The following is a 72,089-nucleotide window of genomic DNA, read 5'->3' on the forward strand; positions in this document are numbered from 1 at the left end:
TGTCAAGAGCCTGAGGCATTCTGGGGGCAGAATTCCCTCTTCCCCTCAGTCATTTCTCTCAAGGTTTTCAACTGATTGGATGAGGCCTGCTGACATCATAGAGGGTAATCAACTTTACTCGGTGCCTATTGACTTAAAAATACCTTTAGAGTGGCATCTAAGGCTGGTGTTTTACCAAAACCTAGGTGCCACAGCTTAGCCAGGATGACACATAAAACTAACTACCACACTAGCCATGACATTCATAGTACCTAAGATGTGTCATATGCATTGAGCATTCCACATGTTGCTGTTCCCACTGGCCTGCCTGAGAACGGCCTCTTTTCCATCAGTAGATTCTCTCGGGCACTGCCCTCTGCCCCTTTGGAGCACTCCTTCACTGGGAGTCCGCTGGAGGCACGTCCTCAGGGACAGGCTGGGTCTGCAAAGGGAGTTTCACCCCAGCAAAGAGCCCTTCCTGGATTTTCCCTTAGGAACACTTCCTAGAGTCCCTTGCCTTCCTTCTTCAATAATCTCAGCTAGCATGTTCCTCTGATGGAAATTATTCAAGTAAATAAGCAAAAGAGCAGATATAAACAAAATTACGATGTGGGAGAACATTCGTAAAGGAGGACCATGGTGACCAGGATGAGGTGAAATGGAAGCATTGTTCACAGGTACGTGGAAGAGAAACAAAGAAGAAAGCAAATGATCACAACAATAGCTGAAGTTGTGAAGAATGACATGAATGACATCAAGTTCAAAGGAATGAGGAGGGAGGAGCTGGGGTCGATAAGCAGCAGAGTGATTTAGAAAGATACTGCCAGAAACCAGAAGCATACATCGAGACGTTAATTCTGAATCACGTCTATGGCAGCAAATATATATAATTCCCAGAACTCTCATTTTTCCCATTCATGGCAGAGAGGATCTTCCTGGCCTGCCCCCCGTCATGCAAAGAGGAGGAACAAATTCCACAATGTCACATGTCAAAGGCTAAGGAATAGATTTAACTGATTAAAGAGAAATATCACAATACCAATGTCAGAAAGACTGAGTCTCTCTCCCACCCCAGGGAGAGAAATTCCAGGGGCAGAGCAATCTTCTGGACACGGTCTTCTGGGTCCTGTTCTAATGGGGGGAATCCTCCCCAGTGTGGGTCTTGCTATACGCCTCGTGCTGTGAGACCAGTGTATGAAAGTGGCCATGTCAACAGTGAAATAAGCAGACTGTAGCGTCAGGAAGTCTGACTTGGGGATGCCAGCTATTTAGAGGAACAGTCTGGAGTTGACGCATTGCCCTGGTCTAGGGACGTTGGGCAGCTGGGGATCTTCAGCATCTTTAGGACATTAGCATTACCCCTGAAGTTAATCACAAACATCTACATGCCACCCAGTGCTATGGCCTCACTCCTCCACCACCCGGAGAGGCTCATCTCTGGTTGGGTGTGGCCCTTAGGGAAGCCCTGGTCAGCCTAGCTCCCGAACCAATTTTTTGAACATCTCCTCTTGAATGTAGTATAAGGGGATCGAGCATGTGTGTCCTAGAGCTGTGACCTAAAGTCTGCTACCATAGCTGGAGTCTCTTACCCCCAGAGGCTAGAAGAGGAAAGACTAAAGCTAAGGCTACATACAGCGGCCTGGACAGGCGTATGATGATGAGGAATAAGAAACCACTTCTGGCCCTGGCTGTGTGGCTCAGTGGATTAAGTGCCGACCTGTGAACCAAAGGGTCACTGGTTCAATTCCCAGTCAGGGCACATATCTGGGTCGTGGGCCAGATCCCCAGTAGGGGGCGCACAAGAGGCAATCGCACATTTGTTTCTCTCCCCCTTTCTCCTTCCCTTACCCTCTAAAAATAAATAAATAAAATCTTTTGAAAGAAAGAGAGAGAGAGAGAGAGAGAAAGGAACCCACCCTTTCTGTAAGCTAGGAAAGAGCTGTGTGTCTGTTGAGGTCCTGGTTGTTCTGAGAAACCCTGGTACGGAGAAAATGAGGAAGGATAACCTAACTTCTCTCCCAGGTGCAAACACTGTAGGGAATGTTGACTTTTTCCGTAGAAAAACAAAGGAGCCCAACAAGGAAAGATCATGAGTGAAAAGGGTAAGAGAATGATTAGTCACGTGGGCCTGTATGGCAGCTCTCCCACTCCCTTGATCTGCATAAAAAGAGTGTGCTGGGCACCTGACCCCAACTTCTCTAGGACACCAGATCTGTCTCCTCCAGCATGCAGTCGCTGCAGCTCCTGCTCAGGGCCAGCCATGTCGCCCTGCTCTTGGTTCTCTGTCTGCAGCTGGGGACCAACACAGCTCAGGAAGACACGTGAGTCACGCCTTTCTCCTTCTCACAACAAAAATCTTTGGGGGGCGGGCTCCTCTCCTATCCTGGAAATTTACATATCCCTTCCTGAAAACTTTTTCAGCTTCCCAGAAATCTAATCCCAGGAGCCCTCACAAATCCATGCCAAGTCCCCCCTCCCTCCACTTGGAGCGCCCTTAATTCCCCTCGCATCTCCACTGGGTGCTTCTGAGTTGCCTGAGGACAGAAGGCTCCCCGGGCACATGGAGGCTGTAATTAACAATTAGTCTTTCTCCAAGGCTCTGACCTACATGCCTTCTGTAGTCTATACCTTTGTTACTTTTCTGCTTGGTGAACCTCACCTCCTCACATCCTTCTTCCTCGAAGGGAAGGTTTTAGCAGGTCTGTGCGTTCCAACAATAGCTTTGGGCGCCTTTGGCAGGACTCACTGAGTGATCAGAGGCCCTGGCCACTGATCCTTGGCCCCACAGTCCAAGGTTGAGCTTACCTAGCAGTTTAAACATTCTCCCTGTTCTCAAGTCCAAAGACAATTGTGAGGACCACTTGTTCATGACCGCCCCCCACCCCCTAGGGGCCTGGGAGCACAGGGTCATAAGCCAGCTTATTGAGGGCACACGTTCAAAGGAAGCAGGAAAATTGGGGCATGCGAAAATGAAGCCGGAAATGAGACAACTGAAGGGAGAAGCAGGGTTGCTCATCAAACCTGGGGTTGTTTCCCTACCAAAAAAAAACGTTTCGGATGCTGAGTCTCTGGACTGTGATCCTGGTGGCGCCCACTGTGGCTTGACCAGATGCTTCGTCCCGGAGGAAATCTCCCAGGGCTTGACACGCTGACATAATGGGGGTGGGGGTGGCCAAGAAACCCTGAGAGAGACGGGTTCAGATACAATGTCACCCCACTTAGCCCTGAGGGGTGGCAGGTTGTTGATAAGCCGTGCTAATCAGGGTGACCAGCCATCCCAGTTTGCCCATGAATTTCTTGGTGGCAGCACTGAAAGTCCCCCATCCCAGCAAACCCCTCCCTGACAGGCACCCTGGGAAGGTTGGTCACCCTATCAGTCCTAAATTCATTTGCGGAGTGGAAGGGATTTATGCCCCTCCCCTGTGCACTGAGCACCAGAGCAGCTGGCACGGGGGCAGAGTCTCTCCAGAAGCTGATGCTTCCCCTGGAAAGTGGGGCGCGAAGCTTGAGGGCCAGGCAACGGGATCCCCCCACGTCTCACCCAACAGCAAAGGAAGGAGACGGCCACTCTGCGGGCCCTGAACGCAGCCCTCGCTGACTGACGGGGGTGCCTGGCTGTTCTCTTTGTCCCTGTGTCCTTTATCCCATCAGACTGTGGCGTGGCCTGAGTGGATGACTGCGTCTCTGGTTCCCAGAGATGGCCCTGGGTCCAGGTCCCCTACAGAGCTGAATAAATACAAATCCTAGGCCCCACCAGGGACCGAGGAAGGGGAATCTTCACGACAACCTCCCCTCCAGGGCACTGAGATATTTGTGATTCTGCTGATACGAAATTCTCCACTAATGGGGACATGAGCCCTCCCAGTCAGTGGTCAGTCGGCAGAACCTATAGAATTTTATTAGATGACTTGTGGCATTGTACTTTTATTGATTTTTTAATGTATTTTTTTGTCAGTGGAAGGAAGGATGGCACTCGGTTGTAAATAAAGTATCCAAGGTGTTTTATTAAGCAAAACTAAATCAGCACTAACCAACCAAACTACCTAAATACCAAACCTGCCCAGAAACCAGGGATTCTGAGCTCATCGGCGAAGCATCGCTGTCCCTCCGCACCGTCCGGGGTCCCCGACCCTGCTCCTGGTGCCCTCTTTCCGACGGACCGACCTCTGCTCTCCACCTGCCTTTGTCTTCCCAGAAACATACGACAGCCGATCCTAATGGACCTCCAGGTGCCTCAAGTGACAAGGGCAAACGAGGAAATCACTGCGAAGCTTACCATTCAAACAGAATTGAGAGAATGTATGGTGGTAAGTAGGAGTAGAGTGAAGGAAAAGCCGACTCCTTAATTAAGTAAAATGCATTGGATTGCATAGGAAAACTACCAGAGTAAAAAGCCGTGGTAAAATTATTAAAAATAAACTTGGGACACAGTGATATACATGTTTCTTTACCCACGCACTAGCTGAAAAGGCAATACATTTACAACAGAATGGTTAAATCTTATTTTATAAAGATTATCTATGTGATGGCTGTGGTTGCTTAGCTTGACGAAGTACCTTAAACGGGGCACTGGGCCTCTGACAACAAATCACATGCATCATCCTGGGCGTCCCATAGGTCCTGAATTTTTTTGTTTTGATTTCACAAGTGTTAAAAAAATGTTGAATCATGAGCATTTATTGTAAATGTAATAAAAAGATAAGCAAGGCATGATTAAGCTTCTCTAAGGAAACACCAGGAGCTCTGAAGTATCTTGAACAAAATTGCAATGGCGACCACCCTTGAATTCGCCGTGGGAGGCTAACGGGCTACGGGGCGCAGAGTCACCAGCCAGGGACCCGGGCAGGTTTCGGGAGACAGGCAGCCTGGCGAGAGCCCGCCTGCGCTGCGGTCAGTCGGGGCAGCGCTGAGGGCGGGCACTATTTCAAGGCCTATAACTCTGTGATGCAGCACGAACAAGTTTGCGTTTCTTGTGATAAAATCACACACTGTCCATGCCACTGTGGATCTTTAATGGCATTCAGAGCAGAAGGAACGCTCCATTTCAATGGGAGTGTAGGAAAATCAAGATCCAGATTCTTCCCACCTGAGTCCCCAGACTCCCTGAATTCTATTCCCAGACCCCTTGGGTCTGTGGACTCCAGGATGAACCCCTCTGTGCCAGACAGGAACGAGAACCCGAACCTGACGCCGCTGAACCTCACCTAGGCAGTGAGTGCTCTGGGGTCTTGAGCCGTAAAGCACGTGCGAGTTAGAAAAGAGCAAAGCAAGGGCACCTTCAAGATTTCATGCGCTCCTCTCACAGCCAGGTTGCGTGGCCAGGGAGTTGTTCTCCTCTCACTACTGAGAAAAGCGAACATGGGAGGCATCACAGTCATTACCGAAGGTCCCCGAGCTTGAGGGGGGCACAGCCGGGGCTTGGTCTCAGCGCCGCAACAAGGCCTGGCTTCAGCTTCCGCCACAAGCAGCTCGCTGCGCTCACGGGCAACCCCTGAAGCCCTGGCCGCGGAGCCAGGCAGGCCCGCCCCGCAACACGGCCTGCGCCCAGGTCGAGGGCTCCCCGCCCCGGGGATTCACTCACCTCTGCCCTCCCGAGCCAGACACCCACGTGCCAACGCAGGAGTGTGAGCACGGGAGGACAGAAAACCTCCTGACCTGGACTGCAGCTCCTGAAATGATACCACAAAAGCGGCCCCTCCTGCCTCTCCCCACCTCCGTCCCTGCTCTCTGCCCACTTAGGGCCTCCTCATCCTCTTCTTTGACCCTCCCTTGTCTTTCTCTCCCTTTTACCTATAAATTTCCCCAGGTTAAAACTTACCTGGCCAGCAGCAAGCCAATTGAGGGGCCTTTTAACTATAAATACACCGGCTGCCTATGTAACGATTATCCAAGAACATTCTACTGGGACTTTCAGATCAACAGTAAGTAGAATTATTCAAGAGAAGAACTACCCACCAGGGAGGGGAAACCATAGAGAAACATGGCTCCAGATCTGGTGCAGAACCGGGGCGGCAGATGAAGAGGGAGAGGGGAGGAGAAAGCGGGCAGAGTGGATGGAGACCGTGCTAGGAAGGGAGATACATTTGCAAAGGATTTGAGGGAACTGAGTCCCCGTGGGGAGGTACCTGAAACCCGTAGAAAAGTTAGGGCACTGGGGGTTCGGGTGTTACCGGAAGCTGACCTTTGCCCTCGCCTCTTTCAGGTACTTTAACAATGGCAGCGGTGGTTGACATCATTCCTCAGTTAGGTATCTGCCCCAACGACGAGGCAGTGATTCCCATCAAAGCAAACCGGTTCAGTCTCCTGAGGAATCTGTTTGTATTCTGAGCTGACCAGAAGCCTCGCCTCGCTGCCCCGCACCTCACCCCACCCCAGGGTGGTTTCCTCTAAGGGAACCTAGCTGGGGTATACGTTGTGGTCTGGAAAATAAACTTCTCATAGGCTCCTCTGTGTTCTGTTGTGTCTTCCCTCCTAAATCTCTCCCAGAGGAGCCTCAGAGTATCCAGAATTTCTAGAACTTTCTCTCTGTGCCAAGGAGAGCTTATGGGTTCTCGCTGTCCATGAAGAGGGAGAGAAGAAGGGACAGGGAAAAATAGGGCCCGTCTCACAGAGGAAATGCTGGCCCTAAAACCCAGAAACTGAGGGGCAGAACTGGACCAGCATCCAAGCCTCCCTGCTCCTCGGTCTTCTACATCCCACCGGCCCACCCAGGAGCCCCTGCGGATCCCAGGAGATGGGAGTCAGCTGTATATAGCAGAGTCGGGGGCAGAGTCTGTGGTCCCTGAGATAAATAATAACTATTCTATCCTATTGTCTTGCTTCTTTTCACGCAGTGAAAAATGATGGACTACGTGATGCTCGGGGACATTGGGCTGCACAGCACAGTGGGCCAGAGGGTGCCTCCGCGGTCAGGGTCACGGGCGCAAAGTGGGCAGAGGGCATCCCGGCAGACAGAGAGTGGGCACCAAGAGCCCAGAGCATGCCCGGGCCAGGTCAGCACTTTGCTGCTGGGCGAGATGAACAGCAAGCCAGGTGGCCTGGAGCGGGGGCTGATGGGGGACAGGAACAAAGCCAGTTTGTAAGAGCAAGAAGATAGCACCCTGTCTTCTAGACCCCTGAGCCTGGACGGGTATCAGATCCAGGGCAGGGAGCAGCCATTGGGAGAGGTCATTGATATACGAAATAGCAGCATTAATTGTATTCTAGCATATACCAGAAATGCACTGAATATTTTTACTTATGTGCTTTATCACAGGCCCTATTAAAAACAACCACATACATATACATACACACTGACACACACACACATGCACTCATATAAACATATACCCAATGGAATATTATTTAGCCACTAGGAAGGAAATCCTGCCATTTGTAACGTGGGTGAAGCGTCAGGGCCTTCTGCTGAGTGAACTAGGACAGCGAAAGGCTCCCGCTGAAGATATCACTCCAGGTGAGATCTACACGAGCTGAACCCGTATAAACAGAGTCGAGCAGCGGTCGCTGGGGGCGGGCTGCCGGGGAACCGGGGGGATATTTGTCCGAGGGCACAAACTTCCGGGTACGAGATGCGTAAGTTCCAGGGATCTAAGGTACAGCGTGGTGACTACAGTTAACGCTGCTGCACTATATACTTGAAAGTGGCTAAGAGAGCAGATCTTACATGTTTTCACCAAAAAAAGACATGGCACTTCTGTGAAGTGATGGAGGTGTCAGCTAGCTCTATGGTAATAATCATTCTGTAACATGTAAGTGTATCGAATCAACGCATCATACACCTTAACCTTACAAAGTGTTTGATGTCAATTAGATCTCAGTAAAGCTGGAAAAATATTAAAACTAAATAAAATTTTAAAAACCCCACACGTTAAGTACTTATTCATTCAATAAACACCTACCAGGTGCCCACTGTGCCTGCCTTAGGTTCTAAGTTTCGCAGAAGGGAGTCAGGAGTTTTCATCCTCATCCTCCAAAGCTTATTTTCTTCATGGGGGAGACAACAAACGAGCAAACACTATTTTGATCTTCTTTACGGGAAAACTGAGATGAGAGGAGATAAGCAGTTTGCACGTGGCCCGAGAGCAGCAGAGCGCGGGTTTGAACCACGCAGGCAGCCTGACACATGGGAGGGCCCGTGCTCCCGCACGGCACAGACTCCACACTGCACTGCACGCCACGCTACACACACCGCGCTCCACGCACCGCACCGCACGCTACAGTGCCCGCACACGGCACCGCACACTATACCACACACACTGCACCACACACTGCAGCACATACACACTACACTCCACACACACCACGCTCCACACACTGTATCACACACACTATACTACATATACACTACACCACACACACACTGCATCACACATGCACCACACTACACACTACAGCACATACACACTATACTACACACACACTACAGTACACATACACTGCACCACACACACACTACACTACATATTACACTACATACAAACTATACTAAACACGTGTTACACACACTGCAGACACTATACCACACACACTACACTATACACAAAATGCACACACTACCCTACACACACACTACACTACATAGACACTATGTACACGCCACATTATACACACACCACACTACACAAACACACTCCCCTCCCACCTTTTTGAGGCCCTCAAAGTCCCCAGCCAACAGCGGCCCAAGTTGCCCGCGTCGGCCCCCGCGCTGCCCCCCGCGCTGCCTCTGAGCGCCCCGCCCCCGCCCTTGCCCTCCAGGGCAGCCAGAGACCTTCGCTGCCTAGAGCAGCTCCGGCCAATAGAAATGGAGAAAGATATTTTAAGCTACAGGAGTAATTTTGAATTTTCTGATGGCCCCATTTTAAAGAGCTAAAAGAAACAGGTGAAATTAAATTGCTAATACAGTTTATTTAGCCTAATATACCCTAAACGTTACTTCAAGACGTCCAACTTATTTCACTCAGCGTGACACTATCTAGGTCCATCCACATTGTCACAGCGGCTAGATTTCTACCCATGATGACAAATGGTTAACAGGCTTATAATGGCAATCACTTCGGGACGTACATCAATGTTGAATCACTATGTTGTACACCTGAGGCTAATATCATATTTTATGTCAGCCATAATTTTAAAAATACATATAGAAAAAAGGTAAAAAAAAAATATTGTAAATAAAAACTTTTGTTAAAATTAAAAATGCATACAGAGAGGCTTTAACCGGGGGCAGTCTCCCACGCGGGAGGCCTTGCCCAGGTTCACTCCCACACCCGGCCCAGGTGGCCTCGCCACCGCATCACTGCCCCACGGCTGTGTCCCTGGGCAGCTGCTACCACCAGGGAAGCAAACAGAGGAACCGTCCAAGCTTGGCGGAGGGCACGGGGAGCCTCCAAGTGCCTGGGCACAGCTCCCGGGTCAGACTGGCACCCACGACTTCTTCATGACCTGCCCCGACATCTTCATACCTCACCCTGCCCGCCATTTAAATTGCCGCTGAATGCTGACTTTTCAAACAGGAAAGCAAACAAGGCAGCAGTGAGGGAAACCCCAGCGCACGATGATTTTGGCTGAGTGGACCCGCCCGCCCTGCCCCTGACCCCCGGGTGCTCCTGTGTCTGTCCGAGGCCGGCCCTGCCGCCCTGCTCCTGGTTCTCCCCTGGGACTGGTTAGGCCGCCTCTTTCTCCTCCCTGCAGGAAATGTTCCAGGGAGGATACTTCGCCTAACCCAGAAATCCACATTCCGGGTTTCCCGCCCCAAAATGACCCTCCCCGCGAGTCCTCACGATAGTGTCCCTTGGTCTCACTCCCTATTCAGAAGCTGCTGTGGAAGTTACTGAATCCATGACCTGCTGCTACTCTGGGTTTAAACTCCGTGTCTACCCTGAGTTTCTCACTCTCATCCTTTCCTCCTACAAAGAGAAGCATAGGCAGGGATGCGGACTTGCTCAATACCTGCAGGACAGGTTTTGGGTAAGACACATCCAAAGCTGCGCAGGGCGGGCCATGGCCCTGGTCACCACCCGGTATAAACGGCTGTGATGACCCACCGATTCAGAGGGTCCCTGTGGCGTTGAAAAAGCTCTGCCGAAATTGTGCCACCTTCCCCGCCCCTGCCACCAGCCCACGCAGAGATGAGGCCGAGCCGGGAGGTACCCCTTGCCAGGCCATGGCGGGTGTAGAAGCTGCGAGAAGGCGGCAGTTACAGACTCCCTCACGGGTGGGACTTCCCAGCAGATGGGCATGGGCTCTCCCAGGCACCGGCTTGTCGCCTTTCCCTGCTCTCCTTGCTGAGCCCGCAGAACCCCCGTGCCCGCCGGCTTCACTCTCTTCGATCTCAGTCCTCCAAGCCTTCAAGGCCTCCTCGGGATTTTTAAAAATCAGGTGCCCACAGAAGAGAGCATTGCAGGGTTACCAAAACCCCTAAGAGAAATACAAATGGGACCCCTTATTTATTCAGATGTATGTGATGCTGAAAAGAAAACCTTCCCTTCTCAGCGCATTTCCTCTCCCATCTGAGAGACCCACAGTCACTACTTACATCTTCTCCCTGTTAAAAGGGGGATGATTCTGCTGGCTGAGGAAAACAGGCACGATGTACTAGTCGGCCAAGTGCTTTCAGATCCCAAGGGTGTGTCTTTGCACAGTATCCATGGGACTTCACATTCATAGAGCTCTGTATCATTCACAAAGCACAGAAATGCAGCACATAAACCAGACGGATGGGCATCAGCACTCCATCTCACAGAAGGAGAGACACTCAGAGGGTCGGCGCCACGTTACAAAGCTGGAAGCAAGACAGTGGGGACGCCGGCCCTGTTCGTAGTTATTTGGGTTTTTTCCCACCACACCAGAGTAAACAAACTGAAGTTTCCGATTTTGATAGCTCTCTTGATTCACAGAGAAGTGAATTTAATTCATTCCCTACAGACTCTGACTTGGGTCCCCTTAGTCCAGAACTAAATGATGTCCAACAACGGAGACCCCTTGGCCCTTCCATTGCTTAAAATAAAGAACTCAAGGATCCATTTCATGAATCAGATGGTGATTTCAGTGCTAGCCAGACCCACATAACCGAGTTACTCCCGCTCCATGAGACTGTTAACCAAAAAATAGAAGACAGAGCAACAGGCAATAAACATTTATTCAAGACCCAAAAGAATGGCTATTTGGGAAGCACTGATCTAGGCAGCAGTCGAAACAGTGCTCCAATTAGGAGGTGAACTCAAGAGATATTGATGAGAAAGAGAAGGGGAATAATTATGTGAACAGAAGGAAGGGATTTCTCTGGGTGTTAATAAGCTAAGGATGAAATTCCTATAGATTCAGTTCATCTGACGTAGGGATGCTCATTCTGAGGACAGCCTTTATTTTTCGTCCTGTAGTAACAGCTGCTTTCTGTTTTGTGAGCAGCTGCTCTGAGCGCACCGCAGCGCTGTCAGTGCGAAGACCACGGGCCCAGAGCTGGCGTCCTGACAGTTTGAGGAGTAGGACGCGCAAGGCACTTCCCCCTGGCCGTTCCAGCTCCATGTGGAAGTGGCTTTGTTTATTTTATTTTTTACATTGCTCCCCTTTGACTGAGATCTTTCCTTGAAAATACTGCTGACCAATCATTGGAAAGCAATACTGATCAGTTATTAAAGGCATTGTTTGTCCCTCGTCAAGCAGCACGCCATTTTATTGTTGGTCCCCTGTCTCTGGGAAGGCTCCTTCCGGGTACGGCATGCCCCATGTAGGAGGAAGAGTGATTTTCTTGGGAGCCCTAGACCGCTTCTGAGCAACAAAAGCGCCCAAACAGAGGAAGGCTTTGCCGTCATATTCATGTAGGGGCCAACACCTTCTGTAGTTTCTTGAGGCTTCTCACGCGAAATTCCATAGGCCTTAGCGACCAACTCAAAACACTGAGCAATGATTATCCAAGAGGTGCCCAGCCATGCAAAAGAAAGTTTTATAACAGCAAAAACTCAGATAATACCACACAAAATGGCCTGTGAAGTAGGTTTAAAGATGACGCCCAATGCCGAGTTATCTTTCCAAGTAGAAATTAAAGAGAAATAAAGTAAGGTACAAAGGGAGGATGAAGTTGGGGACTGCACAGGCCCGGCCCGGAACCTCGGGTTAGCTGTCCGCCAACGTGCTGCTTCCCTCCTAATAATGTTTTCCTTCGGATCCTCCACCGGCTGAGCAGCCCCATCAGGTATGAAAACTTTCTTTAAATGGGGAACATGAATCCAAGAGCCAGCACCTTTAAATAAGGCTGCATATGGTTTAGTTAAAGGGACCCAAGATGGTCCTTTCCATCTTGGTTGTAAAGACTCCTCCTGAAGATGTTCTCCAGTATACATGACCACCAGCTTGTAAACTGTGGTGTTTAAATTCTCTGTCTCCTTTAATTAATTGGATATCAAAAATGATAAGGTTGGTGGGAACCCTGTAAGCAAGTCGAAGCCTTGGTAATATAACCAATGTTTCCAAATTTAGTCAACTTACATAAATAACTGCCCTGCCATGAAAATAGGAATATTAGGAGTTTCCAAATTCTGGAGAAATCAGGTGGGGCAGAAAAGATAAATGTTTCAATTCTGCTCACAAAGGTATAATTTACTAAATTGCTGTAGGCCATAGATAGCTTAGGAGAAAAAAGTCTTTCTTATGCCTGGAAAACAAGTATCAAAAAAAGAGTAATATTTCAAATAAAAGTCATAAAAATTATAATCATCCTCATCCGTACATTCAGTTTCATTTTATTAATTCTTATTGATCTTGCTCCTTTTGTTGGCAGTTTTATGAACTCAGTTTTTCCTTAGATTTCTGAAAGTCCTCACCCAGTTCAACGGTGTGATCTGAAAGTTTATCCAAAACCTGTATTTTAGAGCAAGTGTCAGGGTCCTCCCGTGAATCTCTCTGAAGGTGAAACATATGTGGAAAAGTATCAGATAGGACAATGACTCTGTAAATGACAAAGACTTAACACGGCACGGTTAATGATGCGATTACAATGCCACTGGCACAGAAGTTTGCTTTACTCCGTGACACCCAACATTTTAAGATAACAGCTAGGATAATAAATGAAAACATTATATCAGGGCATTTTAAACCTTTAGAAATTTTATATAATTTTTAGAACATTTAATAGCAATAATATATGCATATATATAACAATTTTTTATTTGAAAATGGTTCTCATGTAATTTTAGTATCTCAAATAGGCCTTATTAGTTGAATTTCTCCCTTTTATTAAGAAAATAAACATCTTTTGAAATGTTTCAGGAAACTTTCTGGAAAATATCAGCTATTTTCAGGTTAAAAAAATACTATTTTATTTTTTGAATTTGGGGAAGTTTGTCAAACATATCGAATGTTCTAAAACACTGGTCAAATAGGTTTATATATCACTGTGAAAAATCTTTAGTTATCCATTTAATCATGGGGACAATTAAAGATTTTGCAAGCAAATATAGAAAGCTAAATAGCTGTTAGCAAAATTTAGCTCTTTAAATATTAAGAAAACTCAGTTCACCTATGCAATTAAAGACCTGATGATAAAAAGCACAGGAAATCACAAAATCTTTGTTTTCCCATTATAAGCTCTTAAGAGCATACCAACCATACAAGATAACTTTGCCTTCTGGCAGATGAAAGAACAGTTTTATTTTTACATAAGTACACTGTTGATATTAAAACTAAAAATAAATTTATTAAATCTTATCCAGCTTGACGATACACAAAATTTTCTTAAGATTCTTCTCCACAATATTACAACTTTCTTTGTCCCTTATTTTTCCTAGTAGTTTCAATTATATGTGTTTGTGTATACATATTTGAATTTTTAACCCTTAAAGGCCTACATTTCTAAGGAAAACTAAGTTATTGTAAACTGATATATCAGTATTTTTTTAGATAAGTAAATTTATAAATACATTTTATAATTTCAAGAAGCATGTGCCGGTGTTAGTAGTACAATGTTTCAACATGCCAAAAGACATGTTTACTAACAAACCCAAACTATCTTTTAGTTCCTCTGCAATAAAAAGCCAAAAGCAAGTAAACTTAGACTTATTTAACAAGTGTTTCAGTATTTTATCTTACTTGGGAGTGATCGAAATATATAGTAAACTTGTATCATTTAATTTGGCTAGCAAAACTTGAAAGTTACAAGTTACCAAGGGAAACTTTAAACTTACAAGTTACCAAAAGATTTTGAGGAAGCTATTTAAGTGTTGGGGGAAAGGCCCAAAAGTCTAAATTCAGGATCAATTCCAAAGAACTGTCCTGTAGCCTCACTCAAACTCTTAAGAGCTTTAATAGGAGAAACTTACTTAACCGGCAAAGCAGCTGCGAGCCCCCTCCCAGCGGGGGCTGGCTGCGGGGGAAATCTACCCCCTCCCAGGACAGGGTCTCTTTTTTACAGGGGGTTAATAGCAAAACTGTATGGTGGGTAGTTACCTAGACCCCCAGAAGGAACAATGCATTTCTAAGTTAACAGATAACATCAGGCAGTCATGCACATTCTATATATTCATTAACCACCTTCTTAGGGGCATGATGTTTATCTTTGGGCTGCCCATTCCAATTTCGGGAGTAGTCAGCCAAGCCTGAGGCTGTAGAGAGTTAAACAGTCACAGAGGTTAAACAGAGCCCAGCATTTCCCAGATGCCTTTGCTGCTGGAGCCATATTGCATCTCTGATTTCCCCTACAAGTGCATATACCATAACACATATAATTACTGTTAAAAACTTTCACCAAAAAACATTGTTCTACTACTGACATCTGTTTAATTCATTAATTCTTAACAATTACGTTTAGATTGCTTATGAAAATTTCATCATACTGTGGACAAAAAAGGGGCCACAAACTAAACCTGATAATTTCAGGGGAGGCCTGCATAGCGGGTCTTACAAACTCAGAGACCTAAAGTAACCACATCGGATAGTCTGCAACAAAAACTTTCTGGCTAAAAGTGAGTCATGGCAGGTAGTCATGTCCTTGGCTGGTATCTTTGTTGACAAAAGTCAATGTTTACCTTAACTGAGTCTATTATCTTTTTGCATCTATGATAATATATCTCTGGAATGTTAGTGTAATTTCCTTTTTTCAGACCCCTCAAGGAACAACCTCCCATCAGAGCATAAGACTACAGAACCACTCGTTATTATTGTTATCCTGTTAATTGTTGACTATTAACTGTCCCATATCCACCTATGTAAAAAGAAGTATTTGTCTATTTGTTTTTACTTTTTATCCAATCCCAGAGATTTCCTCCCACCCTACCTAACCACTTTGCTTTCTTCTGCCTCCCTAATCTATCATCAATGAATTTCGTGTAACCCCCTTATGTCTTTCCCTTTGATTCTGATGTATAAAATAAGTAGCAAACTGCTATTTTCTGAGCAATTTCTCAATCCACTGAGATTTTGCTTCCTGGTAATTGCCACCAGCTTGATTCAAATAAACTCATAAAAATTCATACAGGTTTGGACATTTCTTATGTTGACAATGCCAACTTATTTTTCTTGTTGACAAAATTGTAAACCTAGGTATAATAAAAGTAGTATACATGATAACTCCAAAGACATACCTATTTCAATTAACTTTAATGCCAAACCTTTTTCCAGAAACTGAAAAACATTTTGGTTAGTTTTTGTTTTATCTCTTTATTTAGATAAGCCCTTAATTCCTTTAAGCCAATTAAGCAGAGCTCTTTATGCCCTGACTAGTGTGGCTCAGTTGGTTGGGCCTCATCCCACAAAACAAGAAGTCACCAGTTCAATTCCTGGTCAGGGCACATACCTAAGTTATAGGTTCAGTCCCCGGTCAGGGCACATGCAAGAGGTAACCAATTGATGTTTCTTTCTCACATCGCTGTTTCTCTCCCTCTCTTTCTCCCTCCCTAACCCTCTCTCTAAAAATAGAAATAAAAAACATTTTAAATATATAAAAAATAAAAATAGAGCTCTTTACAAACCAATTTTAGTAACATATTCCAGAATCAGACATACATACACTTACATGAACAGACACAACCAGAGACCTGGTAGTTTTTTTTTTAAAATTTCAGCCATGAAACAGGTACACTAAGGAAAAAAAAAATTATAAGAGAATAAGTTGTTTATCTGTTTAGGAAGCTAAGGTTTTTTCTAGTTTTAGGGAAGAATTTTAAGGTTTGCATTTGTCTTTTAACACACAATTTCTAAGGAGGCTGTGGGGAGGTGGGAACAGGGCGGCTGTGCTCAGGTAGGAAAACCTTTTCAGCCACCTGTGCTTTTAATGTTCTCTCCTTTCACATTTTTTTTTCTTGCTTTCTTTCATATCAGGCAGTGTGGGCTGTTTACATTTCTGATTATCCAAAGCAGGGCCTCAAGTGTTGCTAAGGAGGCTTAAAAAATTGTAACAGACTTTTAATTCTGCCCAATGTCTGGTCATAGAGTTATTCAGCTCCATGAAATATCCCATCAGGTTGCAGGTCACAAAGTTTGGTTAGTTAGAAAGAAAGCGTGCCTCTTCCCGAACTCAAGGAGATCAAAGCTCAGCAAAGGCTACAGGGGCGCGCGCTCTCCACAGCAGCCTCGCAGGAGCGCGCAGTGCCAGCTGCAGCCTGGGCAGCCCTGGGCCTTGGCAGCAGATGTGCCGATGGCGCGGTGAGACTCACAGAAGTTTTGCATCTCTGGGTCCTGGCCCTCCTGGGCTTGCGGCCCCAGAGGCTGGACTTTTTCCCACCGCGAGACGAAGCTGGTGGTTATGATGTCTGCATTCTTATTAGCTTTGTAAATAGTTGTTTGCAATACAGTTCTGCTTTCGGCCCAGTCCAAATGTTGTTTGGCCCAGTTTTAACAGTTAAAAGGTTTGAGGAATAAGGTGTGTAAGGCCTTTCCTTTGGGACGGCAGCTCCAAACTCCATTTTGAAATGGCTCTGTTTGTGTTATTTTTTACAAGACAGAATCTAGCACGATATCTGATGACACCTTCAAACCCAGCTTTTAAACCGCAGTCATTTGCCATGCCAAAGAAAACATCTTTTTAACAATGCAGACTAAAGTTGAACGTGGCTATAGGAAGAATTTCAGAAAAGCTGATTGAAGACTGGGATGGTATCCCGAGTGTTAGGGATGATGGTTTGGGGAATCCCTGGTGCCCCCTTCCTGTGGTGCCCTAAAAAAATGCTCATTTTTGCTTAAGGACTAATCCAGATCGGCATCAGCCAAACCTACACGCTGGTTAACACTGCCACGCCTTCTTCTCCTCAGGTTGGAGCCAAATCAGAGGAAAGTGTCGCTTTTCATTTAGGTAATTTTATTTACCCTGCCTGTGTGTATAATACAAAAAGGTTCTAAGGGGAAATAGAAATCTCAGGTGAGTGAACACACTTCCTGTCTGAGCATGAATGTCAGCTATGGGGGATGTTAAGAAATGTAAATAAAAGGGGGAAAGCAAGAAGAAAGCAAAGGAGTAAGGCATTGCAATAATCAAATACAACACAGAGAAAGCGTGGACAAAGTTTCAACGTGAGGGAAGGGAGTCTGGCTAGGAACACCCATCCTTACACATGAGACTGAGAAATGGGAGCTGAGTTCCACCTCCTCTTCCTTTCTGCAAAGAATTAACTTAAATTTCTTTTGAAATCAAGGCACTTTTTCATTTTCTTTTCAAGAAAATGCAGAGACTCTTAAAGGATCTCACTTTCTGAGCTTCTACAAGAAAATTAGACAAAAGAGCACAATGCAAAGAAGACTTTGAAGCTTTCAATCCAGGAAAGAGAAGCTACAGATCATCTGAATCCATTCAGCACAGGGCTGGGACTTCACGCTGAGTCATTACTATGACCTGGAGTGGAAAGGGCTGCCAGGCTGAGCGGAAAAAGGGTGAACTACCCTCCCCCATTTTATAACCAGTCTACAGGACAATCTGTAACGTGGGCACATCAGGGGAAGTCCTGGTGAGGCCAAAGATTCAGCTGTGCTAGAATAGCCGGTGTTCCTCCCATGTGCCCACTCTGCAAAGCTACCAACAAGTACTATGCCATTTTGTGGACACTGTGAGAGCCTTCCAGAAAGGAACATGACTGTCTCAGGTGTGAGTATCAAACCTACATCATTATGTGTGATTTGATCCCTACAGAGGATTTTATTGTTGTTGTTTTTTTTAATGTATTTGATATTCAAAATGATGGCATGTTTTCTTGTACCTTAAAAAATGGATTTTGAATAGTATACTGGGCACTGAGAAAGCTGGTAGCTGAACTCTGTAAATGCCTTTTCCTATCTCATCCTTCTCAGGGGCTGAAAACATTAAGTCAATGACCATTGAATCTTGGCCGTGGGCTGCAGAAAATGCAGCATCAAAGCCACCAGTGAACCACTCGTGAGAGAGTATTTGCAGGAAACAAATTCTTTATCAAGCAGCTCCCAACCATCTGAGTAACAGATAACTAGGGAAGTCCACGTCACGTGTCACAACTGCTTGTCACTACTTTCTGATAATGTTGTAAGGTTTTACTTTCTTGCAAAATAACCCGATTGCCAAAATGCTGTCTATTAGAGGTATCACCACTCAAATTCTCATATATGGCTTTTTAAAATGAGATTGTCAATACTTACTTATAATGAGGAAGAGGGCTTGGCAACCAGTATCAAATGCTCCATTTATATAAGATCGATTCAGAGCTTATCATCAAAAGACCATGTCTTTCCTCGACACTGAGAAATTTTCTTCTATTTTTTAAAAATAATTTCTTCCTCTCCATTTTCTCTACTCTCGTACCCTGAAGTCCCTCTCAGTCAGATCATAGACCTCCTGGATAAAACGTCTGTGTCTCTTATCTTTTCTGTTATCTTTTTCTTCATTGATAGTTGCTCTGCGTTCAGAGAAACTATTTTGACTTCATCATATTTTTACTAAGATCATATATAAACTGAAAGTAACTTTTAATGATATTTTTAATTTCTAAAAGCTTCTTATTGTTTCTTATTTGTTTTTAATAGCATCTTTTTCTAATTTTATGGATGCAATATCTTCTCTGCCTTCTCTAAGGGTGTAAGTCTGAATTTTTGTGATTTCTTCAGGGGTCATTTACTCTAAATGTTCATCTTGGTCTTTCTCTTTTCGATTGCTCTTATTTCTGATAATCCTTGTTTACTAACTCATGAAGGAAATGAACGACTGTTTTTCATAGCAGTATTTTCCAGCAGGGCATTCTCCTGCTTGGAAAGGTGGTTTGGGAACTCGGTTTTGTAACGGGGCCATCCTGGATCAGGATCGGCTTTTGTCACTGGCTTTTCTTTTGGGGATGCGAGTGAGGAACCTGACGCTATCCAGTAAATCTAAAATGACATAATAAGAAAGAATTTAATCTGTGTGCACACACCTACACAGATGCTCTGCTTTTTTTTTTTCCCGGGGAAACGTGTTCAATTTCTCCCGAAAATAATTACCAGTATGGGCGCTGCCGATGGGTCTGGGCGCAGGGGCGGGGAAGGGGCTGGAGTCCTGACCACTGTCTGGCAGAAAGGATTTCAACGGGGCCCATGGTTTTGCCACGCGCCTCTCTCCCGCCGGCCAGCGAGGACCCTGCGTCCAGGTCCCTCAAGGCTTTCAGCAAGCTGACCAGCCACCACGTTCCCGAGGCCCAGCATGTGCACATTGTGAACATCCTCTTCCCCACTTCCTGCAAAATGTGCTTTCTGTGGTGGTTCGCGTCCAAGAATTGCGATGACGTCACTCGTCAGCCCTTGGCGACCCCAATTTTCTCTTCGTTTCATGGGATTTTTTTCTCAATTGAGTCTCAGAATAAAGGAAAAACAAATGCATTCATTTGGCCTAATGTTTAAAATAAAAAACTTATACATATTTTTTTATTATTATACAAAGACTTATTTCAGAAGTTCAATCTTGTATTGCCTAAATCTTAATTTGGAGTCTTAAAAATTGCCCCAAATTGGTTTTCTACAGGAAATGTCTAAAGAAATGTTTGGAGTGGAAGGTGTACTCCATTGATAACAGGTTTATCTTGTTTTTGTTTTATCCAGTGTTTCTCTCACCTGCCAACTTAACCATCTGACCCCTTGGGAAAGCTAATCAACCCCTCAAATTGATTAAACAGTGGCAGCTCTGAATTTCCTTTTCTTACTTGTTTCATTGAAAATTTCCGGAAATCTTAACTTGGTGAAAGCTGATTGTTGGGCTGAAAATGAGAGGTTTTCATCAATAAGTGGTCAGTTAAGTGGTGTTTTTCTAAAAATAAAGAGAAGCATCCATACGGGACCTCTCAGTATGTACTCACCACAGCTATGTGCATGCCCCTCCCCATTCTCTAGTGCATTTTTTCAAAAAAGCATAAGACCAAACACAGAAAAAAATGAAAGCAAAGAATATTCCAAGGTGGCTGCGAAGTAGGTGGAAGCTATATTCACCTCCTCCAGGCACCAACCAGATTTACAGCTAAATTTCAGAGCCATCAACCAGAATAAGCAACGGAAGCCTGGCTGAACTGAAGTGCTATAACCAAAGATGTACAGAAGAAGCCACATGGAGACCACTAAGAGGTGAGGAGATGCAGAAAGGGCTGGCCTCCCCCACCCACATGCAGCAGTTGAGAATCTGGAGGAATATCTCATCTGCAAAACTCCCCCCTTGAGGAGCCTAGGGGGCCCAACTCCACATCAGGATCCCCCAATCCATAGCACCAGGGCCAGGGGGAGGAACCTGCCTACCATCTGGCTGTGAAAATCAGTGGGGATCCTCTGTCTGTAAGAGGAGGGAGTCTGCTAGAAACCCAGGTGCTCAAAAATTTATGTGGAACTTCAAAAGGCCCCACATAGCAACAGTCATCCTAAGAAAGAAGAACAAAGTTGAAGGAATCATGCTACCTACTATGAAACTATACTATAAGACCATAGTAATCAAAACAGCATGGTACTGGAATAAAAACAGATGTATAGACCAATGGAACAGAATAGAGAACCCAGAAATAAACCCACACTTTTATAGTCAATTAACATTTGACAGAGGAAGTAAACACATACAATAAGCTAATTTATTCAATAATAGTGTTGGAAAAATTGGACAGATATGTGCAGAAAAATGAAACTAAACCACCTTCTTATATCACACACAAGAATAAATTCAAAATGGATTAAAGACTTAAATGTTAGACTTGAAACCATAAAAATTGTAGAAGAAAATATAGGCAGCAAAATCTCAGACACAGCATGTAGCAATATTTTTTCAAATATATTCCCCAGGCAAGTGAAACAAAGGGAAAAAAATAAACAAATGGGAGTGCATAAAAAGTTTTTGCACAGCAAAGGATAATATCAACAAAATAAACAGCCCACAGAACGGGAGGACATATTTGCTGATACATCTGATGAGAGGTTAATATCCAAAATTTATAAAGAACTTATAAAATGCAACACACAAAAAAACCAAACAACACAGTTAAAAAATGTTCAGAGGCCCTGAATAGATACTTTTCCAAAGAGGACATACAGATGACCAAGAGACATATGAAAAGATGCTCAACATCACTAATCATCAGAAATGCAAACTAAAAGCACAATGAGCTACCACTTCATACCTGTCAGAATGGCCATCGTCAATAAATCAAACAGCGAGTGCTGGCAAGGATGTGGAGAAACAGTAATCCTCATGCACTGCTGGTGGGAATGCAAATTGGTACAACCACTATAGACAACAGTATGGAGTTTCCACAAAAAATTAAAAATAAAGCTACCTTATGACCTAGCAATTCCAGTTCTGGGTATATATCTGAAGAAAATCAAGTCACTAATTCAAAGAGATCTATGCACCCGTATGTTAACCGTGGCATTATCTACAATGGCCAAGATTAGGAAGCAGCCCCAGTGCCTGCCCATCAGTAGATGAGGGGATAAAAAAGCTGTGGCACATCTACATAACAGAATACTCCTCGGCTGCAAAAATGAAGGCAATCTTACGTTTTGCAACAGCATGGATGGACCTAGAGGGTACTATGGTAAGTGAAAATAGAGAAAAAGCAATACCATATGATTTCACTTATATGTGGGAACTAATGAACAAAATAAACAAAATCGAAACAGACTCAGCTACAGAGAACAGACTGAGAGCTGTCAAAGGGATGAAAGAAATGAAGGGATTAAGAAAAAAACTCATAGACACAGGCATCATTTTGGTGATTACCAGAGTGAAGGCAGTAAGGGCAGGTAGAAGAAGGTAAAGGGGAGATAAATGGTATGGAAGGAGACTTGATTATAGGTAGCGATCATACAATACAATATACAGAGAATGTATTGTAGAATTGTACACTTGAAATCTATTTAATTAACAAATGTAAACCCCCCAAAATTCAACAAATACACACACACATTCACACACACACACACACACACACACACACACACACACAATAAAAGCCAAATTCGGGTCACCCCAGCCAACCCCAGCTTGTCTGCCACATCGCTAAGGAAGCACGGTGGTGGCTTTCCCAGAGGGCATGCACCTGTTTCCGCACTGGGGACATTACCCTAGCTGTCCAGGAATGACTGGGATTCCGTGCACCAAAGAGAGCAGAGCACAGAGGTGGAGCCGCGAGCACCAGGGAAGTGAGCCAGAGCAGGGGCATCCGAGGCGGGGGACGGAGAGCCTCGTGAAAGGAGGTGTCGCAGCCGCGACTCGGCAGACGGGTGGTCTGGCCTGGAGGCCAGCCCGGCCGCCTTCCGCGCGCTAGCAGCCAGGCTCAGAGCAGGAGAGAACATCTGGAGTGGGACGAGCATAACATGAAATGAGAGAGTTTGCCCAGAATTATGGTTCACCCATCAGGTGGATTGGGGGGTCCCTATGCTGATGTTAAACCAGTTACATTTAAAAATTCTTTTAATTTAATGTATTAGCCTAACATTGATTAATAAACTACTTTTAAAATGTAAGTTGCTTTTTCACATACTCCATGTGCAAATTTAAAAATACATTCCTGTTTTTTGTGGGAGCTCATCTGAGATTTCAAAATATCCTCACAGAACATATATCTATCTGCACATAAGTCCATTCTAAACCTGGACTACTATTTGGAGTAAAGTCATCTCTGGGCAAGGCCCAGAGCCAGTGAGAGACAAGAGACCAAGAGGTGGCGTGAGCAGTTGAGATGGACCCTCAGAAGTCACCGCTAATATCAGAAACAAGGACAACTTCTAATGAGACTGGCTTGGAAAGAAAACCACAGAGCGCTCCGACTGCCCAAGGTCGGCCTCCCTCTCTGGGCACACTCCTGTGTTGCCATTGCTCAGGCCCCCCAATAGCCGACAGCTCCCAAAACTGTGTCTGTCCCACATCTCAGTCCTGAACCTCAAGCCCTCTCTGTCTCCACAGTCCCTTCTCCTTCTCTCCTCTTTGGTCCCAGAATTTTGCCAAACTAACAACTCTGTCTCTAACCATCCTCTGCCTTGCAAATGAAAGCTCTTTCAATTTTCAGGACTATTATGGACTGGCATTTCTAGCTGAGATTAAAAATAACCCCACCAGACGGCCTGTGAGATGTGGTTTCCTGAGAGCCCAAGGCCTTGGGGATGCAAATCAGGACATGCGCCAACTGCCACTGAAGTACCAGAGAAAACTGTCATTGGCATCCATACTCCGGATCCCGGGCGGCTGCAAATAAATCAGGGGCTCATTCAAACCAGTTCCTGGGCACAGCCTGAGAGCTCCAGTGGAGGTGGGTTTGGAAAACGGAGAGAAGACGACACAGCTCTGGCAACGGGGACTCATGAGTCCACATCACTGTCAGACCAGGACGGGCAGTGCGTTCCCCGGTGTCTAACCCTAAGCTGCCTGTGAGTTCCCATTAGCTGAACGAGGGTTATTTTCAGCTGCCCGCCCTCCCACCCCATCCAAAGCCTACACTTTCCTATACTTTCATTTTCGACATCCTCCGTAATAATGTCATCATTACCAGCAGCATGTTTTCAGGCCTGGAGCAAACAAGTGATTAGTGAAAACATTTTAATATACAGTGATAGTAATAACTCACTGTGGGCACGAAGTAGAAACCAAGTCCAGTTTGATCCTGCTCATGGAACAGATTTTCCTGAAGTCACTTCTATCCACACACCTGAGTGTGGTAATTCTCCTCCCAGCAGCCCTTATCTGGCTCCCTAAATGCTATTGTGTTGTATAGTATCATAAAATATCAGTTAAAACCCTGTTTGCTTTAAGGTTCCAAGCTGCCAGATTCTGGCCTGGATTTCCCTAATGGCCTCTGTGTAACCTCTGTTCTACGGCTTCGACCTCTTGTCTACACTAAAGCTTCCCCTCAGGAACACCACAAAGTTTGTCTGTATTCATCTAGAGTAGGCTACGGTAGGCTAGGCTGGGCTGCAATGTGCACACAATCCTAATGTCCTTGTTTTTAGGGAGCCCACTGAAGTATTTAGGGGTGAAGGGACATCGTGTCTATAGCTTCCTCTCACACAGTTCATGGGAGAAAAAGATATGTACAAGGTCTGTCCGGATAAAGTCCAACCATTGTTCATATAAGAAGAACGGTTTGTGCAACATTGATGGAACCTGGCAGTCAAGGAGAGGGGACTGGAATGCACATGCGGGAACAATGACAACTTCATTGTACCAGTCGGTGGGGGCTGTAGATGTCACTAAGTGATCATGTATGCTGTGTGGCCATCACATTCAAAATGCCTGAGTGGGTAGAGCAACAAATCTGCATCAAATTTTGTATTAAGCTTGAAAATTCCTCCATGGAAACTATTTGGATGACTCAGGAAGCCGCAGCTACAGGCAACTGGTGATGGGCAGCTTCATCATGACAATGTACCCACTCATACATCATGTCTCATGCAGAGTTTTCTGGAGAAACATCAAATCACCCAGGTGACTCAGTCCCTCTACAGCCCAGATTTGGTGCCCTGTGACTTCTGGCATTTCCCAAAACTAAAATCACCTTCAAAAGGGGAGAGATTTCAGGCCTTTGATGAGATTCAGGAAAATACGACAGGGCAGCTGATGGTGACTGGGAGAACTGTGTGAGGTCCCAAGGTACCTAATCTGAAGGGGACTGAGGTGTCATTGTCCTATGTACAATGTTTCTTGTATCTTGGATCTGCAATAAATGCCTCTCCATTTTTCATATTGTATGGCTGGATACCTTCTGGACAGACCTTGTATATAGTATTTAGAGAGAACAAAGAATCAAGCAAAGTAGTAAATTAGCAACATTGAGATAATCTGGATGAAGTGCCTGCAGGAATCCTTTGTGCTCTCTTGCAACTGCTCTACAAGGCTGAATTTAAGTCAAAATAGAAGTTAAAAGATAGACAAATTACCTTAGAAGAGGAGTGGGCTTTAAAGGAAATAATATCTATTAAAAAATGCTCTATAAATTATAAAGTGCTGTGTAAATATTTTTATACTAAAAATTATACTATTTAAGGTATCTGATGAAATTCATTGTCCCTAAAAAAAAGTCTGAATTTTTTTTCAAAGATTTTATTTATTTATTTTTAGAGATAGGGGAAGAGAAGGAGAAAGAGAAGGAGAGAAACATCAACATGAGAAACATCAATCGGTTGCCTCTCATACATGTCCTAACCTGGGACCAAACCTGCAACCCAAGTATGTGCCCTGACCGGGAATCCAACCAGCGACCTTTGGCGTTACAAGACAATGCCCAACCAAAGGAGCCACATCAGTGAGGACAAAGTCTGAAAGCTGAATGGCTTTAGAAACACAGGCTCATTTCTTGATCACCCAAAGCCCCCGAAGGCCCAAGAACTCCAAGAGTAGCTGTTCTCCACAGGATGCCGCAGGGACCCAGGCTGCTTAGAGCCCATGCTCCCCCAGCTCAAGCGAGGCCCCAGGGTCGCCTTAGCAGGTGGCCAGTCACACTTGCTCTTCTGTGCATTGGTGAGGTTTTCACAAATCTCCTACTCACAGCACAGAGGCCAGAGTTAGTGACTGGCCCCATCTACCTATGGAATTGGCGGGGGCGGCGGGGGGACATGCAGGGACTTCCGTGCCACAGTACTGCAACACTCCTGTCCCAGCCCCAGCACCTCCTCGAGTTCCCGGTTTCTGCAGGACTAGAAACTCTTTCACAAGACACGTGGGGAAGGAAGAAAAAGGGAAGATGGGTACATGTCTTACTTTATTCCCTCATTTCCTTGTACTCAGCCTCCCAACACTCCAACTGACTCCCTACCTCACCCCCATCAAACAGAGCAGGTGGCGCCATCATCTTTAGGAATCGTCCGGATAGTACCACCCTCTCCAGAAACGCAGTGGTTTATATTTGTCAAAATGAAAAACAACCCTCTCGATCATGAGGGTGTCATAGACTTGGGATCTTGATTGGAGAACACATGAACACAGCATTGAGAACACAGAAAGGCACACAATAAGGAATATGCATTTAAGCATTTTTAAGTTCCACAAACTGATCGATACCCACTCTACTCCTAGGTTCTTTACATTTAGTATTCACGGCACCCCTTATTTCCACCCCCTACCCCTATGTCCCAGCCGCCTTAGGACAGACACATCTGAAAGTCACAGCCAGCACACAAGCCATTTGTAAAGTGAGAGCAATGGCAATTCTAGGGAGGTAAACAAAATGCTCCCCCCCCCAAAAAAAAAACAAGTGCACAGCACAAGGCATTAATAGTGTCAAACACATGGACCGCGGGGGAGAAAGAGCCTCCTGGGGAAGGGTGTGGAAAGCGACCTAAGGCAGGGCAGCAATGAGGAAAGCAGGGCCTGCTTGAGTTTACTGTGTTTGCTCCCAGAAAGGCCACGGGGCAGCTCTGCAGGGCGAATGGGCATTCCAGGGTCTGCACGCCCGCTGGTAGCTCAGCCCACCCTCATGGCAACATTGCTTACGCCTCTCACAGAGTAAGAACACTGCTAGTTCCCGCCAATTATGATCTGGCCCCAAAACAGCCTCCCTGTTTTCTCCACCACAACCCAAGGCCTCGCGTTCCCTTCACAGAGCTCGCCTCCCCCGTAGGCTCCCGGGCCGTCTCTTGAAGCAACTGTGCGTGATGGAGCACGCAAGCACACTTAGAGGCATGTCTCCATGTCTTCCCCACTCCTTCCCTCTTTCTCTGCTTCCCTCTTTTCCTATCCTCCCTCCCTCCCTTCCTTCCCACTTTCCCTCCTCCTACTATTCCTCCTTCCATCCCTTTCCCTTTCTTCAACAAAGTACTTACTGAGAGCAAAACGTGGCCAGGCACAACCTCCTTCATTTCAAAAATAACGCTAAATTACATGCAATTCCGAGTAGAAAGCACCTGTCCCCAGGCAGACAGCTACAAGTAGAGGGAGAGAGACAGAATCTGGCTTCCGCTGGATCCTTCTGCCCACACACCTCAGAAAAACGAAAAGTACCCAGATACCCAGATTCTGTTTTTTGCCAGACAATCTGGGGTAAGAGTTTGGGCCCGGAGACAGCTTGCACCCACAGACGAGCATTAACAATGCCCCACATGCAATCCCTGCAATGTGCCTGGAGTCGTTTGTAAAGTTTGTTCCTCCTGGGCCCCTAGGCTGAGGCGGCTCTGCCTCATGGCACTCACCTCTCCCCGCCGCTCCGCTGGCACCCTGGAGCGCCGGTCATTTCTCTGGACCCGATGCTGTTGAGGGCTGGGCCCGCTTCTCACGCTCTGTATTTCCCAGGGCCCTGTATCGAAGAGGAAGATGCAAAACCTGCACCTGTTTCCTTGCATTATGTTCGTTACCTGCCACGTTTTGCCTTGACCCATCCACTCCATTCCAACAGACATTCCAACGTCTCATCTACTGCACAAAACACACATCCAGTTTGGTGCTCCGTAATCTCCCTCCGAAAATGGTTCCCCACCCCAAACCACTGCTCCTGCCTTCGTAAAACTGTTAACAGGATAGGTCTGTCATTATGGAATTCTTAACATGAGCATGATAGTTATATCTCACATGTAATTTTTTAAAAGTAGGCGTTAATTTTGCGTTTCACGTGCCCAGTGCCACTCACCGTATTCAGTCTCCTGCGGGGCTTGCGCTCCTGTGCCCTGGTCCCGGGGGGGAAGGAAGGGGCAGACTCATCCAGCCACCGGGAGAAACTTGGGTTTAGACACCTCGCTGGAGTCCTCATGAAGCCCACACAAGTTTCCTGTTGCCGTTTGAGGTTCAGGCAGGCCAGTCACATGGTGGGAAGCACGTTAAAGTCTGGTCCAGGGCTGCCAGCCGCTCGCCGCCACCCCACCTCCTGGCGGCCACACACCCCAGCTCTTCCTGCAGCATGGATTTGAAATGGTGGCCGCCTGCTCGTCCCCATGGGAGCGTCCACGGCTGTCGGCCCAGGTCCTTCCACCTTCCCCCTACTCTTTTCTCTCCTACCCCTACCTTCCCCCCACCCCCCGCCAAGTTTCTAGATGAGAGGAAAACCATCCAGTGCTCGTCAGAGAGCCATGGGACTCCAAGGCCCCGCCAACCCCTCGGCTCCCTCGTGCGGTGGGCTCAACACTCAGCCACCCCTCCCCGTCTAGGAAGAGGGTCTTTCCTGCTCATGGAGTCAATCAATAGCATTTTGAAATCCACTCTCCCCAAAATCACTTGTGCCAGCGTCATTCAATGAGCTGGGCTCGACGAGGGGCCATGTGGATGGCTTCCTCTCCCCATCGTTGCCTTCGGGTTCACTGGCGAAGACTTCCTTTCTCCAGCCACGGGCAGCCCTCCAGGTAGAGCTTGCGGCCTCCCAAACATGCAGGGAATTGCTACAGCGCAATTTTCAGTTTTAAAAAGAAAAGCACAGTCCCATTGTGATCAAAACCTCTCTCCAGCTAGGCCTGAGCCACTCAGCACCTCTCCGGCTCCAGCGAAGGTGGAGAGGGGGGTGCCGCTGGGGTGAGCCGCTGGGGTGAGCTCTCTTTTCCTCACAGCCCCCTCCCCACTTTCTCAGCCGCTTCCAGGGCCCGGGAGGAGGCAGGGGGAGGGAGGAAGTGGAAAGCCCAGGGTATGACTTGACCACGGCTGGGGCACGTGGCTCCTCGGGACCCTCTGCTTGGCACGAGCCCACGTGCTGATGCGGGAGGCAGAAGAACGCCCTCCTCAGAGATGTCCTGAGAACATCTCTGGGAAACGTGTGGACACATCACCTTCCGTGGTAAACAGGATTAGGCACACATGACAGAGTTGAGGCCCTTCAGGTGGGAAGACGATCCTGGATTATGCAGGTGGAGCCAATGGAATCACAGGTGTCTTTGTAAGAGGGAGGCGGCAGGGGCGGAGATGTGATGATGGAAGGGGAGAGAGTCTGCAGGGAACGTCACTGGCCATCAATGTCAAGTGTAAGGAGACCACCCACGGTGCATTGCTTAGGCCCCCAGTATGAGCTCAGTAGGCATGAGGCCTTAGGCAGCTCCCTGCGCTCTGTAAGGCCTTAGTTCACCCATCTCCGAACGGTGAGCTCTCTGGTCACGTGAAGTACCAGTATCCTAGTGTTCTGATCGTTTGGATTCTTCAGAAAAAAATGCTCTATAGTCAACTCAAGTTAGTCTATTTAAGAAATACAGTTTTTCCAAAATAAATGTTAACCGATCCATTAATAGAAGAAACAACTAAAAGAAAATATGTCTTTTCATGAAAACTGGCTGAAATGATTCTGACCTTGAGCATAAAGATTCAGAGCTCCCCCAAAAGTGGGCAGGTAAAGCACTTAGCCAACTGCCTAAGACAGAGGTTTTCAAAGGTTTTCCTCGGCCTCATATGTAGAAGAAAAGAGCACGCCCGCCCACTAGTGGAAGAATTGAGTAATTGCTCGATTTGTTCAAGCAGGACTTAAGCTCCGTCTTGTGGTGAAAACTGTCAGCTAAGCTTTCTCAGCGGGGTGTCCAACCCGCGGCCCTGGATGGCTGTGAATGCGGCTCAACACTAAATCGTAAATTTACCTAAAACCTTTCCTTTGCTCACCAGTTTTCATTAGTGTTAGTGTATTTAATGTATGGTCCAAGACAACCCTTCTTCTTCCAATGTGGCCCAGAGACACCCAAAGTTGGACGTCCCTGAGAGCCATCAATTAAATTGTCCACACAAGATATGCATTAAAGAAATCATTGAAAACTCCAGGTCTACAGAAACCAGGGACATAAGTGTCTATGGATTAATAAACATTTAATGTGACAGAAAAAACAGACTAAGCCAAAGAAAATAATCAAGCTTCATTATTCTGAACATTTTTGTGTTTGCAACCTATATTTGTACACTATATAATACATAGTGTGTATGATACTGGTGATTGTATCTTGAATTAAAAGTTGAAAAAAGATAAAAATAAAAAAATTTACTTTTAACATTTTCTTTCACAATTTTTATATTTTTGTCTTGGAACCAGAAATCTGCAACTTTCTCCTTTGGCCCCAACATATCAGTGTTAAATCTTGCATCAAATTTGCTTGAACACAGAACTCAGCCTTGACAGGTAGCATTGCCTAGAAGTAATATTTTATTTTACTTAGTGTAATAATGGAAAGGAGCTATTCAAAAATGTAGGCCTTTTCAATCATGATTTTCACAGATTTTTCCAAAATCTTTGCACAGCAGTGTGGCATTGCAGTGGCATTGCAGTGTCAGCGCGGTGTGTCCTGCCCTGTGCCACCCTGTGGACCCACTTTCACGCTGCAGGTAAGATCTGATGACAGTGCCGAACGGCAGGAGGTTACCTTCACAGACGTGGAACTCAGCGAGCGATTCGGGAACTAGGTTTTCGGCATCACAATTTCCATCACGTCACATTTCTAGAAACCAGTTCTAAGAAAACAGGACCAAATAGCTAAATAACTTTCTCCATAGTGTTTTAAACTATTTGTGGATGCTTTTTCAGGGACATATCATAAGTGGCAACTCAAAAGCCAATTATGTGGTAACAATCTGCTGCTTGAGCAAATGCAGAGGGTTCTTTTCCTTGGATGATGTACGTGAGTTCACTTCAACAGTTCAGCCACGCTCCTCCGCACCCTGCTGTGGCTAACCCCAGCCCCTGCACAGTGAGCAGAACGCTGGGCTGTGTCCTCTTCATCAAATAGTTCCCGGAACGTTTTGTGACCCGAACCTCAGGAGGGGAACCGGCTCACAGGTGGTGAGCTCTGTGTCCAAGACATGTTCCACTTTTAACTTCCAGCAGAAAGCCATTCCTGCCAAATGACGCAGAGGAGTGGATGTAAGCCTGTGTCCTTACGTAACTTGCCACATGGAACTTCAGTTTTATTGCAAATCCAGTATCAGCCCCATCTATCTCAGGAACACCATTCTCTATTAAATAGTTTAAACATTTCTGCTATCAGAAAAACTAATTTCTTAATTACTTCCTGGTGTGTGCCTATTGTAAGCACACTGTTTAAAATATGTTCAGTCATATATTCTCTAAATCTCAGTGACTAAGTAGGGCTTACATCTAAATATTACTAAATCTGCACCCTCATCAGTTGGAATAGCAAACGTTGTAGCATTTTTAAACTTTTCGCACAATTTATCTTTCATTTCCAAGCCATATTTCCAGTACATTGAGAGACAGTATTTCTGGTCACACTTACATTTGCATGTGTTTATATTTTTTCAGGACACAATTTTCACTACATTCGATAGACACTCTTTCACGACATGCTATTGTTGAAGAATTGGGTGGCCCAGGCAGGTTTTTTTCACATAGATACAAAACAGTTTATTTTTAGAAACCAAAACAAGCCTTGTTGACATCTGAGTTCTCTTTATAGCTTATTGGGTTTTGAGCACCCATCTTTTCCACATCCCTGGTCTTTGTTCTTACTGTCATTTGTTCCATAATAGCACCTCGGCTATTTTCTCTAGTTACATCCAATGCCACATGAGCACATGGAAACGGTCAACTTACAAAGTGGAGCAAATGGCCTCTAGGTCTGGCTTCTTTTTCCTACTTTTCACAGAGATGTTGGAAATATTTTACTTTTCTAACTCTATAGAGTGGGAGAGATTTTCACAGCCAAAAACTCAGTTTTGCAAAATATGGTAATTATTTCCTATAATTCAACCTCTGGATCTGGTCTCCCTCCACCTGAGACAAGAACACAGCCCCTTGGTCCCCTCTAGGAAGTCATTCCCGTCCCATCCACAAGGATGCCCAAGGACAGGGTTCCTGTGGCCCTGGAATTAACCCTATAGCCCACAATCTAAGCCAGGCAGAGAAGCACCCCACAACGTTCTCCACCCTCCCCTGCCCTGTGTTAGAATTGCAATGAGAAGCTTTAGAAATGCCAAAGGCTTAGCTTTTCTCCGGAAAATTTACTCAGAACATTTGAGAGTGGGACATGGGTATACATGTTTGTCTTTTTTTTATTATTATTATTATTTTAAGCCCTCCAGGTAATTCAGGCAAGTAATGTAGACGGGGTTGAGACGGAGAGAGCTACAGAAAGCAGCCAAGGACTGGTGGTGGATTCGTCCCTGCAGAGCTTACTAGGAGGGGGCAACAGCAGCTCCCCTGGAACCAGCCCCCGTCCCAACAACTAGCTCTGTATTTATAAAAAGGTAGGGCAGGGAGATGAGGAGGTGGCTGAGTGACAGGCAGCAGAGCCCTCCTAACAACCTCCCGCCGTGTTCCTCACCAGACAATCCGTACACGAGTATAAATGCCAACCCAAAAAGTCCCCAAGAGCCAGGTGGCATTGCCTGGGGAAGAAGCAGCAAGCTCAAGAGAGCATGTTGACCACAGGAACCAGTAAAATAAAGTGATGGTCATCTGCGTCTGCTCTCCACAGCAGTGCCCTGGAGATGGCAGGGTTGAAGGGGGAGAGATGGCTGTCCCAGAACCCAGCCCGTCCCCATCAATTCAAAGCAGATGGGGTCTCAGCGCAAACTGTGCTTGGGGAGAGAGAGAAGGTAAGGCTTAAACCAAATATGGAACTAAACTGAGTCGAGTGTTCATCACCAAAAAAGACTAGAAAAGATGGAAGCGGCCCAAGGTACCACGATGGCATGTGGGAGCTGCAACAGCACAGAGCTGAGCACTGACTGAAGGAAAGAAGCTTGTTCGTGTTCATTCCACTGAGCTGATGCTGCGCCCTCAACCAATGATACTCGTGTTTTCTCAGTCATCCCAGGCTTGACCACTGTCGTCACAAGATCTGCTCAGAATTTCTTCTCCCTGTCCTCCCTGAGGTAACATCTTTGTTACTTGGGGTCAAACAGAGCCTTGGGGTGGTCTCTTTCAAGGCCATTCCTCTGTCCTTGCTCCTAAGGCTTCCTTGAGAGGACCGCCAGGCCCTGGTGGAATCCACTACCCCGTCAGCAAATGCCCAGGCCCTCATGGGCGTGGGGAAGGTTCCGAGGCTCTGCCGATGTGGAGGGACCATGCGGAAGCCCCTCCTCCGGCTCCAGAAGGGGCGGTCCAGGTGCGGGCCCCCTTTCCCAGAGATGCTCTCCTCCTCTGATCCTCCTCTGATCCTCCTCTTACAAAAAGCATGTTCGAATCCGGACAGTGGTGCTTGAGAGAGAAATGAGAGGAAAATGGCCCCTCTAATTACAGACTCTTCCAAGTCTGTTCCATCCTGCACCTGCACCAAAGCTTTGAACTTAACAGCCAAGAATCTGAAACTTTTGGTGTCTGGTCCCTGCCACTGAGATTTTCCCTAAAATAAAGTTGTCTCCATTTACCTCTTAAAAGGAAGGAAAGATATGAATGAAAACCAACAGAAGATGGTGTCAGAACAGTGGAAATCAGCAATCACATGAAAAAATTTGAGGAGGTAATATTTATTTGAATCTTGCCTAAATTGGGACAAACTAAATCAAAACATGAGTGTGGTGCTTTAGAACATGTGGGAGCTGCTGACAAACACTACTTTCCTCTCTCAGCAGAAGTGAGAGAGGTTACCGAAGACGCAGCTGTCTGTCGGCCAGCGTTGTTTCCCGTTTCTGGCTGCTGTGGATACAGCTGCTGGGGACACTCTTGCATCAGCCTTTTCATCCCCATGAACTTTTGTTTCTCTAAACAACACTTTTTTCATTCTTGCAAGTATGATTTAATAAGGCAAGACAATTTTATAGAAGTTAACTTCTGAGTGTTCTGAACATGGTGTTGAGGTTGGGAAATGTGAGAAAATACTGTAACTTGAAATTTGATTCCCTGTGAGACCCGGGCCATGCAACAGAATGGACTCGGGCGCTTTAAAGAATCTGTAGGCACCCAGGGCTATTCCTGATGTAGTCGCTCAGAGAAGCAAGAAGTTAAAAATAAATCTAACTTCTTTATTTGGTGGGTTGGGGAACTCTGTTTTGGTCATCCTTCCCTTCATGTTGTGAGAAGTATAATAGGGCACACGCTGGCATGAGGCACAGGGGCGAGGAGACACGAGGAACAGCTGGGCGCTGCGACAAACGGGAAGGCGGGAACGCATCTGGCTTCACATGGGCAGGCATGATTCCGCTGCAACCGATTCACCATGCAGACCCCATGTTGCCAAATCTTCTCATTTTCAAGAGGAGACAGATATTTTCCCATGCATATATGTAACCTCTGAAACCGAAATGCTGGTTGATAAAAAATGCAGTTAGAACTGGTAGACTAATGCTGTCCAACATTAGATAGTACAAGACAAAGCAAAGTTGTACCAACAAAGATAGTACAAGACCAGCGTGGGCTAGACGTGGCCCAGGTTCCCTGAAGCCCAGCGGAGACGGGTTCACAGTCCTGGCCCTGTGACAGCGCAGCACGCCTGGGCCCTGGCCCAGACCCTGAGCGACTACATCAGGAATAGCCCTGGGTGCCTACAGATTCTTTAAAGCACCCGAGTCCATTCTGTTGCATGGCCCGGGTCTCACAGGGAATCAAATTTCAAGTTACAGTATTTTCTCACATTTCCCAACCTCAACACCATGTTCAGAACACTCAGAAGCCTTCCCAGGCCACCTCCACCTGCCTCTGAGCTCAAACAGTGGTGTGGATACCAGTGAATTCTAATCGATGATACACACACAAACGGGGAAAATGTGACGATTGCATCTTTCTTGTGTCTAGTTAACCCAAATGGCATCCAATGTGGGCTTTTCTGTGTATTATTTGAAGACATTATAACAGCTGGCCTTTCTGGAAGAAATGTGATTCTAAGTCAAAGATGTTCATATATGAGCTGATGAGAATTTCTTATTCGTAAACAGGCTAACCATAGGAATAAACCATAGGAATAAAAACTCCCTAAATAAGGGAGACAATACAGGAAGCAGAAGAAGGGAGAATTTTCAGAGAATCTGAAAGCGTTTTTACAAATAATTTAGCAGGTAACAGGTCTTGTGAGATAAGTAAAAAGGCCAAGAGGCTCTGAAGCCTCCTCTCGTGGGACTCTTGCCCTGTCAGGTGGATATGGACTTAAAGTAAATGGGGTAGGAAGGTACTGTGACAGATACCTGTCTCCAAGTCTTCCCAATGAGCTCCTGAAAGCCTAAGACTAATGGTCGTTATGAAAAATGGAGAGAGCCAGTAACCAGATCCTGTCATCATTTGCATTTCAAGCCTCTAACCTGTAGTCATGTGACAGGCAAATGAAGAAAAAATAGAAACAACCATTAACTAAGGAAAAATCACAATACCATTGAGTGAGGGTCAGAAGACTGCAGAGCAGGTACCAGTTCTTAGCAAGGAAACCCCAAAATCTGGGCCCAAAAGGATGACGATGGTGAGCACAGGTGCCACAGACAAAGGCATGTCCAGGGGTAAGGCCGTCTTCACCTTGGTGGTCTCCGGAATCGAGTGTGTCACTGGCATCATCGGGAACGGCTTCATCACGACCGTCCATGGGGCCGAGTGGGCCAGACGCAAAAGGCTCCCTGTAGGTGACAGCATTCTCTTGATGCTGAGCATCTCCAGGCTCTTGCTACAGATTTGGATGATGCTGGAGAATATGTACAGTTTACTTTTCTGGGTCACTTATAACCAAAACGCAGTGTACATGCCTTTCAAAGTCATCATCGTGTTCCTGAACTACTCCAACCTCTGGCTCGCTACCTGGCTCACCATCTTCTACTGTCTTAAAATTGCGAACTTTACTCACCCACTGTTCTCTGTGATGAAGAGGAAAATCCTGGCGCTCATGCCTTGGCTTCTGAGGCTATCTCTATTCATCTCCTTAGGCTTTAGCTTTCCCCTCTCTAAAGACATCTTCAACGTGTATGTGAACAGTTCCATTCCTAAGCCTTTGTCCAACTCCACCGGGAAGAAGTACTTCTCTGAGACCAATGTGGTCAACCTGGCTCTTCTCTATAACCTGGGGATCTTCATTCCTCTCATCTTGTTCATCCTGGCAGCTGCCCTGCTGATCCTCTCTCTCAAGAGACACACCCTACGCATAGAAAGCAATGCCACTGGCTCCAGGGACCCCAGCACGGAGGCTCATGTGGGGGCCATCAGAGCTACCAGCTACTTTCTCATTCTCTACATTTTCAATGCAGTTGCTCTATTTCTTTCTATGTCCAACATCTTCGATGATAACAGTTCCTGGGATATTTTGTGCAAAATTATCATGGCTGCCTACCCAGCTGGCCACTCAGTGCTGCTGATCTGGGGCAACCCTGGGCTGAGAAGAGCCTGGAAGCGGTTTCAGTCCCGAGCTCATCTTCACCTGTAAGGGCAGACTCAGTGACTGGAGGCCCCAGAACCCGGTCCAACCAGCTCTGTCTTTTCCTCACCCAGGCCTCTCTTCCTCGCCCATCTTGTCTTTCCTAATCCTGCTCTGACACTCCTCCTTGGGTAACTGAATCCTCTCATAAATGTGAAGCTGAATTTTTAACTGCAGATTCTTAGCAGAAGTAGCTAAGCAACTCTGAGACTGACTGATGAGCACTCTTTGATCTATGCTCATCCACGTCCTGCCCTGAGTGCCTCTCCACTCCCTCCTCCAACAGGCCGTCGGAGAGGATGACCGGCATCTTCATTTCCTGGGATGATCTCTGTTTGCGCCTGTTGTCACTGAGCACCTTTTAATTCTCAAGTCTGTCTTGGTCTGGTCACCCTACTTAAGGCACCTTACTAACTCCCCCAGTTAAGGAAGAAGAGAGAAGGGAAACCAGACACCTACAGAGAGAAGGGCTCAGGGAAGAGAGGCTGGCCAAAACCCGCAAGCGCGGCAGAGGTTTCCAGGAAAATGAAGAGTGAGGTAAAAGGCTCAGGACTTGACTACAAAGAGGCCACGTACACTACTAGCCGAGTGATGACACGGAATTCAGACTTCAGGGGTTTCCAGAGGAGGCGATGGAAGCAGTGGGGGAGTTTGTAAAGACCAGTCATCTGGGGAGGTTGCTTGCAGAGGAGGATGAGATACAAAGTGGCAGGTGGCTACGTGGACGGTCATGCTTTATTTTTCTAGATAATAGGGGACAAAGTGATAAGAGAGGAAAGGAAAAATGAAAAAAAAAAAAAGGGTGGATGGTGTGGGAAGCAGAAAAAAGAAGCCAGAGTTAAAGAAGGTGTATTTGGCTTCACTCCTGACTAGGTGACAACACAAGTGACACCTGTGCCTCTGGCTTTACCGGTTCTGGGTCACCTCAGAGTAGCTGGCGGTGCAAGGGCAGGCTCCCTGGGAGTGGCTGTGTGAGGAGAAGAAAACAGGGTAGCAGGGCCGGCGCTGCCTCAAAGGGTGGTTCACAAAGTGACGCCCCAACCCCCAGGGGCTTTGGAATCAGGAAGGTGGGGACTGGGGTTTAGTTGTATTTGCTATTTTTAAAATCAGAATTACTGAGGAAAAGGTAAAAAGAATGCTACTGATTATTTCAAACTTAAGTAGCTCCCAAGTAAAAATGTGAGGTCAGTAGCAAAGACTAAATTCTGAGCTCCCAGCTCTCAAACACATATTTCAGAGAGAGTCTTGGGACTTATTTAACTGGAAAGGAAAATACTTATGAAAACACACTATTTCGGTAGCTTTCCTAAGTGATATTTATATGACTATTTAAATTTGATGTAATTGTTAAGACAAATTAGATTTTGAGGTTTCATTCCAATTACTAAAAATAAATATATGTTTTTCCAAATAATACATGCATACATGCCCACTGAGGGCATTCTAATGCACCACAGAGAAAACATAAAACTGATTTAAACTCATCATGGCATTAATATGAACCATGCCAAGATAAGAAACTGCATAATCCTTCTGCATGCTTATCATGAAGAAATATTCTCTCATTGTTTGCAAGCATGGCAGACAGCTATCAAGAGCCTTTAATGATGCCCTTATCAACTCTCTGTGCTCTACCTTCAACCAAATGAAGTTCTCTCCAATCTTCCTGTTGGTCCTTCCTTCCTTCCTTCCTCCCTCCCTCCCTACCTCCCATTCTTTCTTCTTTCCTTTCTTCCCCTTTCTTTCTGTCAAACCCTCCTAAACTTCCCAAAGAAGCCAGTATAACCTGTCTTCAAATTGGTTGGCTTTAGACAGAAATCAGAAGTCCTAAAAGATCCATTTGGCAAGCTCTATATGACACCCCTGTCCCAAGAGAAGTGAAAGTTACGATGTGAAGGGTTCCTTCACCCACAAAGTCACACTTGACACATGGAACAGCTAAGGGGTTTTGGTTGCCATGGGCTTCCAATCTGGAAGGCCCAGCCCAGGGCTGAGACCTCCAACCTGATCGAGTCCTTGCACATGAAGACAAGACTAGTGGCCAGCACAGAGCTGGAAACTGGGACTAGAGGGTCACCAGACTGTGCCACAGTCCAACGTGACCTTCCCCTCTAATAACTCAGCATGCACTAAGTTCCCCCCCGGGTGCTTGCTTTCCTGTGAGCACGCTCCACAAGACTTCTTTTATTTTTGACCTTGAGCTCCCAGGGCAGAAACATCTACTGAGGAAGGGAGAGAAACTCGAAGTTCAATGAACCGAGTGTCGGGCCAGGGGAGGACAGCGGGAAGCAGAAGCAATCACAGCAGGACGGGAGGGGGGAGATGCCAAGAGACGGGGCCCTCCCATCCCACTCAGTGTCCCCCTTCTCTCTGTACAGAAGTGCAACCCTCAGAGGAGAAGTGGGAGGAATGGAAATTTCTGACACACTCAGAAAGGCTGGCTTGTGGGAGGAGGAGGGGGAATAGCCAGCTGGGGGCCACCCTCCCTGCCTGCAGATAGGGAGCCATTGGGCCGCCTTCTTGAAACAGGGCCGAGCTGCCTGCTGCAGCAGAGGTGGAGGCTGGAGGGAAATGCTCCTCTCCCGCGTCCTCTGCGGGGAGGGGACAGGTTATGTGGTTAGAAGTTTTGTTGGAAGGGGGAGGAGGGAAACATTTTGGAACGTGGCACGTGGCCCAGCAGGAGCAGGCCCAGGCAGAATGCAGCAGCGTTCAGCACAGAAGGTGTGGGGTGCAAGGCCTCCCCGAAGGACCTGGAAAGGTAAAATGGGAAGGTGCCGAGTGATGAAGACGGATTGGGCCAGTCTCAGGTGGCACTTAAGCTCCTGCTGCGCCTTGGGGATTACTGGGCCCCGACCAGAAGCGCAGCAGCCTCTTCCTGAGTTTCCCGAGGAACTTCCGGGGGTTGGACCCCTCTCTGTGCAGGGTGCCGTGGTGCAGCGGTGCTGTGCGTCTGCCAAGCTAGCCTGCGGACCGGCCGCACGCGTCGGTGGTGGGGGTGGGTTTGTCTGTAATTTCTGGTTTCTCTCTCATTTGGTTTCCCTTGCCATTTGTTGCTTTTATTGTTTTTGTTTTTTTTTTAAGTAAATTTTCTCAGAAATGTTCCACCCTCTCTCAGTTGCATCAGGAGAAAGAGAAGAGTGGTTTTGAAAAAACAGTTCAAAGAGAAAAAAAATCAACAATCTCCTGGGCTGGGCTGGGCTGGGCTGGGCTCGGGCGCGACAGTAGCAGTGAAAGGGGACCCAAGGGAAGAATCCCGAGGTAGGACAGCCATGAACACAATCTCAGCCCAGGCCACTGCGCCTCAGCTGCCCCCCTCCTGCCAAGCAGTCGCTGGAGTCACGATGACTGGTTTGGGTCCTGGCTCTGATACTCACCGGTGAGCGACACAGGCATGTTATCGCGTCTCCCTGAACCTCGGTTTCTGTGCCTGTAACATGGGAACACCAATAATAGTGATGATGGCATCTATCTGCTTGGACTATTTATCTCATCCTCAGAAATGAGTGTCTGGCCCAGAGGAAGCTCTCAATAAATGTTCACTGTGAATATTGCGAAGGCAGGGGTGTGAGGCTGAGAGGCGGGTCCTGTGAGGTGTGAGAAGGCCAAAGCCCCAACTGGCCCGCGCACGCAGAGGGCAAGGCCTGGACCGCAGGCTCAGGGGCAGGACGCGGCCATGGATTCCACAGCAGCCCGACCATCCAAGTTGGGGGAGGGGGTCTAGGCTCCCGTACCCCTCCTGGCAACATCAAAAGGCATCTAGTACTCCAGGGTTTAACCCCCTGGACATTATTCAGAAGTGCCTGTTTTCAACAAAGCAGGCACTAGGTCAGGGTCAGCAAACTTTCTGTCTAGGGACACGTAGCAAATACTTTGTTTTGTGAGCCACACGAGTCCCTGTCTCAAGTACTCAGCTCTTCTGTTGCAGCATAAAAGCCACTGGAGACAGCACATAAATGAATGGGCACGGCTGTGCTCCAATAAACCTTCCTTTACAGACACTAAAAGGTGAATTTCATATAGTTTTTACATGTCACACAATATTCTTTTGATTTTTTTCAGCCATGCAGAAAGTAGGCGTCTGACTCGCCTGTTTGGGTCGGGTTTGCGCCTGAGCCACGGCGCGCAGACGCTGCCCTCAGCGCTCTCCAGCCCGAGGAGGCGCCGAGCCCACCTCTGAACCTGTTGCCTGGCTGTAAACCGGAGACGCTCTTCGCAGCTTTGCCTTGTTTTGGACACTGCAACTGTCCGAATGTTTTTGCCACTTTCAATGTCTCCAGCCTTCATCCACCCCTTTGCAATCCCTAAAAAGCAATCCTTTAGTTCTCTGTAAAACAAACAGCTGGTGCCCTACTCCCTTCTCCCCAGCCATGAGCTCTTAAGGACAGAAATGAGGCACCAAATGCATTTGTGCCTGATGTTTTAAAAGATACCCCCCTGAGACTAGCTGATACCAGAGAGTAAATATTGGTAAACGGGTCCCCACAGGGTCCCTGGGAATGTCCTGAGGGCCACGTCTCCAGCCCTGAAATGCTCATGCTCCTGCAAAGACCTGCTGCCAGACTGACACCAGCCTGCACGGCTCCTCCTGGACCGGCCCAGTGGGGCAATGTTTTTGTCTTCCTGCTCAGACGGCTGAGTAACTGGCTGATTTTTCAGGTGGTGATGGGAAATGCCTAGAGTCAATGTGGTACATGGGAAGAACTCAGACTTTGGTGTCAAAGAATGAGATTTGAGTCCCCATTCTGGGTGATTTTTAGAAAGCCATGAAACCTCTCTCAGCCTCAGTTTCCCCATGTGGAAAACAAAGATGTTCATAATATCCATTTCATGGGGTTGTTTTGAGAGCCAAAGGAAAACATATACGTGTACATAGTAAACTATGAACCATCATACAAAGATGACTGTGTTTATTCATTCAACAAAAGTAATCCTGGCTGGTGTGGCTCAGTGGATTGAGTGCCAGCCTGCGAACCAAAGGGTCACCAGTTCAATTCCTAGTCAGGGCACATGCCTGGGTTGCAGGCCAGGTCCTCAGTAGGGGGCATGTGAGAGGCAACCACACAGAGATGTTTCTTTCTCCCTCCCGTCCCTCTGTCTAAAAATAAATAAAATATTTTTTTAAGTATATTAAGTGTATGGGCTATGCACTATATTAGATGCTAAGAACTTAAAGGTTAACACAACAAAAATGTCACCCTGCAGGAGCTCAGAGCCTAGGAAGGAACAACTCCCCAAATTATAATGTGGGAAATGCTTCAGTAGAGATCTATGTAGTGTGGGGTCAGGGACATACCTCACATGGTCATAGTTAAAACTCCACTCCCAAAACATAAAATAAATCTTCATCTTCTCACTTTATCTCCTTCTCGTACAGAGAGGGAGACCTCAGGGCAGAACCTTTTGTTTCGGGACTGAGGGAAGAGACATCCCACTGAGCATCTTTAGAGAGCATCATCACTGCCCGGAGATGCAAAAGAGAAAGGGTCCCCTTACGTCCAGCCCTCCCTAGGGAAAGCTGCTGTTTGCATCTCCTGCCTAGAGCCTTCAGAGACTGCAAATAAATCTGGGGTTTATTCAAACCAGATGCTGGATAATGAATTATGGCCAGTGGCCCTGAGTGCAGCTGGAACCAGGAGGGGCAGAAGTGCTTAGCAGGGAGGGGCAACAATTTAACTCTGAGAAGACCGGGCGCCCATGGGGGCCAGGGTGGTTTCTTGTCTCATTTCACTGCTTAGTGGGGTAAGACCCAACATTTATAATTCTACTCAGGAGGGCAGTGAGAAAAATGTCCTTGCCTTTGGTTCCAAGACCCAGGAAAATGTCTTGGAAAAACTCAGACTAGCCCCTTGGAGGTTGTGTCCCCGCAGGGCCCGGCAGTCACGCTCCAACACCTCCTCCTAGCCACGGCCTGTTCCGGACGCACAACGGTGCGAGACTCTGCCGGGCATCCCTCACATGGATCTCTGCGTCCACTTCACTCTCCGCAGGGCACCCCTGACCTCTGCATTCCTCAGGCTGTAGATCAGCGGGCTCGGCACAGGGTTGAAAAGGCTGTAAAACAAGGGAAGGGCTTTCTGCTGCTCCTTAGGAAGCAAGATTTGGGGGTCATGGACACGACAATGGCGCTGCCGAAGAAGAGCCCGACCACGCAGAGGTGGGAGGAGCAGGTGGAGAAGGCCTTCCTGCGGCCCTGCCCTGACTGGATCCTCAGGACGGCAGAGACGATGCGCGCGTAGGAGACCAGCACCACGCACAGGGGCCCCACCAAGACAAACACAGAAGCAGCAAGGATGACAAGCTGGTTGAGCCCAGTGTCAGCGCAGGCCAGCTTGAGGACAGACAGGATCTCACAGAAGAAGTGGTTGATTTCACGAGGCCCGCGGAGGGGCAGCCTCAGGATGAGAACTAAATGGACCAGAGCCAGGAGGAAGCTAAACACTCAGGACGTAGCAGCCAGGACTGTGCACACTTTCCAGCTCATGATGATAGAATATTAAAAGGGGTGGCAGATGGCCACATACCAATCATAGGTCATCACCACGAGGAGAAGACATTTGGTGAGAGCAAAAGTCAAGAAGAGAAACATCTATGTCATGCAGCCAGCAAAGGAGACAGGCCGGGCTGGCCTCAGGACGTTGACCAGCATCTGGGGCACCGTGTTGCAGGCATAGGCTATGTTGACAGTGGCCAGGTGACAGAGGAGGAAGTACATGGGGGTGTGCAGTTGGGGGTCCAGTAAGGAGTGAGATGAGCCCCAGGATGACCCCGTTGCCCAGCCAGGGTGAAAGTACAGAATAGAGAGAATATCCAAAAAGGAACATGTGGATCTTCAGACCAAGACAAAATCCCAGTAAGACAAACTCTAACAAATCTGATATCCCATCATTTCACCATTAAAGAGAGAACCACATAGCTATGTTATCTCTATTTTTTATTTATTGTTTCATATATCTTGGTATGTGAAAAATTATTAGTATATACCTTTAAAAACTTACTGAATTAGAACGAAAGAAAAAAGAGTAAAAAGACAAGAAAAAAGACAGACATTTATTTAAACATTTAAATTAAATATCAGTTAATTAAGCTAAATTCTCCATCTGACATCCAATTTTACACAAAGGAAATATGTCTCCATTGACACAGCTATGAAATTAAGAAGTATGGAACCAGATTGCAAAGAAAGTAATCATGAGATATAGATTGTCTGAAAGCTACATATGTCCAACTCTGTAAAAGAATTACTAAATAATAGAAATAATCAGTAATGGAAGAGCTTTAAATGAGAATGTCCCTGGAAAAGAAAACAATCTTACATACCTCACTAGAAATGATGATTGAGTTACTATCAATATCTAAATCCCATGTTCATGGATTAAAACAATTAATATCTTTAAAATATTCAAACACCCAGAGTTATCTATGGGATTCAATGCAATCCCTATCAAAATTCCAATGGCATTTTTTTTTTATAAATGTAGGAAAAAACCTAACATTTGAAGGAATCACAAAAGACTTCAAATAGCCAAAGCAATCTTGAGAAAGAATAAGGAAAGTTTCAAGCTATATATAAAGCTACAGTCATCAAAACAGTATGGCATTGCATAAGAACAGCTACATAGACCAATGTAACAGAATCCAGAAATAAACTCAAAAATACACAGTCCTCTAATATTTAACAAGGGAACCAAGAACATTCAATGAGAAAAGACAGTTTCATTAATAAATGGTGCTGGGAAAATTAAATATTCTCATGTAAAAGACTAAAACTAGACTCCTGATTTTGACCACAAAAACTAATTCAAAATGGATTAAAGACTTAAATAATATACCAGAACCATAAAACTCCTACAAGAAAATATAGGGCATGGGTCTTGGCAATAATTTTTTGTATATGACATCTAAAACACAAGCAACAAAATCAGCAATAGAAATGTGAGACAACATCAAGCTAAAAACCTTCTCCCAGCAAAGAAATGATCAGCAACGTGAAAACAAAACCTATAGAATGGGGAAAATACTTGCAAACCATATCCATAAGGAGTTAATATCCAAAATATATAAAGAATTCATAAAACTAAAGAACAAAAAAATCAAGTAACTCCATCAAAAAATAGGCAAAGAACCTGGATAGACATTTTCCCAGTGAAGATATACAAATGTCCAGCAAGTACCTGGAAAGGTGCTCATCATCACTAATACTAAGAGAAGTGCAAATCAAACCTACATTGAGGTAGCACCTCTCACCTGTTAGAATGGGTACTGTCAAAAAGACAAGAGTTAAAAACACATGCTGGCGAGGATGTGGAGAAAAGAGGATACGTGCACTGTGGGTGGGACTGTAAAGTGGTGCAGACGTTATGAAAAATAGTATGAAATTTCCTTATAAAAATAATAGTAGAACTACCATATGAACCAGCAGTTTCATTTCTGGAAATACATCTGAAGGAACAAAAACACTAAGAGATCTCTGCATCACATAATGTTCATTGCAGCATTATTTACAACAGCCAAGACATGGAATCAACCTAAGTGTCTATGGACAAATGGATGGATAAAGAAGTTAGCGTGTGTGTGTGTGTGTGTGTGTGTGTGTGTGTGTATTATTTTATATACACACATAAAATAATACACGCACACAGTGGAATATCATTCAGCTGTAGGAAAGAGGGAAATCCTGTCATTTTCAACAACATGATTGGACCCCGAGGGCATTATGCTAACTGAAATAATCCGAGAAAGACAAATACTCAATGATCTCATTTATATGGGAGATATTTTTAAAAAGCCAATTCATAGAAAAAGAGATCCTATTTGTGGTTACCAGGGGTAGGGAAGTGGAGGGAGAATTAAATGAAGGTTATAAAAGCAGTACAAACTTCCAGTTATGAGATAAATAATTACAAAGGATATCTTGTGCAACATAATGACTATAGTTAACAATGCTGTACAATATACTTAAAAGTTGTTAAGAGAGTAAATTCTAACAGTTCTCATCACAATAGAAAAAGAAAAACATTTCTTTCCTTCCCTTTTTTTGTGTCTATACGAGATGGTGGAGGTAAATTAGACTTACTGTGGTGATCATTTCACCATATTTGTAACTCAAGTCATTATGCTGTACACCTTAAACTTACACAGTGTTGTATATCAATTATATCTCAATAAAACTGGAAAAATTTATAAAAAGAGATTAAGAAAGGTCATAGCCTACAATGAAAATAAGAAGGAAATAGACTCATCTTGCTCTTAATTCAATCCTTCCTTCATATTTGCAACATGCATTCTACCTGAAATGCTATGCTTAATGAGACACACAGGTAAGATATAGAGTTAGCTCTCATTTGGCTTCATATTCTGTTGCAATAAATATATTCTCATACATTTATTATGAATTGTGACTATACTGACAATAAGTAAATGCATAATTTATATAATAACCAACATGTTAAATCTCCTGGAATTGAAATTCATGCAGTAATATACACTACTATAATTTCCTCTAGCTAGGGAAATTATTCCTTATGTTCCTTCCAAATCTACAACACAGAAATTTTTCTTTTTTTAAGGTCAACTTTTCCAAGTAAATCTCTATCAAGTGGATAATTCTGCACCAATAAAAATTAACCAAACCCTAAATACCTTTAAATAATTGGTCTATAAAATGTACATCTAGTTTCCCCTTGAAACTATTCATATTGATTATGAATGATGAGCGTATATGTTTAACATTAATGGAAAGTATTTATTTCCAGTACTTAAATGAAGACTGACAGTAACAGAGTGATAGTCAACAAAAGACTCGGTGCTACAACCCACCTAAGAGGAATGGATGGAAAAAATAAATAAAGTAAGGAACCTATTCAGTGACCGCATTTGGACTCAGCGACCTCAGAAGCGGAAGCACCTGAAGGTCGGGCAGGGTCCTGCCTTCTGGGAGCTTCTGTGGGAGCTGCAGACCCTCTCTTGTTCCTGACTGAAAATGGGGCCGAATCCTCAGAAAAGGGGGTTTTATTCTCTGACGGGCCCACCTCGTCGGCGGCTCCGCGGGGCTCAGCGGAGGGCGGGCCGCGGCACGCAGTCGGGGCCCCTCCCCGGGCAGGAGCCAGGGCAGCTCCCTTCTCCTGCTTGCGCTGTCACCCGCGCAGGACGCACCGTTAGACCCGCAGACAGACACAGAGCCCTCCTCTGACACAACGTCCCTCACTACAGGACCCGAATCCTCGGCACTGTTTCAATTCCATGCCTCCCGGCACCGCCCTGGTCCCCAAATCTGGTCCAGGGGAACCCACAAGGAAGCAGAACCAGCGTGACCGTGAGTAAGATCCTGGCTTTAACCTCGGTATTTAAGCTTCTCCCCACTGTAATCTGGTTGCAGCAGAGGTGGCACGAAAGGCCCCAGGAAAACCAGCGGAGGCCACGTGACAAGTGAAGCTGTGGAGACGCTGTAGACAGCTGGTTATGGAAGGAGCAGGGCGTGGACTGGGGACTCCAAAGTAAGGTCCAGGGCTTGTTAGAACCTGCCCGAGGGAGGGCTTTCCAGGGCACACACCCATTGCAGGTACCCTCTGACCTCTATCCTGAAGCTGGGAGATTCAGAGGGAGGAAAGGACCCTCGCTAAGGCGCCTTCCCCTCGAAGCTTCATGCCTCTTCTGGAACTGGGAGAAGATTTGCTACCTAAGACATTGTCACATTTATTTGTACTCTGCTCCATTCTTTACTGGACATAAGAAAGTTGAAACATTATTTTGGAAATCTCATATCAATAAAGCATGCAGTTTACAAACTAATTCACTCATTACAGTATGATTCCTCACTTGCTGGGATTATAACATGAACTTGAGGAAAATTAAGCAAAGTTATCACATTCTGAGAACAAGTTTTGGACACTTGTGTTCTGAATCTATGTATCCACAGTGAGAAGACACACATTACAATGGATGCCAATCATATGAATAGCATGGTGCATATGAGGCAATCCATAAAAATTGGGACCTGTCTTCTTCCCTTTTCTTATTTTACAGGTGACATGCAGAAAATCAAGAAATCTGAAAATTGACATATAGATGACAGAACTAGCAACCACCTGAAATCCTGTGAAAATAATTTAGGAACAGTGATTTTCAACCAGTGTGCTGCAAGAAATTTTAAAACATGGAATACCTGACTACTGGTATTTAGTCAGAGGAACTAACATCTTTTTTCTTAGACTGTTAAATTAAAAAAAAAAAAAAAAAAAAAAACAGCCAATGCAACAATAGTTGTCCAATGTAAGTGAATCAGAATTATACCTATTTTTGTCAGATCAGCAAAAAATATATTTTTAATGTGTCACAGAATTTTAGCAATTAGTTTATTAGATGAATAACATGAAAAAGGTTGAAAATTGCTGGTTTGGGACATAGTTTTCAATGTTCATCATTATCTGAACATCAATTATAAAAAAGTAAAAAACTTAAAAAGACAATTGAAAAATTAAAATGTTTATGGTACCAAACAAACTTTAACCTAGGAAAATGCATCACCTCAAAAAGACATTTTTCCTATGGCCTATCAAGGTGACATTCCTTTAACTTGAGGACAACATCTAAAAGTGGTCAGAGTACAAAACATAAATGTACACAAAGGACAATGACATACACAACAGAGTCAGCTCTTAATTGCCATAAATATATTCTTAGATATTTACATTACCTGTCAGCATTAGGCATTTTCTGTAATCACAGGTATTATTTCAACCTGTATTTATAAGTCTTATGATCATAGCAAGGTCCCCTAGAATTTGAACATAATTTCCATTTAAAAGTTGAATAAGTGAAAATCAACACACTGACAACTTAAACAACCCTCAAACTAAATTACCTGAAAATTGTTTTTGCAAAATGTTGGCTCTTAATTTATCAAATAAATATACAATTCAATAATGAACGAATATTCAGAAAGTCATGATAGGCATATAATTCATAAAAAATTATAAATTGTTATTAATTGTATTTATGAAGTAATTGAGTGTTAAAAAGTCAAAAGTTCAATGTTTTACTTGGGTCCTTTTTTTTATGTTTAATCTTTACTGTATTTTTTCCATTATCATTTAGTCCCCTTATCACCCCTCCCCCAAAGCAATCAGCGCACTGCTCTCCGTGTCCAGGGGTCCTTTTTCCTTTTTGCTCAGCCTCTCCCCCAGCAATCTCCCCTGCAGCTGCCAGCCTGCTCTCCATCTGTGAGTCTGTTCCCATTTTCCTTGTTAGTTCAGTTTGTTCATTAGACTCCATATACAAGTGAAATCACATGGTATTTGTCCTTCCCTGACTTGTTTATTTCACTTATCATAATGTTCTCCAGGTCCATCCATACTGTCACAAAGGGTAAAATTTTCTTCTTTTTTCAGCCAAGTAGTATTCCATTGTGTAAATGTCCCATGGTTGTTTTATCCACTCATCTACTGATGGACACTTGGGCTATTTTCATATCTTCACTATTATAAACAATGCTGCAATGAACATAGGGGTGCTTATGTTCTTTCAAATTAGTGTTTTGAGTTCCTTCTGATATATTCCCAGAAGTGGGATAGCTGGGTCAACTCTTTAAAAAGGGAGAAAACAAACAGGCAGAATTTATTAGAGCTTATTGAACACAGCCCATGATACAGACCCTTCAAGTGATAACCACCTGGGTTCTTGTAACCCATTGATAACCACCTGGGATCAGCTGCCTACCATTGGCAACAAAAGCCAAACTCGTGAAGCCAGTGCTAGTCCAAAGAAAAGAGGTTTTATTCAGGTGCTGTGTGACCTGGAAGAATCACGGACTCCTCTCAAAAACTATTTCCTTTCCCGCTCAAGCCCACCATTCATACGGGAATAGGGAGGATAGACCTTCTTGTTCTGTGCAATTGTGTTGCTAGCTTTTGGCATGCTTGGGCCCTATCCATTTATATGTCTATCTTTTGGCTTGCTTGGGCCCTATCCATTTCTACCTGCCATGTCTAGAAGATGGCACTGCTGTACAAGCGAAGCTGGTAGACTGCTTCATGTTTCAGGTGACGGTGTTGCAGATGGGATTGCAAAGTAAGACCTATTGTGCAGACAATCAATTGTTTAGTGGGGGGATGTCTAGTAGTGCACAGGAAATTGTAGTGAAATCAGGAACTGGAGAGACTAATGTATCCCCACGGTCTAATCCTCAGTGGGGGTTTCAGTGGCACACCCAACAGCAGGACAAATTTGCTGAGGAAGCCACTGTCCAGGAAATGCAGAATAAAATAAAAGTAACAAAAGTAACTTGGCTTTGGGAGATGCTGTCCATTGCTGAAAATTTTAAATCTCCTTCAGGAGTGCAGGTCCAGCTTTCCCTTTCAGTACCAACAGCAGCAGCAAGAGCCGAGTCCTCCTCAGGCAGCTCCCGCTTTATCCATGTGTGATGGATCCAAGGCTTGATTCCCATGAGCTTTAGGGAAGAGTGTGTTGTCAGAAGATGACATAGGGACTAGTCCATTGCTCATCCAACAGGTTTCATGACCTTGAATTTCCTAGATCTCTAGTAAGGCTCAGTCTTCTGGTGGAATGGGTGTTAAGAGCTCATCAGATGGGTAGATGGACCTACAATGAGCAAACTTGTGCAAAATTGTTAGTGTTTGCCCTAGATGCTGTACATACTGTTTCATTTTTGATTCATGCTCTAAATCTAATGGGGGTGTTCCTAAAACAGAAACATGGGTATCCCATAAGCTATTTCAAAGGGGCTTAATTTAAGCCCACTTCAGGTCACTACCCTAATCCAGAGCAAAGCAATAGAAAGTTCCTGGTCCCATTTCAAACACATTTCCTGGCATATTTTCACCATGGTCTTCTTTATTGTGTGGTTCACTTTCAGTCTTCCCCGTAGATTATGGCCTCCAAGATGCATGTACTTTTCAATAACTCTGTAGTACCTGCCCTATCTTCTGGGAAAGTCCTGAAGTGAATGACAGCCCATGGTCACTTTGAAAGCTAGAAGGAAATCCAAACCCAGAGATTGTTTCTTTGAGTAGAAGTCTTGGTACCTTGGTTGCCTTCTCAGTTCTAGTGGGGCATGCCTCTACCCATCCAGGAAAAGTGTCTACAAAAACTAATAAGGATTTAAGTATCCTATTGTTTTAGGCATCTGTGTAAAGTCAACTTGCCAGTCCTCAAATAGACATATCCCATTATATAAACTCCCTTTCCTGTTGGGGCACGTTCTGCCTTAGGATTACTTTTGGTACTTGTCTGACAGGCTTGGACAGTCTTCTGGATGGTCCTTTGTAAGTGAGAGCACTTCAAATGTGAACAAATGAGGGCCATTAAAGCATCCCTTGCACAATGGGTGCCCCCTTAGGTAGGTGTTTGAAGATAGGATATACTAGAGCTCCAGGCACAAAATCCTATCATGAGTGTTGATCTTCCAAATAGAATTAGACAGTGTTAGAGAATCCACATTCACAGGCCTGTTCCTCACTTCATTTTGTGTAATGGGGTTTAAAATCTGACAAGTCCTGGTGTGGAATTAAAGCCCCAAGAAGTGGCAGCCCTCAAGCAGCTTGTCCTGCTGCTTTATTGGCAGTTTGGTTTCCCTGGTTTGTTCAGAAACCATTTTTCTAGTGTCCTGGGCAGAGCATTATGGCAATCTAGTGGAGTTGATTCACTGCCTCTAGCAATTTTAAAGCATCTTTTTCATGTTTGATGTCCTGTTCCCTGAGGTTAAGAGCCCTTTTTCTTTCCATATTGCCCCATGGGCATGGACTACCATGAAGGCATATTAAAAGTTAGTGTATATGTTAATATTCTTTCCCTGGGACAATTCTAAGTCTCTGGTGAGGGCTATCAGTTCAGGCTTTTGTGCCAAGGTTCCTATGGCAAGGGTTTGGGCACTTAGAACCTTGTCTAAAGTGACCACTGCTCATCATTGACCATTTTCCATGAAACTGCCCCCAACTATATATAATCCTAGTATGGTTTTGTTTGTTTTTTTTTAGTAGCCAGTCCAATAGATCCAGTCTGCTGGAATAAACTTTGTCAATGATTTTTAAGCAATCATGCTGGAGGTCTGAGCCTCCCTCTGAGTCTGGGAATAAGGTGGTCAGGTTTAAGATAATGGTGGTTTACAGGGCAACATTTAGGTTATCTTTTAAATAAAATGGCTTGATATTTTCCCAAGCACCCTGCTGTCAGCCAGTATCCTCTCTTCTAACATTTCTCAGCAAGGGTTTCTAGCTTTTCTATTTTTCCTTTTGAGCTCTGAGCAGTCCTTTCTCCAACGGCCTTCCTCCTCGCAGTAGGTGCACTAATTGACACCTACAGGGTCTTTCCCTTTTCCTTTTGTGTCCCACCTTACCTTGTGGCTTCCCTGCACTGTTTCTAAGGAAAGGGTGGCCTGCCTTAATTTCCTTGTTTCCCGGGCATGGTAAACTTTAAAGGTTATGTCCATCATGTGGGAGGAATTCATTCCCATATGAACACTGGAACTTCCTTCTAATATCCAGGGTACTTTGCCCAATAAAAGTCATGTTTACTATTCAAACATTTTCTGGTGTCTGTGGGTCAATATCAGTGTGCTTTCAATAGGCCTATTAGATTCTTTCTCAAAATTCATTAGGGTCTTCATTTGATTTCTGTTGATCAGCCTGTATCATATTCAGGCTCTTTTGTTTAGGCATCCCTTTCTTAAGGAGGGGAGGCCTTTTTTTCTCTATCCAATTATCTTGCTAGCTTTTGGCAGGCTCAGGGTCCTATCCATTCATATTTCTAGCTCTTGGTGTGCTCTAGCCCTACCCATTCATACTTCTAGCTTTTGGCATGCTCAAGCCCTATCTGTTCATATTTCTCAAGCCCTATCCATTCATATTTCTAGCTTTTGGCACCCTTCATGTGAGAACCTCCTCCTGCTGCCATCTTGGCCAACGGGAAAGACTCCCTGGCACTCCTACTATCTAGGATAACATTCTGATTTTGAGAATTGTCATCAATTAAGGCAAGTTTTTTTTAAATTTTGAAAAAAATCCCCCTCCATATTGTTCATCTCCATTTTCTATGATACTGGGTACCTTGAGCCACATTTTTATTTTTTATACATTTATCAGATTTTTGAAAAGAGAACTGGTGTATCTTGGATGGTAATGGGTATGATAACTCCTTTACCTAAAAAAAAAAAAAAAATATATATATATATATATATATGTCACCTTATAAAAGTTGAAATTGACATCTGGATTACCAATTTTCTGAGATGAAGTGAAGGAAAGGCCTATCTGTCAGGAAACTATGTCACGGGGCAGAGCACCCAGTCAGGTCTGGGTGCCGTGCCCACTACTCTGACACCTTCACATCTGGCTGGTGAAGCTGGTGGACACAGAGAAAGTTCACCTGGCTCTAGGCCTCATGGGGACACTGGGGGGATCCCACAAAATGTGAGCCACATCACAGCTTGATCTGCTGGCTCTCGTAAAAGCTCTGAGCATTTTCTGGCCTCCAGGACCCCAGGAAGTATGCCAAGGAGCTGCAGAGAGAGTGCCAAAGCAAGATGAACTCTGAGGATGGGGGGACTCCAAGATCTAGCACAGTCCTAGCATTGTGGGCAATCAAATACTAAATCTGCCACCATTGCAACGTTCCCAGGCACTAGAAAGCCCAGAGCTTGTCCTCGTTGAGGCCCCACCCTATGCTCTTTAAATTCACTCTTTCTTTGCTAGATGTGCAACCTCACCTTTCTCAGTAATGTTCCAAAGAAGTGTCAAAAGCTCCAGACTAAAGTTATGTAAGAACACGCTGGGCTCAAAATAAGCAAAAGTAAAAAAAAAAAAAAAAGGAAGAAGCTCCCCCAGTATCCTGCTCTATTCTCATTTGTTTGGTGCATGACCAGGATCTTGTTGGGCAATTTGCTATGTCAGCTTCAACTCTCAAGCCATGGCTGCCATTTGTCACATGGTGGTCATTAATGGTCATTATCCCTATGAAACATAATAGAGCCCAACCTGGCCAAAATTGAGACACAGCTCCTGCATCTGCCTTGACCCAATATCACAGGAAGTTTGGACAGTAGCGAACCATCCACATCCCTCCTACAGGGACCAAAATTTCTCTCTCTCATTCATCACCTAGCAGGTAGTCAAGTATGAAACTGGGACCATCAGGAACCAACCCACTTCCTTGGCCAAAGGATATAGAAAAGAAGGTCCAAGAAGAGACCCTCCAAAACCAAAAGGATCACACAGAGACCAAAAGATGATAAAAAATTAAAATTAAAAATAAAACCTTTATAACAGTTCAGGTCTATCACTGACATCTAGGTCCCTAGAGGCCAATAAAGACTGTACTTCCTGAAAGTGCAATGCTGGGCCACTTGACCTGCATCCGAAGCACCCACAGACAGCTTCAGTGGGGATGGCCAGATGTCTCCCACAGGCTCCTCCTCTGAAGGCCAGAGGGTCACAAGCTCACACAAGCACCTTGAGAGGTGTCCTGCCTTCTCTAACCTGGGTCAGATGCAGCAGCGCTCTCTGACCCAGCCCCGTGCAGCTCCCCACTGCCAGAGATCCACAAAGGACGTGCTGGGTGAAGAGCATCCGCCCACCTTGCCAGGTTCACGGATGTTGGGGAAGGACATGCACCCTGAAAAGCCTTCAGACCTCCCATCAAGGAACTGTTCTTCACTGGCCTCTGCCAGCAACAGGACCCAAGTTTCCAACCCTCCCTTGGATGCAGGAACCACTTCTCAGCCCACATTTAGAGTCAATGACGGGCAATAGCCTAAAAACTCAAGTTGAAAAAAGTAGTAGCATTAGCATAGAGCTGTGGGCCAAACTCCTGCAGCCCAGCCATCCTAAGGCAGATTTGAGGGACACCTGCCCTAACCTAAACAACTGCATTGGCCCCCAAACCATCCCACAGCCCACATTATGGACCCTTGGTGCTCAGCAGAAGAGAATCTCTCAATCTGATACTCCTGGTAGCAGCAGACTACCAATTATGGGCTCTACAGTAACTGACGCTTCATTATACAGCATCTCTGTGAACTTCAACCCTGCCATGGACACCCGTGCTATAAACACTTCTCCTCCTTCCCAGGCTAGGATTTTCCATTTTCCCCATGTCTCCAGAAAGAATGACTCCTCATGGCCCATGGCACTAGATAACTCTGAAAACACAGCACCCAGAGTCAGCATTCACTCTGTTAAAGTTATCACCTATTTATTACCTAAAAAATTAGTCCACAGTAGAACCCAACTTTCCATCCCTCCCTTGGACCCAGGAACACTTCTCAGCCAACATCTGAAGTCAAATGATGGGTAGCAGTGTAAAAATATCTTTAGTTTTGGGAAAACTGGTATCATGAGAACAAAAGAGTAGTTCTATTGTCACTTACAGTGAAGGTGGCCAGAGGAAGCATTGAGACCCCTGTTCTAACATAAACCATAATATTGTCCTCCAAACCACCACTCAGTCACCATAAGAGACTCCTGGCAATCAGTGAAAGGGAAAGTCTCTCCTCAGTACTCCTGTTAGCACCAAATGACCTCTTATGGGTTTGGCAGTCACCTGTGTTCCAGCGGACAGCACCTCTGCAAACTTCGATCCTGCCTGGCCACCTGGGCTGTAAACATTTTTCCTCATTCCAGGCTATGTGAGCCTGGAGGCGTTTTCCTTCTGTCTCCAGGAAGAACTACTCCCACTGTCCATGATTCTACTGGTATGTGAGAATACACCTCCTACTGATGTCTCCACCCATTTGCTTAATAAATTAGTCAGCAGAGGGATCCATGTTTCCAACCATCCCGTGGACCCAGGAATGACCTCTGAGTCAATATCTGAGGCCTCCATTTTTGGGTAGCAGTCTAAAAAGTCTTTAAAACTCTTTAACTCTTTAAGTGGTACCAACAGCACAAAGGTGTGGGCCTAATTTCTCTGCAGCCCAACCAGACAACAGCAGCATAGAGCGAGAAAGGAAAAGGCTTCCTAAGGATCCTGATCTATTCTCATTTGTTTAGTGCAAGACCCTACTCTCGATGGGAAATTTCCTCCGTAAGCTTTGAATCTGTGACCACAGACACGATTTCTCACCTGGTGGTCATCACCTGGTCATTTTCCTTAACAGCTATAATGAAACCCCCACTGGCCAGGACCACCCTTCTGCCTCTCCACCCACCTTGGGCCCTGATCACAGGATGTTCCACCAGCATCGGGCACATTTACCATCTGGCTGTGGCATCCAGCCCAGGAAGTGGTGTCCTCTACCAAAGGTCATGGGATCCCCTGGGGATTCTCCCTTCAGTAACCTGGAAGGAACCTCCAAAGAAGCCCGTGACATCTGCTAGTAAGTCCATGATGTGTGGACACTTGAGAACCATCTACATCCCACCTCCAGGACCCAAATTTTCTCTCCAGCATTCACCATCTGAAAAGGTAGTCAATGTTATGTGCCTGGACCATTAGAAACCACCTAACGTCCTTGCCAAAAAATAAAAGACAGAATGGAAGATGCAAGAAGAGACAAGAGAAACAAACAGATTGACACAGAGACCAATGGACAGAATGATCAACAAAGCTGCCATAGTAGCTCTGACCTATCACCGACATCTATGTCCTTGGAGACCAATGGCGTCCCCAGATCCCGCAAGCAGTCCTAGGCCTCTGTACCTGCACCCCGAGCGCCCACAAGACAGCCTGAGCAAGGATGCCCGGCTGTCTCCCCTCAGCTGCTCCTCTGGGGGCTGGGACACAAGCTCACACAGCCCTGGAGGAGGGGCCCTGCCTCCTCTGCAGCCTGGGTCAGCTGCAGCAGCGCTCTCTGACCCAGCCCCGTGCGGCTCCCTGCTGCCGGGGATCCACAAAGGACGTGCTGGGGGAGACCCTCTGTCCAGCTTGCCGGGTTCACTGACGATGGGGAAGGACATGTTCGTGAAAAGCCTTCAGACCTGCCATCGAGTAGCTATTCTCCACTGGCCCCTGCCAGCAGGAAGCCCTGCAAACAAAATCCCCATGACATTTTTGCTAGCACTGCCACCACTGCTGTGGCGTCGAAAGGACGGGAGCTGCCCCCGCCGCCTACACTCCCTTGCGTTCCTCTAGACAGAATCCTGCTCACCTGAGGAAACACCGAGTCTCAGTGTAACAAGAACTTGGAGAATAAAACGGAGATCACGGCTGCCTGCAGCACCACTCAGACCGACCCTTCTTTGTCTTCACCACACCCCCTGCCCCTGGTCACTCAAACTTGGCACGTCCCTTCTAACAGCAGCAGCATGGCTGCCCCCAGAACCTGTTTGTCCCCCCACCTTCTCTGACATCAAATACTGATCAGGAAACGAGATACACATTCCCTCGTTCTCCTCTCGCCGCTCACACTGGGTCTCCTCACTCTAATCGCGTTTTGGGAATTCCCGTTCAAGAGGATGCACGCAGTCCTTGTTCATTCACTCATGACCACAGCGGCTCCTATTTTTGACATCCCCATGCCTCCTAGGGCCTCAGTTTCTTTTCCTGTGGTCCTTCGTGGAAGGGCATCCCCAAAACAATGAGTGTAGACCCTCCCCCTCCTCTTGTCTTAGCCACCCATCTCCCAGTCCCTTCTGCAAGTACACAGTGTACATTCCCAGACCAGTCACCTCTGAGGCCGTCCCTTCCTGCGTCACAACCAAGGCCTCCACATATCTGACCTCTAAGCCTACGTCAGACCCTGACGTGACCGACATGGACACTACCCCCGATCCTGTGCTGTCCCGTTCAGATCTCCTCCAGGCTCCAGCATGAGATCCTCCTCACTTCCCAGATCCAAAGCAGTGTGTGGCTGGGGCACCCCCGTTTCCCCCACCAGCCCATCTGCATGGAAGGAACCATGCACCACCCCAAACCACCAAACTGGGTAGCAGAGGGACCCAAGTGTCCACCCCTCTCTTGGACCCAGGAGCCACAGCCAGCCCACATCTAGGGTCAATGAGAACAGTAGCCTAAAAGTCTTTAAAGTTAAAAAACAAAAAAGTGCTACCATCAGCACCAAGGTTTGGGCCTAACTCCTCTTGCAGCCCAACCAGCCACAGGCAAAATTGAGGGACCCCTGCCCTAACCTCAACGATCATATCAGCCCCCCACATCTTCCAACATCCCAGAGTATGAACCCAAGTGATGAACCATCTACGACACTGGAGACCAACACAGTCCCGATTTCCAGCAGAAGAGAACCTCACCCCCCAGGACTCCAATTAGCACCAGATGACCCGCCATGGGTCTGCAGTCACCTGTGTCCCAGTACACAGCACCCCTGCAAACTTCCATCCTGCCCGGGTACCTGCGCGGTGGACATTTCTTTTTACTCAGGCTATTATCCACTCTCACTGTGTCTCCAAGAGGAACCACTTCCTGTTGCCCACAGCACTGCCTGACTCAGAACAGAGCTTCCAGAGGCAGCATTCACTCTGCTGAAGGTAGCACCCATTTACTTATAAGGTCAGTCAGCCGTAGAACCCAAGTTGTCACCCTTCCTTTGGACCCCAGCAACCGCTTCTCAGGAAACATCTGAAGCCAGTTCTAGGCAGCAGCTGAAAAATTCTTCACTTTTAAGAAAGTGGTACCATCAGCACAAAGGTGTGGGTCTCCCTTCGCTTCCGGGCCCCACCAGCCACAGGCAGCATTGACAATGAAGAGAAGCTCCCCCAGTCCCCTGTTCTATTCTCAGTTCTTTGGTGCAAAACCATGCTCTTGATGGAAAATGTGCTTGGTAACTTCAACTCTCAGGCCACGCCTGCCATTTTTCTACCCATGATCATCACCTGGTCATTTCCCTCAACACCCATGATGAAGAACCCCTGGCCAGGACCACCCCACTTCCCCTGCACCTGCCCTGAACCCTGATCACAGGATGTTCCAGCAGATCGGGCACCTTTACCGTCTGGCCATTACATCCAGCCCAGGAGGTGGTGTCCTCTAACGAAGGCCATGGGGTCCCCCCTGGGGATCCTCCCATCAGTGACCTGGAGGACCCTCCAAAGAAGCCCCTGCTGTCTGCCCCTAATTCTGTGATATGTCGTCACTTAGAACCAACCACATCCCTCCTCCACGGCACATATTTTCTCTTCCACATTCATCACCTGAGCAGGGAAGTCAAGGCTGTGAAACCAGGACCATCCATAACCGCCCACTTTCTTCCCCAAAGGAGATGAAGGGGAAGGCACAAGAAGAAGCCCCAAAGAACCAAGAGGATCATGCAGAGACCAGCAGAGAATCCATCAGACCAGCTCCCATAGCAGCTCAGACCTATCACCGACATCTATGTCCTTGGAGACCAATGGCGTCCCCAGATCCCGCAAGCAGTCCTAGGCCTCTGTACCTGCACCCCGAGCACCCACAAGACAGCCTGAGCAAGGATGCCCGGCTGTCTCCCCTCAGCTGCTCCTCTGGGGGCTGGGACACAAGCTCACACAGCCCTGGAGGAGGGGCCCTGCCTCCTCTGCAGCCTGGGTCAGCTGCAGCAGCGCTCTCTGACCCAGCCCCGTGCGGCTCCCTGCTGCTGGGGATCCACAAAGGACGTGTTGGGGGGAGACCCTCTGTCCAGCTTGCCGGGTTCACTGACGATGGGGAAGGACATGTTCGTGAAAAGCCTTCAGACCTGCCATCGAGTAGCTATTCTCCACTGGCCCCTGCCAGCAGGAAGCCCTGCAAACAAAAAATCCCCATGACATTTTTGCTAGCACTGCCACCACTGCTGTGGGGTCAAAAGGACGGGAGCTGCCCCCGCCGCCTACACTCCCTTGCGTTCCTCTGGACAGAATCCTGCTCACCTGAGGAAACACCGAGTCTCAGTGTAACAAGAACTTGGAGAATAAAACGGAGATCACGGCTGCCTGCAGCGCCACTCGACCGGCCCTTCTTTGTCTTCACCACACCCCCTGCCCCTGGTCACTCAAACTTGGCACGTCCCTTCTAACAGCAGCAGCATGGCTGCCCCCAGAACCTGTTTGTCCCCCCACCTTCTCTGACATCAAATACTGATCAGGAAACGAGAGACGCATTCCCTCGTTCTCCTCTCGCCGCTCACACTGGGTCTCCTCACTCTAATCGCGTTTTGGGAATTCCCGTTCAAGAGGATGCACGCAGTCCTTGTTCATTCATTCATTCATGACCACAGCGGCTCCTATTTTACTCCACACACTTTTTCAGACCTTGGCCTTCTTCTTACAGTGGCCGTCCCTGGCAAATGAATCCCCGATGACGATGGGGGCAGATCCTCCCCCTCCTTTAGTCTTAGCTATGCATCTTCCAGTCCCTTCTGGAAATACACTAGTTTTCACTGCCAAGCCTGTCACCTCTGAGGCCGTCCCTTCCTGCATCACAACCAGGGTCTCTGCATAACTGACCTCTAAGCCTACATTAGATCCTGACGTCACCAACACAGACACTACCCCCCCATCCTGTGCTGTCCCATTCAGATCTCCTCCAGGCTCCAGCATGAGATCCTCCCCGCTCCCAGGTCCAATGCAGCATGCAGCTGGGGCACCCCGCAGTCTTCTCCACCGGCCTGTTCATGTTGAAGGGCCCCTGCACCACCCCAAACTACCAAACTGGCCAGCAGAGGGACCCAAGTTCCAACCCTTTCCTAAGACCTGGAACAACATCTCAGACCACTCATGGGGCCTATAATGGACAGCAGCCTAAAAACTCTAATTTTGGAAAAGTGGTACCATGAGCACAATGGTGTGGGCCTAACTTCCTTTGCAGTCAGCCTGCAGAGGCAGCAATCAGGGACCCTTGCCCTAACACAGAGCACAACCCTGGCCCACGAACCACCCCTCAGCCAGTATTAGAGACCATGGACGGTCAATGAAAGGGGAAGTCTCTCCCCAGTACTCCTGTTAGCATCAGACTACCTCTCATGTGTTCTGAAGTCACCTGTATTTTAGCAAAAAACACCTAAACGTCAACCCTGCCGTGGACACCTGTGCTATAAACACTTCTCCTTCCCGGGCTAGGACGTTCCGTTTTCCTGGGTCTCCTGGAAGAACCTCCCCCATTGCCCACGGCACAACCTGTATGTGAGCACACACCACCCACGGGCAGCATTTCCCCTGGTGATATCTCCACCCATTTACCTCAAAAATTAGTCAGGAGAGGGACCCTTGTTTCTAAACATCCCTAGGATCCAGGAACCTCCTCTCAGCCCACATCTAGGGCCAGTGGAGGACAGCAGACAAAATACCCTTTGATGATAAAAAAAGTGGTACAATCAGAACAAAGGTGTGGGCCTAACTTCTCCTGCAGCCCAGCCAGGAGCAGATTGAGGGACACCTGTCCTAACCTACCCAATTGCACCAGCGCTCCAACCGCCCTGTGGCCCACCTTATGGACCCCTGATGCTCCGCAGAGGTGAACCTCTCTGCCCAGGACCTGGTAATAGTGGACTACCCTGTATGGGCTCTGCAGTCACCTGTGTTCCTGCAGACAGCACCTCTGTCAACTTCAACCCTGAAATTGGCACTTGTGCTATAAACATTTCTCCTCCTTCCAGGCTATAGTTTCCTTTTTCCTAGTGTCTCCAGAAAGAACTACTCCCCATTGCACAAGGAACTACCTGTATGTGAGAGCACACCACCCAGGGCAGCATTTCCCCTGCAGATACCTTGACCCATTAACCTAAAAATTAGTCTGCAGAGGGACCCATGTTTCCACCTTTCCCTTGGACCCAGGAACAACCTCTCATCCCACAGCTGATCGACAACAGTCTAAAAATTAGTTGATTTTGAAAACATGGTACCATCAACACAAAAGTGTGGACCTGATCTGCCCCGTTTCCCACCCAGCCATGGGCAGCATTGAACAAGGAAGGAGAAGCACCCCAGTGTTCTGATCAGTCCTCAGGTCCTCAGGGCACAGCTGTGCTCTCAATGGAAAATTTGTTCAGTAAGTTTTGACTCTCAAGCTGTTGCCTCCATTTTTCTAGCCGTGATCACCACCTTGTCCTTTTCCCTATCACCCGTGAAGAAGCGCCCCCTGGCCAGGACCACCCCACTTCCCCTGCACCTGCCCTGAACCCTGATCACAGGATGTTCCAGCAGATCGGGCACCTTTACCATCTGGCTGTTACATCCAGCCCAGGAGGTGGTCTCCTCTACCAAATTCTATGGGGTCTCCCCTGGGGATCCTCCTGTCAGTGACCTGGAAGACCTTCCAAAGAATTCCCTGCTGTCTGCCCCTAATTCTGTGATGTGCGGACACTCGGGAACCATCCCCATCCCTCCCCCAGAGCATGTATTTTCTCTCCTGTGTTCACCACCTGAGCAGGGAAGTCTAGGCTGTGAAGCCGGGACCATCCAGACACATCCACTTTCTTCCCCAAAGGAGATGAAGGGGAAGGCACAAGAAGAAGCCCCAAAGAACCAAGAGGATCATGCAGAGACCAGCAGAGAATCCATCAGACCAGCTCCCATAGCAGCTCAGACCTATCACCGACATCTATGTCCTTGGAGACCAATGGCGTCCCCAGATCCCGCAAGCAGTCCTAGGCCTCTGTACCTGCACCCCGAGCGCCCACAAGACAGCCTGAGCAAGGATGCCCGGCTGTCTCCCCTCAGCTGCTCCTCTGGGGGCTGGGACACAAGCTCACACAGCCTTGGAGGAGGGGCCCTGCCTCCTCTGCAGCCTGGGTCAGCTGCAGCAGCGCTCTCTGACCCAGCCCTGTGCGGCTCCCTGCTGCCGGGGATCCACAAAGGACGTGCTGGGGGAGACCCTCTGTCCAGCTTGCCGGGTTCACTGACGATGGGGAAGGACATGTTCGTGAAAAGCCTTCAGACCTGCCATCGAGTAGCTATTCTCCACTGGCCCCTGCCAGCAGGAAGCCCTGCAAACAAAAATCCCCATGACATTTTTGCTAGCACTGCCACCACTGCTGTGGGGTCAAAAGGACGGGAGCTGCCCCCGCCGCCTACACTCCCTTGCGTTCCTCTGGACAGAATCCTGCTCACCTGAGGAAACACCGAGTCTCAGTGTAACAAGAACTTGGAGAATAAAACGGAGATCACGGCTGCCTGCAGCGCCACTCAGACCGGCCCTTCTTTGTCTTCACCACACCCCCTGCCCCTGGTCACTCAAACTTGGCACGTCCCTTCTAACAGCAGCAGCATGGCTGCCCCCAGAACCTGTTTGTCCCCCCACCTTCTCTGACATCAAATACTGATCAGGAAACGAGATACACATTCCCTCATTCTCCTCTCGCCGCTCACACTGGGTCTCCTCACTCTAATCGCGTTTTGGGAATTCCCGTTCAAGAGGATGCACGCAGTCCTTGTTCATTCATTCATTCATGACCACAGCGGCTCCTATTTTTGACATCCCCATGCCTCCTAGGGCCTCAGTTTCTTTTCCTGTGGTCCTTCGTGGAAGGGCATCCCCAAAACAATGAGTGTAGACCCTCCCCCTCCTCTTGTCTTAGCCACCCATCTCCCAGTCCCTTCTGCAAGTACACAGTGTACATTCCCAGACCAGTCACCTCTGAGGCCGTCCCTTCCTGCGTCACAACCAAGGCCTCCACATATCTGACCTCTAAGCCTACGTCAGACCCTGACGTCACCGACGTGGACACTACCCCCGATCCTGTGCTGTCCCGTTCAGATCTCCTCCAGGCTCCAGCGTGAGATCCTCCTCACTTCCCAGATCCAAAGCAGTGTGTGGCTGGGGCACCCCCATTTCCCCCACCAGCCCATCTGCATGGAAGGAACCATGCACCACCCCAAACCACCAAACTGGGTAGCAGAGGGACCCAAGTTCCAACCCTCTCTTAAGACCAGGAACAACATCTCAGCCCACTTCTAGGGCCAAGAAGGACAGTAGCCTAAATACTCCTTAATGTTGAATAATGTGGTGCCATCAGAACATAGGTGTGCACCCAACTTCTCCTGAAGCCCAGCAAGCCAGAGGCAGAACTTCCAGCCACCTGCCCTAACGCAAACCATAGCATTGGCCCCCAAACCACCACAATGAACCCTGATGCTCAGCAGAAGAAAAATCTCAACCCAGTACTCCTGTTAGCACTGGTCTACTCTTTGTGGATTGTGCAGTCACTTGTGTTCCAGTAGACGGAACCTCTGCCAACTTCAACCTGCCATGGATGCCTGTGATGTAAACATATCTCATTTTCAGGCTGTAATTTTCCATTCGCATCATGTCTCCAGGAAGAACCACACCCTGTTGCACATGGCACTGTAAGTCTGAGAACATAGCATCAAAAGGAAGTATTTCCCCTGCTGATGTCTCTACCGATTTACCCAAAACATTAGTCAGCAGATGGACCGATGTTTCCAACTCTCCCTTGGACCAAGAAACCACCTCTTATCCCACATCTGAAGCAAATGATCAGCAGGAGTCTAAGGAGCCTTCAATGTTTGGAAAAGTGGTACCACCTACACAAAAACGTGGGCCTAACTTCTGCAGCCCAGCCAGCCAGAGGCAGCCAGGTGCACTCAGGTAGTGCAGGTTTGCAATAGCCAGATCCCACATTTGATACCACTGCCAACATCAAGCTTGCTATGGGTGACAATCCACGCATTCTCCCCATTTACACATCCACTATTGCTGGTGTTGGCGTTGCCACCAAAATACCTAACACAGGTGACAGTAGCTCACCATTCGCCAGCGCACCTCTAGGCTTACTTGTGTTTATGGAACCTGCATCTCCCATGGATGGTGGGAGCTGTGGGGTCAGTATGTCCACCAGAAACCAAACTCATTCACAAGCATCCAGAGCTTCTACATCTCATGTGGTCACAGAAAGGGGATCCCTCTGGCTGCTGCAGTAGGGGGAGCGGGCACCACCTCAGAACTTGGATACACTGCTGGTCCCACCATAAACCCAATCATCTGGAGCCCACTTGTCCATAATTCAGCAGGAGTGGTGATGGGAGGGTATAACACCATCCTCGTGCTTGGAGTCGCTCAGGTAGCTTTGTCGTATATGGTCTTTATTATCTTGAGTTATGTTCTCTCTATTCCCACTTGGATGAGAGTTTTTATTATAAATGGGTACTGAATTTTGATTAATGCTTTTTCAGCAACTATGGAGATTATCATATGATATTTTTATCCTTCATTTTGTTTATGTGCTGTATCATGTTAATTGACTTGTGAATATTGAAACAAACTTGCATCCTAGGAATACATCCCAGTCAATCATGGCATAAGGCCTTTTTTAATGTATTGCTGAATTAAGTGTGCTAATATTTTGTTGAGGATTTCTGCATTAAGTTCACCAGGGTTATGAACCTATAATTATCTTTCTTTTCAGTGTCTCTATCTGGTTTTGGAATTAAAATAATTCTAGTCTTGTAAAATGAGATTGGGATTCTTCCCCTCTTTTGAATTTTTGGGCTAGTTTGAGAAGTATAGGTGTTAATACTTTGAACATTTGGTAAAATTTACCTTTGAAGCCACCTGGTCCAGGACCTTTGTTTATTTGGGAGGTTTTTTTTTATTACTACTTTGATTTCATTGGTTTTAATTGGTCTGTTCAGATTTTTCTCTTTTTGATTCAGTCTTAGAAAATTGTGTTTCTACAAATCTGTCCATTTCTTTTACATTTTGTAATTTGTTGACATATACCTTTTTATAATATTTATAGTCCTTTGAATTTGTGTGGTTATCAGTTGTTATCATCTTTCATTTCTAATTTTATTTATTTGGGTCCTCCCTCATTTTTTTCTCGATGGGTCTGATTAAAAGTTTAGCAATCTTGTTTATCTTTTCAAAGAACAAGCTCTTAGTTCCATTGTTCATTTTTTTTTACACCATTTCATTTATTTATGCTCTGATCTTTATTATTTCCTTCCTTCTACTCACTTTGGGATTTATTCTTTTTTTTTTTAGTTCCCTTATGTGTAATGTTAGATTGTTTGAGATTTTCCTTGCTTCTTGAGATAGGCCTATATTACTATGAATTTCCCTCTAGGGCTGCTTTTGCTATGTCCCATAAATTTGGGGCTTTGGTGTTTTCATTTCCACCAATCATATTACTCAAGTTATCTTTTAAGTTCTTCCTCGATCACATTATTAACCCATTCATTGTTTAGTAACATGTCATTTAGCCTCCATGTGTTTGTGGATTTTTCAGGGTTTTTTTTTTTTTTAACTGATTTCTAGTTTCATATTACTGTGGTTTGAGAAGATGCTTGATATGTCGTCAATCTTCTTAAATTTATTAAGACTTGTTTCATGGTCTAACATGTGGTCTATCCTAGAAAATGTCCCATGTGCACTTGAAAAGAATGTATATTCTGCTGCTTTGGGATGAAAAGCTCTGAAAATATCAATTAAATCCATCTGATCTAGTGTGTCATTTAAGGCCGCTGTTTCTTTGTTAATTTTATGTCTGGGAGATCTATTTACCCACTGATGTCAATGGAGTGTTAAAGTTCCCTACTATCCCTGTATTACTGTCGAGTTCTTCCTGTATGTCCATCAAGTTTATACATTTAGGTGCTCCTAATTTGGGATCATAAATGTTTACAAGCATTACATCCTATTATCATGTCAGATTGATTTATCATTATGTAATTTCCTTCTTTGTCTCTCATTATAGACTTTATTTTAAAGTCTATATTCTCTTATGTAAGTATTGCTACCCCAACGTTTTATTGTTTCCATTTGCATAAAATCTCTTTGCATCACTTTACTCTCAGTCCATGTGTATCTTTTGACCTGAAGTGGGTGTCTTACAGACAGCATATATACGGATCCTGTTTTCTTATCCATTCAGCTACCTATGTCATGATGGAGCATTGAATCCATCTATATTTAAAGTGATTATTGATCAGTACGTATTTATTGACAGTTTATTATACATATTTATATTCCACTTTTTTTCCCTTTTCTCTTCTTAAAGAAGTCCCTCCAATATTTCTTGTGATATTCGTTTGATGGTGTTGAATTCCTTTAGTTTGTTGTTGTTATTGTTGGTTTTGGTTTGGTTTTTGTCTATGAATCTCTTTATATCTCATTCAATTTTAAATGATAGTCTTGCTGGGGTACAGTAGTCTTGATTCTGGATCCTTGCTTTTCATCACTTTGAATATTTAATGCCAATCATTTCTGCCCTGAAATGTTTCTGTTGAGAAATCAGCTAACAGTCTTACAGGAACTCTCTTCTAGGTAACTGTCTTTCTCTTGCTGCTCTTAAGAGTCTCTCAAAAAAAAAAAAAAGGTTCTCTCTTTGTCTTTAACCTTTGCCATTTTAATTATGATGTGTCTTGTGTGGGCCTCTTTGGGTTCATCTTGTTTGGGACTCTCTGTGCTTCCTGGACTTGTCTTTTCCCCTCACCAGGTTAGGGAAGTTTTCTGTCATTATTTCTTCAAACAGATTCTCAATACTTTTCTCCCTTTTCTCCTTCTGGTACCCCTATAATGTTGTTATGCTTGATGTTGCCACAGAGGTCCTTTAAAATATCCTTGGTTTTTTTTCCCTTTTTTCTTTTTTGCTGCTCTGATTGCTTTTTTCTGCTACTTTTGTCTCCCAAATCATTGATTCAAATCTCTTTTTCATTTAATCTGCTGTTAATTCTCTAGTTTATTCTTAACTTCAGACATTGTATTCTGCATTTTTGACTGGTTCTTTATGGTTTCTACTTATTTTTTTTATGCTTACTATCTCTTTAAGTTCTCAATGAGTTCTCCCACTGTATCCCTAAGTTCCTGGAGCATCCTGATAACTACTTTGAACTCTGTGTCTAAAACATTGCTTGCCTCCATTTCATTTTGTTCTTTTTCTATGGCTTTCTCCTGTTCTTTCATTGGGGCATATCTGTCTGCCCACTTTGGCTGCTTCTCTGTATTTGTTTTTATGAATTAGGTAGGTCTGCTATGTCTCCCATTTTTGGTAGAGTGGACTTATCATAAGTTTCTCATGGGGCTTAGGGGTGCAAGCTCTCTGATCACATGAGCTAGGTGCTCCAGGAATGTCCCTTGTGTGGGTTATGTGAGCCCTCCTGTTGTAGTTGAATCTTAACTGCTGTTGGCCTGTTTTGTGGCACAGTTGACACTTAGATTGGCTGGCTGTGAGGACTGACCCTGACCCAGGGTATGAGCTACTATGTGGTGGCTGATTTTGCAAAGCAGACTTTACCCTAGCAGGGTTTGGTGTCTGCCAAGATCCCTCCTTTGGTGTGTCACTTGTGTAGGTTATTGGGTCATACTCTGATGCAGTCTGAAGCCATCCACTGGGTGTGTTGGTTCTAAGCCCTCTTTGAAAGGATTCCAGCACAGCTCAATGTCAGACACTGCTTGTGACTGGCCCTGGGCTACCTATTTAAAGCTATAAAATAATCCATGGCTGGGAGCTGCCTCGATTCTGCCTGGGTGCGCATGGAAGGAGCCAAGCTGCTTACCGAAGCCAGCTTCCACCAGTACTGAGGCTGGGGAAGATCATCAAAAGGCCCAAGGCACCCTGAGATCCAGCTCTGCCTTTAGCTGCCTCTTAGGCTCAGCCACCGAAAGAGCCTCTGGTAGTACATGAGTTGAGAGAGACAGGTTCTCATTGAGTCACCAGCTAGCGGTGAGTGGTACTCACCAGGTTGATACAGATTCAAACTCAGTGCAAGTGCTGGTTCTGAGGCTACTCAGCAAAAGTCTCAGGGTACATCAAAGCCAGCCACCACATGCCTGAGGCCTGCAGGCCTTTGTGTGGACCAGGGTCTCGGGGCGTCATCACGGTGAGGCCAGAAGAGTTCATCAAGCTAAAACAGATTATGATTTGGCTGTGTAGAGGGAGGACTCTGCACAGGAATGAGGCCACACAACTTCAGTCTCTCCCTGTGTCTCTGACACTCCCCAAGTCTGCCCAGATCTCCTCAAGAGGACCTCGAAAAAGGCTGCAAAACAGTCCCAGGCTGACCGCAGCAAGGACACTCCTCAGCGGGGTGCAAACTTGGCAGGACCAGGCTTCAGGAAGTCAGAAGCATGGGACTAGCACATCTTCCCAGGCTGATGCCTTTCGGGGCAGGGGATGCTGGTTTGATGTGCAAGGAAAAACGGCCCTCACCCTAAAACCACTCTATTCGGTCTGTCTGTGTGCATGTCTGACAGCCCCTGACTCTGTCTGGACCTCCCAGAGAGCCTTCCAAGGAAGACTGAGTGAGCCCAGAGTATGCACAGCTAGCTGATTCCTCCACAGGGTGCAAACTTGGCAGGACAGATCCCCAAGGAGTCAGAGGGTGGGCTAGTGCACCTCCTCAGGCTGAGGCCTTAGAGGGGATTGCTTGTTCCAGGAAAGATGGATCCAGAAAAGCTGTGGGCAATGTGGAACAGAGACCTAGCATAGGGACAACGGCAGTTCTCCCTTCAGTCCCTCTCCACAAAGCCACACAACACAATCTCTCCCTGTATGACTCCAGTCTGCTCTGATCTGGCAAGCACTCATGAATGAGGTTTTGTGGGCTGGCCCTTTAAGGGAACATCTGTGTTTCTAGCAATCTCCCTTCTCTCCCTGGCGGGTGAACTCCCCACTGATTTTCCCAGACAGATGTTATGTGGACTCCACTATCTGGCAGGAGAGCCCGGCATGAGGATGAGACCCCCTGATCCACAGGGAGGACCTCTGCAGCTAAGATATCCCTCTGGAATCTCAACCTCCACACGGGACTGTGGGGCAGCTCTTTTTGCATCTCAGCACCTCCTACCAGTCTCGATGTGGATTCTTCTGCATCTCCATAGTTTTAAGACTTCTGTCCATTTGCTCTTCAGTTGGTTATTCAGGATAATTGTCCTAAAATTTAGTTGCAATTCAAATTTGGTCCTGGGAGGAAGTGAGTGTAACTTCAACCTACTCTGCCATCATTGCAGAGCCCAGTGACACTATTTAAAGACTAAAGAGGCGATACTCTAGGAAAAAAAAACACAATATCACTTATTTAGTAGAACATATTTTCCTAAATTAACTTGAAATTAAACACTTATGATATACTCAATTCCTATAAACAAATTTATAAATGTTTTTTATACATCTTTGGGGGTTGTATTTTGATTCATTGATGCATGTCTTTTTCTACACCAATAGGTTATTTTTTAATCCTCACCCAAGGATAAGTTTATTGATTTTAGAGAGAGAGAGAGAGGAAAAGAGGTAGAGGGAGGGAGGGAGGAAGAAAGGAGCGGGGAGAGAGAGAGAGAGACATCAGTCAGCTGCTTCCTGTATGTGCCCCAGCCAGGAATCAAATCTGCATGCAACCTTTCGTGTATGGGATGACGCTCCAACCAAGCTATCCAGCAAGGACCCAATACCAGTTTTAATTGTAGTTACTTTATTGTGTGTTTTGCTATATACTAGGAAAGGCACTCTCTCACTTTATTACGCTTTGTTTTCAAAAACTTAACTTAGTAAAGATCAAATACCCTAAACCCACAGCAAACAGTGTATTCAATGGAGCATCTACAGATTTGCTTTGGATCAGGAACAAGAAAGGGTACCTGTGATCATAGCTGCTGTTTGACATGACCTGAGAGGTCCTGACCTATGCATATAAAAATAGATGAAGATGTGCCAAGATTATAAGGAAAAACATCACCATTTATAAGTGATATGCTTAAATATCTAGGGGAAAATTTCAACAATCAATTAGACTTAATAAGAGAGAACCAGATACAAGGCCACCTTGCAGAAATCGGGAGAATTTCTGTACCTCAGCAACAACCAACTAAAAAATGAAATAGAATGCCAGTTACAACAGCCACACAAACTGGAAAGTATTAGGAGTTCCTTAACAGAGGGTGTGCGTGTGCCCTTCAGGGTGCTCTGCCCAAACCCTCAGGCATCCCCGTTTGCTTTAGCTATCTTTCCTATTTTGCTTTTCTCTATAGCAATTAATGCCATATAATACATTACAAATACCACTTATTCATTATATTTATTGTCTATTTCCTTTAACTAGAATGTGCTGGTAATCTCCATGAAAGCAGAGAATTTTTATCAACGGATTATAATTATTTACTATTATTATTTTTTCATTCCCAATTATGTGACATATGGACCCTTGAAGTTTGCCCTTTTGTCTTTAAACATGTTTCCATAATTTTTGAGTATTTCCTTACTTCTGACAGCTGTTTCACACTTTTCTTATACAACCCCCACTTCAGCCTCGGACACAGACATTTCTCCAAAAGGGTCAGATTGCTTCAGAGAAGAATCATACTCATAAACCACTATATTAATTTCAATAATTTATACCTTTATCATGATTTTTGCCATATTTCTGATTCCTCTTTTAAAAGAGCAATAATATTTGGAAAGGAATACAAATTGTTTCTGGGATAACACATTCTCATATTTCTGAAAATTAGAAACAGCTTAACTGATTTCCCTTTTATGGAGTCAAATCTATTTCACTAAATAAACATTAGCATTGAAGAAAATGGCCTTGATATTACTTAGTAGTCTATTTTTGGGCAAAATATATATTTGTAACTAACATCTTATTAATTACCAAGTTTATATTATTCTCTTGTTTTATTCCTATTTAGAAAATCACAGACTCGAACATTTTAAAGATTAAAGTTTAAGAGTGTGGTTCCCTGTGTGAATAAGGTGAGTCTTACCTTGTATGAGCACTTGGCATCAAGTTTCAAATGCTTCTTAGAAAAATGTTATGAAACTCCATTTAAAGAAGTAATACCCTGAAAAAAAACACAAGTAAGCATTATTAATAATGTGAATATAGTTATACCATTTTACTGTACATTTATTTTCATATATATCATGAACTTAAATATGTATATCAAACAGTGTTGCTAGTTTACCTATTTCTTTCTTTTAGAAACATATCAGGAACTATTTCCCATGTCAAAATATTTTTATGCAACATGCTGTGAACAGATGCACACTATTGCCTTGAATATAAATATTTTATTTATTATCTCTTTAGGTTTGTGCAATATAATGCTTCAGTGAGTAAATTTTATACATATGTAGTTTTGGTTTCCTCATGAACCCTAGTAGATTCTGAGATACGGACGGGCTTGATCAAATCGGTCACACGATTTCTGTGTCTGTGTGTATGTACCGCTCTATCTCCCGTCACCTCAAATCAAACAGCACCATCCCACCTGCAGGAAGACTGGGCTCTGTCAGAAACCGCCAAGACGGGAGGGTGTCTACCTCCGCAGTCCTGACGCCGCTGTTACCCCTGAGTTCTCCCCTCCTGTGCGGTTGCCCCGCTTGGAAGGCGCCAGGGGGCACTGGTTCGCTCGTAACGCTCCGGTGAAGGCCCGCCGGCCATCACCTTCCTTCCGTTCGTTCTCATCGCAGGTGGGTGTTAAATGCGCCGCAAAGCTTAAGTACAACCTCACCTACAAAGTGTGCAGCTATTTGGTCACCAGGCTGAAAACCCCTCTTATTCTTATTCTACCCGCCACCTGAGCTATTTATTTATCCTCTTAGTTGAAGGGATTGACACATTTTATGTGACATTATTTCATTTCTAAACAACCTTCCCACCCTGGGTCCCATATGGTCCATGGGAAAGAAAGGA

General features: G+C 45.8%; 2 protein-coding genes and 1 pseudogene across 2 annotated transcripts; 2 read left to right on the top strand and 1 right to left on the bottom strand.

The window, feature by feature from the left end:
• The first annotated feature begins 2,146 nt into the window (after positions 1–2,146).
• On the top strand, positions 2,147–6,423 carry PIP (prolactin induced protein). Its single transcript, XM_054564543.1, has 4 exons — positions 2,147–2,300; positions 4,175–4,286; positions 5,786–5,900; positions 6,182–6,423. Exons 1-4 carry the CDS (start codon positions 2,206–2,208, stop codon positions 6,304–6,306), a joined length of 447 nt encoding a protein of 148 aa, XP_054420518.1. The 5' UTR covers positions 2,147–2,205; the 3' UTR covers positions 6,307–6,423.
• Positions 6,424–35,640: 29,217 nt separating this feature from the next.
• Positions 35,641–36,597, top strand: LOC129062921 (taste receptor type 2 member 40-like). Its single transcript, XM_054563933.1, has one exon. It carries the CDS (start codon positions 35,641–35,643, stop codon positions 36,595–36,597), a length of 957 nt encoding a protein of 318 aa, XP_054419908.1.
• A 5,942-nt stretch (positions 36,598–42,539) lies between these two features.
• Positions 42,540–59,179, bottom strand: LOC129063267 (olfactory receptor 2A12-like; annotated as a pseudogene).
• Positions 59,180–72,089: the final 12,910 nt, after the last annotated feature.

The sequence above is a fragment of the Pteronotus mesoamericanus genome, unplaced genomic scaffold (genome assembly GCF_021234165.1).
Source record: "Pteronotus mesoamericanus isolate MK-2021 breed Mesoamerican mustached bat unplaced genomic scaffold, CSHL_Meso_final scaffold_85, whole genome shotgun sequence".
Classification (NCBI taxonomy): Eukaryota; Metazoa; Chordata; class Mammalia; order Chiroptera; family Mormoopidae; genus Pteronotus; species Pteronotus mesoamericanus.

Coding starts and splice junctions, on each gene's coding strand:
- PIP (XM_054564543.1), top strand. CDS start 2,206: ATGCAGTCGCTGCAGCTCCTGCTCAGGGCCAGCCATGTCGCCCTGCTC. Junction 4,287..5,785: donor AATTGAGAGAATGTATGGTG/GTAAGTAGGAGT, acceptor AAATTTCCCCAG/GTTAAAACTTACCTGGCCAG. Junction 5,901..6,181: donor CTGGGACTTTCAGATCAACA/GTAAGTAGAATT, acceptor CGCCTCTTTCAG/GTACTTTAACAATGGCAGCG.
- LOC129062921 (XM_054563933.1), top strand. CDS start 35,641: ATGACGATGGTGAGCACAGGTGCCACAGACAAAGGCATGTCCAGGGGT.